The 60,948-nt window shown below is 44.9% G+C and overlaps 1 protein-coding gene across 1 annotated transcript; it reads left to right on the forward strand.

The window, feature by feature from the left end:
* Positions 1-12,702: 12,702 nt before the first annotated feature.
* Positions 12,703-37,650, forward strand: LOC117465254 (transmembrane protein 26-like). The gene is made up of 8 exons (XM_034108189.1): positions 12,703-12,890; positions 13,011-13,107; positions 13,213-13,269; positions 15,130-15,153; positions 20,526-20,540; positions 20,613-20,803; positions 21,270-21,349; positions 37,400-37,650. Exons 1-8 carry the CDS (start codon positions 12,703-12,705, stop codon positions 37,648-37,650), a joined length of 903 nt encoding a protein of 300 aa, XP_033964080.1.
* The last annotated feature ends 23,298 nt before the right edge of the window (positions 37,651-60,948 follow it).

Genomic DNA, 60,948 nt, shown 5'->3' on the forward strand with positions numbered 1-60,948 from the left:
GAGTTTGTCAATTTACTTGTCCGAATACATTTTTCACTTGTCCAGAATGGATAAAAATTGGGGCCACTGGAATCTTCTTCTTCGTCATCGTATTTTACACTTTCCCACGGTTTTTACAACACCGCTAACGTAAGTGAGCGGTAAGATTTCCCTGCATCACACATAGGGATGGGTATCGTTTGGATTTTAACGATTCCGGTTCTGCTTTTCGATTCCGGTTATTTTCGGTTCTCGATTCCGGTTCTTTGAGAGGGTAAAAATAAGTCCCATGACAAACTGGGAGAAAAATATATTATATATATATAAGTCAAATCTGTATTCCTATTTACAAATCACTTCATACTGTTGAATTTCTTACGGTTATTGAAAACAATTATATAAAAATAATCTCTGCATTATTTAGTTAGTTCTAAGTGGTGCAGTTTAAGAATGTACAATTGGCCCAGTGTCCTCTGATGTTACACTGCAACCTGCCTGTGAGACAGAGTCCAACCACACATCTCCAACACATAGGCCTAATAATAATAATAATAATAATACATTATTATTATCTCAAAAAGAGAGATGCTAACAAATAATCTAGGAAGTTTAACCACTTGGATTAAACCGGAGGTGACAAGTCTCGGTGTCATCCTGGACTCAGATTTGAACTTCAACGCCCATTTAAAGTGACCAAAATAGCTTTCTTTCATCTCAGAATCATAGCGAAGGTAAGACCATTCATAAATCACAATGATGCAGAGAAGCTAATTCATGCTTTTATATCTAGCCGACTAGACTACTGCAATGCACTATTCACTGGTCTCCCCAAGAAAGCTAGACTCCAGCTCATTCAAAACTCTGCAGCTAGACTACTGATGAATACCAAAAGGAGGGAACACGTTAGTCCTGTCTTAGCTACTCTACACTGGCTTCCTGTAACTTTTAGAATTGATTTTAAGGTGCTTCTCCTCATATACAAAGCAAATGGACAAGGACCTAGCTACATTGCTGACTCTCTAATAAACTACACACCCGCCAGAACACTGCGATCATCAGATGCAGGTCTAGAGGTCACCAGAAAGAGTCATAAGAAGATCGGTGATGCAGCCTTTGTAAACCACGTTACCCAACAATATTAGGGAAGCCAATACATTAGGCATTTTTAAAACTTTTAAGACTTTTTTGTAGTTTTTAAAGATATTACTGATTTTCTGAACTACCTTTCCAACTCCTCATGCAGTTGACTGTTACAGGTCTATACAAGTTCATGGTACAATGCATAAGCTTCACATCGAGAGACTGAAACTCTATTTTCCTTTACCGTTCTGTTTTAATGTCACAATAAAGTTTATAGTCATATTATGTACGATATTATTATGTTTTATTAACTAGACCACTGGTCTAAACCGCACCTCCTAGTGGTTAAAGCACGTTATTGGATTTAGTTGTTGAATAAGTTATATTTGATGGAAACATTTAAATATTAAGAGTAGCCTACATACAAAATAGGGGTCAATGATAGAAATATAGAATGGAAAATATCAAGAAGATACTGTAGTGATCTCTACAATAAAACAGTTTAGTGCAGGACGTCCAAAGATATTAACAGGAGGATGTGCAAAACAGACAAACTGATAAGGCTGAATTTTACTCAGGTGTAACTAAAGTCTGATTTAAGGGTTGTTTATATTTCACATCATTAATCAGAATCTGCAAAGTAACAAAAATAAATGTAGTAGAGTAAAAATACCATGCTAACCTCTGAATTGTAGTGGAGTAGAACAAAGTTGTACATGCTGCTGTAACAAAAACATTTCCCAACTTGGGATCAATAAAGTATCTTAACTTAAGATGATCGATGGCTACTGCCATATTTGCTAAATGTGCATCTGAACCTTGACAAGTGCATGTTTCAGGCTTATCAATTAACAACAGGACGGGTCACAGACATAAGACCAGCTGTTAAATAAAGCTCTTCTGACCTTAGCTGTCATGTGGTATTAATGCTGCCCATTATGGACACAAGCTATTTTCACCCATGTATTAATTATATGTTTTAAATTTGATAACACCAATGTGTTTCGTATCCCCTAAACCTCCAGGGATGTATACAGTTTAATACTGGCAACTTCTAATTGTGGGAAATACGAAAACGTCTTTTAAAACTACATTTCCCAGTAGAGACGTGCCATAAAACATGTTGTGAAACACACAATAGCCAGCAAGTGTAATTCTGGGGGGGAGGGCCGGGCTGGACCCGTCCAAGTCCAGTTTTGGATAGTCTGGCGTGGTTCCATTCCATTTCAAAGAGCTGTTTGACAGCGTAACCTTGTCGCACTGCCACTCCAATATCCAATCACAGAGCTTGAGGGCTAATCACGTGGTTTGTAAAGCAAGGCGGATGTTGTAGTCCCAAACGATAGCTGGGGATTCTGGGTAGTGTAGTGTCTTCGGAAACTCTGTAGTGTCTAAACTCCGAAAAAACAATTTGTTTCTCCGAATCGAAGGTTAAAAACACAAAAGCATTGTACACAATTTAAACCAATCAATATTGTGTAATTAACAAGGATAAACTGATGTTTTTTAGTGGATGAGTAATGGAGATATCACTGTGTAATCATTTGACAGTGAGGGGAATACTTCCGGTTTTATTATGAAAACTTCGAGACCGGAAATACTGTTTTCACCCACGCTAACTTTACATGGAAGTTGCCCCATATACAGTACACGTTCTCCTGGCGAGACCTCAAATCATCTTCGTATATCTATCAAACTGTAGATCCTACACTTCCACTGGACGTAGATTATAAAAGTACAATATACACTTCTCGCTAGAAATCTAATAAAAAAGCATTTTAATGGCCAAACTATTCCACAATTTAGGATTTTCCAGAGAGGGTTATTTGTGAATAAACGACCCTCCGGAGCGTTTGCAATCGACAGGAGCATGTTGTTTCTTACACGACCACTAGAGGTGCTACACTTTAAAACGTGACTCTGGGTCGTATTTAGCTGCTGAACAATCGACCTATATGGTCGTTTTTTTTTACACAGGCTGTGGAGATCATGAATACGGAAAATGTGAAGAAGGGGCAAAGCTGAAATGTTGCAATTGCGGAGGGGAGCATAGCTCAGCGTACCGGGGATGTGAGGTTAGCAAGAAAGCAGAAGAGGTGCAGCGAGTCAGGGTGACGCAGGGAGTTAGCTATGCAGAGGCAGCGAAGACAGTTTCAGGAGGAATGCAGGTTACAATGGGAAACAGCAATAAGAGCAAAGAAACAGGAAAAGTCCACAACTGTGTTCAGTTGAAAGAGGACACTCTGATAGTGAGTACAAGAGAGTCTGTACTGTTTATGGCAGAGATGATCAACTGTTCAGCGCAGACTACAAGCCGGAATGAAAGAATCAAAAGAATTGTCAAATCAGCTGAGAAATACCTAGATGTGAAAGGGATGCACTGGGACACGTGAAAGATATCCTGAATGATGACGTCCAACAACCTCAGACAGGGACTGGATCATCCTGGTGGTGGTAATTGTACTGCAGTGGAATGCTAGAAGTTTAATTGCAAATGGTCAAGAGTTAAAAAAAATATATTGACAATCTGGGAGAGAAACCTAATGTTCTTTGTATTCAGGAAACATGGCTGAAAGCACAACTGGGTTTTATTGTGAAGGGATATACTGCAGCTAGACGAGATAGGGACTCTGGCAGAGGGGGAGGAGTTGGAACATTCATACAGATTGGGATAAGTTACAAAGTTATGCATGTAAGTACAGATCATGAAGCAATAGTTATAAGGGTATGGAATGATAGAGGAACTATAGATATAGTAAATTATTATAATCGATGTGGTAAATTAAATCAAAGTATATTAGAGGATGCTGGGGGTCACTGCAAGACTAAGTCATATGGTGTGGGGGTTTTAGCTCCCATAGCTCGCTATGGGGAAGCAGGAGCACAGATGCAAATGGTGCAGCAGTTGAGGAATTTATAGATGACCTCGGGCTAGTGTGCATTAACACTGGAGAAGGAACACGATATAATGGAACGAAGAATATAGAAACAGTACTCGATCTGACATTTGTATCTAGTGCTTTAGCAGGTATAAGTACATGGAATGTGGTAAAGCATACTACAGTGGGCAGCGATCATTATCCGGTAATGACTAAAGTTGGGACCAACATAAGGTTTGAAAAGGTAAAGAAAAGTCCTAGATGGAAATTGGGAAAGGCTAATTGGGATGCCTTCCAAGTTGTAAGTACGAATAGATGTAAAACACTTCAAGAGGAAAATGATGATGATATAAATAAATGAAATGATGAGCTGGTTAAGGTTATCATTCATTCAGCTAAAGAAACAATTCCGGAAATTGCAGGAGTTAGGCGTACCAAGAGTGCACCCTGGTGAAATGGTGAATGTAGCAAATCCATTACAGACAGGAATAAAGCATTCAGGCAACTCAAACAACTGCATTCTCAGGAAGCTTTGAATCAGGGTAAAAGGGCCCAGGCTATAGTGAGGAGAACAATAAGAACGCAAAAACTGACTTTTTGGAGGCAATATTGCAATAGTATTGGAAGAGAAGTGCAGCTTGCAGATGTTTGGGGCATGATTAGGAGAATGGGGGGGAATTCGAAGGAATTATGAGTTGCCAGTTTTGAGCAGAGGGGACAAAATGGCTGTCACAAATTTAGGAAAGGCGGAACTTCTAGCTCAAACATTTAGGAAAGTTCATAGTTCAGATAACCTCACAGAGGAAGCCAGGCAGTGCAGAAATAATACTCATGGAAAACCCGAGAATATTGGACAGAGTAGAAGCGTTACGGGATCAGTTGGACCTGCATCTTAGTATGTTTGAGTTGAGAAGAGCAATTATTAGTGCTCGTCAAACCACTCCTGGGAAAGAGGGTGTTTGTTACCAGAGATGGGGTCGTTACTAAAAAAAAGTAATATATTACATATTACATATTACTTTTAAAAAAAAGTAATATATTACACTACTTAGTTACTATCTACATAAAGTAATTCGTTACTTTACTCGTTACTTTACTCGTTACTTTACTCGTTACTTTACTCGTTACTTTACTCGTTACTTTACTCGCAGGGCCGGCCCGCCCCTCCCTACAGGCAGATCACGCAGACTGCTAAAGTTTCAAATGTTCTCTTTAGTTCAGTTTCCATTGTCGCATAAGACTGATCCAGATAGCTCCTGAATGTTTTCCTATCTGACCATGGCTGTCCTCTGTCTCCTGCTATCTGACCGTGGCTGTCCTCTGTCTCCTGCTATCTGACCGTGGCTGTCCTCTGTCTCCTGCTATCTGACCGTGGCTGTCCTCTGTCTCCTGCTATCTGACCGTGGCTGTCCTCTGTCTCCTGCTATCTGTATATTTTGCGCAGTCTATCTCTGCTCACGCTGTTGCGTCAGCGTGTTCTCCTGCGTGTTGGCCATGTGTTGCACTGGAGCCAGACTTCAGCCGAGCACGTACGAACTGCGCATGCGTGAGTGGCAATAACTCTCCTTACCAGCAGGCAGCGGTAGTGTGTATTCGTCATTCAAAACAAGCAACAACCGGAAAACAGAGAAGAAGAACTACGTGTGTGTGTGTGTGATATAAATAAACAACAGCTATGTGCGTTAGCTTCACCTAGCATGTGTTCTTTGCAGGTGTTTGTTGAGGTTTGATTATGACTGATTTTTAGAAAGTAACGAAGTAACGCGTGTCGGGGCAATGTTAGTAACTGTAGTGTGATTACTGGATTATAAAAGTAGCGCGTTACACTACTCCGTTACCGACAAAGTAATATTATTACAGTAACGCGTTACAAAGTAACGCGTTATACCCAACTCTGTTTGTTACAAAATGCTGGAACACATGACGGATAACTCTCTAGTCATTGTGTTGAGGTTGTTTAATAGGGTGTGGGATTCTGGCCAACTTCCTTCAGTGTGGAAACAAGCGATAATAGTGCCCACCCTAAAGCCAGGGAAAGCCCCTCCAGATCCATCTAGCTACAGGCGTGTTGCCCTGACATCTCATGTGTGCAAAGTCATGGAGAGAATGGTTACAGAAAGGTTAACGTATATCTTAGAAAGTAACGCTCTGTTGTCCCCATATCAAAGTGGGTTCCAGAGGGGTCGGAACACAATGGATTCTATATTGTGCTTAGAATCAGACATCAGGAAAGCACAGACCAACAAGGAAGTAGTGATTGCAGTCTTCTTTGATATTGAAAAGGCTTATGACATGCTCTGGAAGGAAGGACTACTAATCAAGTTCCACTAATTGGGAATTGGTGGTAAAGCATATACTTGGGTTATGAATTTTTTACTGGACAGGAAAATACAAGTAAGAGTACAGAATACTCAAGTGTTTATGCTGTGGAAAATTGTACTCCGCAAGGCAGTGTATGTCCGTTGCTGTTCAATATAATGATACATGACATTTTTAATCAAGTTCATCCAAGTGTGGGAACATCTTTGGACTGTATGCAGATGATGGGGCTTTGTGGGCAAAAGGCCGCAGTGTAGCACATGTTGGAAAGAAAATACAAGCTGGAGAAATGGACAAATAAATGGGGATTCAAACTGTCAGTAGCTAAGACGCAGGTCATTTGTTTTACAAAACGGCATAACATTGCTCCTATATCGTTACAATTGTATGAGCAACCTCTTGAACAGGTTAATACAATAAGATTTCTTGGTGTTTGGTTTGACAGAAAGCTAACATGGAGCAGTCATATAGGAAAGGTTCAAAATAAATGTAAAAAGGTCAACAGTGTACTTCGGTGTTTGGCGGGGCAGGAGTGGGGAGCGAGTAGTAATATATATTGGGCACTCATGAGACCTGTATTCGATGATGGGTGTGTAGCGTTCATGGCAGCAGCAGAATCAAACCTTAAAAAGCTGGATGTCCTACAAGCTCAGGCCATGAGGATATGTAGTGGAGCTTTTAAAACATCTCCAGTATCAGCAACACAGGTGGAAATGGGAGCAATGCCTTTAAGGATAAGAAGAGTGAAGTTAATGTTGGCATTCTGGGTAAACCTTCAGGGGCACAGTGATAGTCATCCTGCGAAAAGTATCTTGAAAGACTGCTGGGAGCACAATGAGTCACATTTAACAAGTGTTGGATGGATTGGCGATGTTAAAGCAGCAAGTATAGCTTTGAATCAAATACAGTATTGCCCCACAGCTCCAATCTCGTCCATCCACCCTGGTTGTTCCCATTGCCAAGTGCAGACCTCAATATACGAGAGGAGTTCAAGGAAAAGAAAGAACTACCAGTATGGCACATAGTCCGGAATCACTTTGCAAGACATCACTCAGACTCAACAATCATATTTACAGATGGTTCCAAAGATCCAGAGGCAGGGCGTGCAGGGGCAGCAGTGTATATCCCAGTGAGTAATACACATATAGAGAAAAGGGTAACAGACCATGTGTCAGTGTACACCACAGAGTTGTTGGCATTGGTGCTGTCATTGAAATGGATAGAGGAGAAAGAAATACATAACAGTGGAATTGCATCTGACAGCTTTTCAGCATTATCAAGTATACGATCAGGCAGATCTTCATCTAGAATGGACATAATAAATGAAATATTTCTAATTGTATATAAAATGCAAAACAAAGGCATAGCAACTCGTTTCCTCTGGGTTCCTGCTCATGTTGGTGTGGAGGGTAATGAACAGGTGGATATTCTGGCCAAACAAACACTCAGAAGTATGAACATAGACATAGAAGTTCCACTCGGCAAAGCGGAGGTTCAAACATTCATTCAGAAATATGCACAAACAGCATGGCAAGAACATTGGGACCTTAGTGATACAGGAAGACATCTTTATTCAATTCAAAGGTATGTGGGGGATGGAAGGAAGGCAGGTTTAAAAGAAGGGAGGAAAATGTCATTTCTCGGATGAGAATAGGTCATACAGGTCTCAATCATACATTAAGTATAATAGGAAAGCATCCAACCGGAAAGTGTACACCCAGTCTATGGTATCCACTGTAGCCAGCCAGAAACTGTTGAGCATGTTTTACTGCTTTGCAGGAAATATAGTACTCAGAGAAATGTGCTTTTCCACACACTGAAGAAAGCAAAATTCCATGACTTGTCGCTATCAGGGCTGTTAGGGAAAACATCAGGCAATATATATTGTGAGATTATTACGTTTCTAAGAGAAATTGATACATTTCAAATAATCTAGAGTTTTGGTTCTTTGTTTTGTTTTGTTTATTGTTTTCTGCATAGTCTCTTGTCCACACTCCAGTCCAGTTGGTGGCGGTAATGCACCTACAAGTTGGTTTGCCAACCGCCAATAAATACTAAAGAAGAAGAAGAAGAAGAAGAAGAAGAAGAAGAAGAAGAAGAAGAAGAAGAAGAAGATGTTCAGTGTCAGTTCATTTTTGTCTTTTGCCATGGAAGGTCTTGTTTCTTGTCATGGTCAGGTCTATGCTCCTTGTCTTTTGCCTTGGTCAGGTCTATGCTCTTTTGTGCTCAAAGAAAAGTTGTGTTCCTCACCACGTGAGCGATTATCATTTTGTTCTCAGTTTTTTGCATCTCAATCTGAGATTAGTTGGAGACCATTTTTTGTTCATTGTGTTTTTTTTTGGAAAAAATACTTTACCAATACTTTACCTCTGTCTCCCGGGTCGTGCAATTGGGTCCTACCTCCTAAGTGCCTGAGTTCTTAACAGAACAAACTGACCATTATGGACCCAGCCGACCCAAGAACACTTCACGCCGCTCTGTCAGCACACGGCGTGAACGTTTTTCACCATGAGGAACAGCTGGGTATGGCCACCCAGAGAATACAAGAGCAGAGAAGACGCCAGGCAGAGATTCAGGAAGACATCTCTACACAGCTGCAACAGCTGGCTGAAAAGATGAATCGTTTGATCCCTCACCTGCGGACTGCTCCAGTGGCGGCCCCAGCAGCCACGGTTCCAGCTTCACTACCGGCCCCAGTAACCATGGTCCCAACTCCAGTTTCGGCTCCAGTACTGGCTCTTCGGCTGATGCCAGCTTCCTGTGCCCTGTCGGCTTACCGACCGTCTCAAGTCTCCTCTCAAGTCACCTCTCAAGTCCCCTCTCAAGTCCCCTCTCGAGTCTCCTCTCGAGTTCCCCCTCAAGCCACCTCTCAGTTTCCCCCTCGAGTCCCCGCTCAAGTTCCCTCTCGAGTCCCCTGTCAAGGTCCTTTTCAAGTTCCCTCTCGAGTCCCCTGTCAAGGTCCTTTTCAAATTCCCTCTCCAGTCCCCTCTCGAGTTCCCTCTCAAGTCACCTCTCAAGTCTCCTCTCAAGTCACCTCTCAAGTTCCCTCTCAGTTTCCCCCTCGAGTCCCCGCTCAGTTTCCCCCTCGAGTCCCCGCTCAAGTTCCCTCTCGAGTCCCCGCTCAAGTTCCCTCTCGAGTTCCCTCTGGAGTCCTTTTTCAAGTCACCTCTGGAGTCACCTCTGGAGTCTCCTCTCGAGTTTCCTCTCGAGTTCCTCCTCAAGTCCCCGCTCAAGTTCCCACTCGAGTCCCCTCTCAAGTCTCCTCTCGAGTTCCCTCTCGAGTCACCTCTCGAGTCTCCTCTCAAGTTCCCTCTCAAGTCTCCTCTCAAGTTCCCTCTCAAGTCTCCTCTCCAGTTCCCTCTCAAGTCACCTCTCAAGTCTCCCCTCAAGTTCCCTCTCAAGTCCCTACCCTATGTCCTGTGCCGTTGGAGGCCCCGACGACTACTGTTCTGCCGGGGGTGCTGCCAACCCTATGCCCTGCGCCGTTGGAGGCCCCGACGACTACTGTTCTGCCAGGGGTCCTGCCAACCCTATGCCCTGCACCGTTGGAGGCCCCGCCGACTACTGTTCTGCCGGGGGTCCTGCCAACCCTATGCCCTGTGGCGTTGGAGGCCCCGCCGACTACTCTTCTGCCGGGGATTCTGACAATCCTATGTTCTGTGCCGTTGGAGACCCCGCCGACTACTCTTCTGCCGAGTTTCCTGCCAACCCTATGCCCTGTGCCGTTGGAGGCCCCGCCGACTACTCTTCTGCAGGGAGTCCTGCCAACCCTATGTCCTGTGCCGTTGGAGGCCCCGCCGACTACTCTTCTGCCGGGGGTCCTGCCAACCCTATGTCCTGTGCCATTGGCGGTCCAGCCGACACCTGTTTCGTCCGGGGTCCTGCCAGCTCCATGTCCTGTTCCGTTGGGGGTCCCGCCGAGACCTGCCCCGCCGAGTTTCCTGCCAACACTGTGTCCTGTCCTGTTTTGGGTCCCATCGACACCAGCCCTTGCTCCGTCGTGGGTCCCACTGACATCAGCCCAGGTTCCGTCCAGGGTCTCGTCTACGCCTGACCCGCCAGGGGTTCCACCAGCTCCTGCCCGTCCTTGTGCCCGGCCTCCTGAGTTCCCAGCGGCTTTCGCCCTAGAGCCCGGTCTCCTGAGTTCCCCAGCCAAGGACTTCACCATGAACTCTGCCTTGCCCCCGGACCGTCCGCCCGAGGACTCAACCATGAACTCTGCCTTGCCCCCGGGCCGTCCGCTCGAGAACTCCATCATGGGCTCTGCCTTGCCCCCGGGCGGTCCACCCCTAGGACTCCATTATGAACTCTGCCTTGCCCCCGGGCCGTCCGCCCGAGAGATCCATTATGGACTCTGCCTTGCCCCTGGGTCGTCCGCCCGAGACACCCATCATGGACTCTGCCTCGCCCCTGGGTCGTCCACCCGAGACACCCATCATGGACTGCGCTTTGCCTCTGGGTTGTCGTCCCGGACCCGTCCTCCGGACCCGTCCTCCGGACCCGTCCTCCGGACCCCCTCCACCCACCCTTTTTGGATTATTTTTTTTGTACGTCTGGAATCCGTCCCTTGAGGGGGGGGGGGGTTCTGTCACGATTCTTGTGTTTAGTTTTGTGTGTCTGGTAGTGGGTGTTTTGCTTTTCTCCTTGTCATGTTTTCCTCCCTGTGTATTGTCTGGTCTTTTCCCCTGTGTTTTCATGTCTGTCGTTAGTTTCCCTGGTGTGTCTAATTTCCTGATTGTTTTCACCTGTCACCCCTTCTGTGTCTCCTGTGCTCATCAATGTCAGCCCCGCCCCTGATTGTTCCCACCTGTGTCTTGTTACCCTGTGTTTAAATGTGCCTGTCTCCCAGTGTTCAGTGTCAGTTCGTGTTTGTCTTTTGCCATGGAAGGTCTTGTTTCTTGTCATGGTCAGGTCTATGCTCCTTGTCTTTTGCCTTGGTCAGGTCTATGCTCTTTTGTGCTCAAAGAATAGTTTTGTTCCTCACCACGTGAGCGATTATCATTTTGTTCTCAGTTTTGTGTCATCTCAATCTGAGATTAGTTTGTTCATCGTGTTTTTTTTTGGAAAAAATAAAGTATCTTACCAATACTTTACCTCTGTCTCCCGGGTCGTGCAATTGTGTCCTACCTCCTAAGTGCCTGAGTTCTTAACATATGGTGATCATACCAAATGCCTGCCTGGCTTTGGTGGCCTGCCCCCGGAAATGTCCCCATTTTTGAATATGCTTATATTGATTTTGAGTTTTCTCATGGCAGTTAGAGTAGGGGACAAACCAGGGGACTTTAATTCCTCTTGACACTGTCGGTTATTTACACAAAAAAACACCCAAATATACATGTTATTGTGCTTCTGTCTTTCTGTGTCTTTTCATCTGTAAACTCCCTCGACGGGGCCGCTCTCTCACTTCTCTTGATCGCCCTCTCACGGAGAACACTTCACTGTCATTGTAGGATTTCTGCCATGTCTCTACTTTAGTTTGACCATCGTATTTTATCATTATGTCTGCTCAGCAGTTACAAGGGTCAAACTACATTAAAACAGAATTGTCCCCATTTTTCTTTAATAGTTACTAACATTAGATATTTTAATGAGATATGGACCGCAAAACAAAAAATGTGCCTGGATAACGAATTTAGCAGTTGGACATAAATGTAAACTGAGTGTCACTTGCAATGACAGTGTTGTGTTTTTATTTTATTAACCTTTTACATTAAAAACAAGTTAGAATTTTCAAAAGGTCTTATGTTTTTTTCGGGGGGGGAGGCCCTTTTTCTAGTTTAGAGCAATAGCACCTCCAAATGTGTGCACGTCCCTGGGCCTACGTATAGGGGAAGTTTAACTATTTTAACACTGTAGCAATTGTCACTGAAGTAATATCTATTAGTTCACCCTAAGTAACATTTATGGATCATAAGTAATGTATTTATCTCTGTGATCAATGTTTTGCAAGGCCTCTATTACAGTCATGTAATTAAAAAAACCCTGCAACCTATCTTTCCACACAGCACGGCAGATAAATATACCATTTCAAACACAATTGCTTGTTTTACAATAGCTTTCCTATGCACAGAAATTAAAAACATATAAAGCCTAAAAAAAAGGACTATAATCAACTACTATAATTTTACTGCATATAAAAGAATGGTTTCATTTTTTTAAAAGGCTCATTACAAAAGATTACTCTAACAGGAGGAAATGGTGCATTTGTTGGGTACTATTTTTATAGGGTTAGTGTTACTGACTCATATCCAAATTGGCACACCATAGCAGTTATTAGAGACAAACTTCAAGTCTGGTTATGGAAGGCGTGCCCAGCTCCTTTTTAAATGAGCGGTCTGAACTCCTTCAGACCTCTCACAGACCTCTCACGCCTCTCTCTCACGCTCTGTCCCAGCAGACTGCCACAGCTCCAGCACTGTGCTTCACAAACTCAGAGACCTGAGTCATGTTCTTCCAGTTCATCTGTGCTGTGCTGACCAGGTCTCTGTTTCTCCTGCTCTCCCTCATAGGGGTGTGGAGGGTGGTGTGGGTGAAGGACCATGGCCTCTACTGGCTCCTCACCGGCCTCTGCCTGCCTCTGGTGGTGGAGATGATCCTGACTCTGAAGAGGAGACGGGGAAAAGATTACAAATGGTATTCAGTTTATTATTCTGGTTACATGTATGATATTAAGCTAGAATGCAGTTTATTGTTGTATTGAGAATACGTTAAGATTATACCAATCTTTGTATAATGATGTGTCTTTCCCTGCAGGTTTTCTCCTGCTATCTTCCTCTTTCTCGTCAGTATCATCCCGTCATTATGGATTTTGGAGCTCCACCACCAAGAGAACAAGTCCACTGACTCCAGGGTATAATCTATGTATTATTTGATATCATATTCTCTTCCATTCTAAGAGTTTAATTACATATTGCTTTGCTTATTAAAGATGTTCATTCTGTTTTTCTCATTTTAGTGTGAAAAACTGGACTCTACCGAAAATATCAAGAGTATTTTTAAACTTCAGGTAAGTGTCAAAGCGTTATGAAGGTTTAATTCATTTCAAATAAAACTGAGAATATATTAAAAATATTTAAACAATTTTTCTTTCATTTGGACGTATTATACTGTAACTTAAACTGTATAGTATGTGTCACAGGGTAGGTAAGGGCCCCTGGAGATAAATAAAGTTCCACATGGCAGTTTGAATGTATATTAACACTTCAGTTAAGGTAGGATAACACTACCTTAAATTATTTTCTGCACTTTTGCCGTTGCTTTCCATTTGGTCACTCAGTTGGTCAGTGGAGCTCTCTCCCTGCCGGTGTTTGGTTATGCTGATTCATCTCAAAGAGGCTGTTGTGAGGCTGCGGGTATTTGTCCTCTTTCAACACCAGCACATTCATAGAAGTGGTGACCACTTTAAAGACCCGGCACACCCTTAATTAAAACAATAACAAGCCCAACATGAAAGCTCTGAGGCCTGTACTACGAAGCAGGATTTTCGTTTAGCGGCTAACTTCAGGGAAAACTCCGGCTTTCCGGTCCTACGACGCTGGTTCTCTTTTTAGCGGGCTAGATCTCCATGGTAACGTATGCTGTGCAGCTAACCTGCTCCGGAGCAGGTTAGGTTGCAGGCTAAGAGCTCAACTCAGTGAAAACACCGCTTGCTGACCAATCAGAGCTCAGTGTGCGGAGTTTAAAGCGATCAAGTCATATTACAGGAGAAAGGAAATACAGAAAAGCTGCCGTTGCAGGAAAGACGGCCGGCAAAAATTAACTGACTGTGTGAACGTGAACATTAATAGAATATCACCTCCATCTTCAGAGCAATCTGACTATTATAACATTAGCGTTAAGAAAGCTTACTTAAATATCTGCCACAACATAAGTAACCGGATCAGAGTAACATTAAGTACAGTCCGCGGCATATCACATCATAATGATCATAATTCCATTGTTGAGGTCTACTAGAATAGATTTATACTGTGTAATTTTCCAAACTCACATTGGTTTCGCATACAGCATCTCTGTATAGTATGTGTATTCACTCTCTCCACTAAACGGCTCGTTGCAGCTCTTGCCCCCCCCTCCCTGTGAGCCCAGTGTGCTCCGATTGGTCGGGACCAGTTGGGACGTTGTGAATCGCGCTGAGCTCCGTGGAGGTGTGGTTTCCTTGTTTAGCGATACACAGCGAAACACAGCCAAACTCACCCTGAGCACACACAAAGTCACAGCCGAAGTAAAAACAATAAGTGTGGCTTGATATTGAGTAAGAAAAAGGTTGATGAACGCTGTGAGAATGGGTCTGCAGAGAGAATTTCGCCGCGATCCCAACTGTCTGTTATCAGCCTGCAGCCAGGGAGGAGAGATCAGCAGAGCTGCATGCACTGAGTGTGTGAGGAAGTCCGTGGATTGGTCAATTTGGACCAATCAGCGGGGGCTTAACGTAACGGCTCCGTGGACGTAACGTAACGGCTCCATGGATTGGTCCATTTCGTTCCGGGGACGACATGACATCATGATGTACCCGGAAGAATCAAATGGACAGTGACGTATCTCCAACGAGGCGTTTTGGGGAGGTATTTTCTGTGTTAGAGTTGTACTCCCTACATGGTGTACTTTGAGGGTTTTGACTCTGCAGACCGTTTATATGCATAAAAACCTTCATAACACACAAGGGGACGGGCAATAACCGGAAAAGCATGACATGTCACCTTTAAGTTGAACCAGCTTCGTAGTACAGGCCTCTGGTAAAATGTTCTGCGTTGACCATGTTTTATTCCCTATTTTCACTTAAACCCACATTACTTCTCCTTTAACTTAAACCTTTTCCAAAGTGTTAAAGTAGGAAGAAAAAAAGCATAGCTTGAAAATCTCCCAGAGGCATGAGTCGGGGAATATGACTCTAAAAGAAGTTGCGAAAACTTCCCAAAATGTGCCATATTTTCCTTAAAGAGTACTAAATAATGAATAATTTCCTAGTTTGGGACATTATGTATATATCCCTCTATCTATCCATCCATCCATCAATCCATCAAATAACTAGTTACATGTGATACAATGTAAATAAAAAAGAATTAAAGTAGCCTCAATATAAACCATAAAGAAATTCATTAACTTCATCGATCTTTGTTTAAAAATGGTTTGAAACACTGTAATCGTGCTAGTAATCTATATTTTCTTTTAAATGTAACGGTAATCTGATTTGTTATTTATTTATGTAATTGTAATCGAATACAGTTACCTTTTTTTGTATTCCGATTACATAATCTCGTTACATGTAATCCATTACTCCCCAAGCCTGCTGACAACATGAAGACGTGTTTTTACGGTTATAACGTCATTAAAGTTGGCTATCTGTCAGTGATATTGAAAATGAGGACAAATGTAATTGCTGTCACAGTATACACACTAAACATGAAAAATGGTAGTGTTATGGTATGTGGGTTTCAACACTTTCAGAACTTTAGCCAAGTGAGGGTATAGGAAAAAATTCAGCAAATAGTTTATTGAAAAGTTTAACGCAAAACAAGTTGCCGTACGATGACATGAAATATTATTGTTTAGACCAGTGGTTCTAAACTGGTGGGTCGCAGAAAAAGTGAAGAAAAATAATTGAAAAAAGAAATAGGAATTATTTTATTTTTTTGGAATAAAAGTCAAACTTTTATTTTGAAGGCCCGATTTTCTAACGCTGTGCATGCAGTAGGCATTGGCAACACACTCTCACTCCCTAAGCGTCCAGGAGCGACGTTTGGTCAGTGTCCGTGGCGTCCAGTTGTGACGCTCCTAGGCTCCTTCAGCTTCATAAAGGGACGCAAATAGCTTTCAACTGATTGCAATGTATTCCCATCTGCGTCGGGATTTGACGCTCATGGAAGCACGGCATTCGTTTGTGTCGGCTGCCCTTAAAGGCAATGTGAGCGTCCATTCCCATTGGATAACGGAGAATTGTACACCCGGAAGTAAGTATTCCCCTTACTGTCGATTGATTTTACAGTGATATCTGAACTACTCATCGACTAAAAAACACCAGATTATCCTTGTTAATTACACAACATTGATTGGTTTAAATTGTGTGCAATGCTTTTGTATTTTTCCCCTTCGATTCGGAGAAACAAATATCTTTTCTGAGTAAAGGATGGCAGAAGACACTACACTACCCAGAATCCCCAGCTATCGTTTGGACTATACCATGTGCTCTGTTTGACAAACCCCGTGATAGTCCTCAAGCTCTGTGATTGGAGAGTGTGCTCCGAGGGTTATGCCGATTCTCGAACAGCACTTGAAATGGGATGGAACCACGGCAGACTGTCCAAAACTGGATTTGAATGGATCCACCGCGTCCCCCCCTCCCCCACCCTGTCCCCAGAACTACACATGCTGGCTATTGTGTTTCGCAACATGTTCTCTATCTATGGCACGTCTCTACTGGGAGTTGTAGTTTTAAAAGACGTTTTCGTATTTCCCATAATAAGAAGTTACCAGTATTAAACTGTACATCCCTGGAGGTTTAGGGGACAGGAAACACTCACATTTAAAACATATAATTAATAAATGGGTGAAAATTGCTTGTGCCCATAATGGGCAGTATTAATATATATACCCACATGCCAGCTAAGGTCAGAAGAGCTTTATTTAACAGCTGGTCTTATGTTTGTGACCCCTGTCGTTAATTGATAACATTACATTACATTACATTAATTGATACGCCTGAAACATGCACTTGTCAAGGTTCAGAGGCACATTTTGCAAATATGGCAGTAGCCATCAATCAGCTTAAGATAAGATATACTTTATTGATCCCAAGTTGGAACATTTGCGTTACATCAGCATGTGTAAGAGTTAAATATGCAGTTGTGTTTATTTGAAAATCATTTAATATAATTACATAAATTCTGTGTTTTATATTCAACAATTCTGTGTTCTTTATTTATTGATTGTTCAATACCTGACAAGGCCGGAGATGAAATATCTACATACATCTTATAAGAGTATAATACATTATGTATAATATCAGTTAAAATAAGTGCTTCAACATAGTTAACATTGCTGGAGGTATGCACAATTATTGATAGATGTCTTGTAATGCACTATTGAGGAACCTGCAACCCAAGTTTTTCATTCAATGCAGAACTACACCATAGTTGTGTAGGCCTATATGATATGTCAATAAACCTTAGAAAATCTTGAAATCTTGAAAGGGATGTGCAAAATAGTCATTATATACAGTCTTTAATTAACTATTAGTAGAGAATAACGAGTAATGAATATACTTTATAGGGATCCTATTAATATCTAATAATAAAAATAATGAAATTCAATAACATGCTTTAACCACCAGGTGTCCCTTTATATCAGCTGTGCACCTTTATGGTGTAAATACAGCCTATCTACCAATTGGATCAAATATAAAAGTGAGCCGAATTAGTGTTGATACTGCAAGGAGACGTATTGTGTGAAAAGAAATGTAAGATGTTGTTTAATGGCTGATATATTTATGATCCACGTCACGTTTTCAGTTCCTCATGTTTGTCTAGAAGTCTTCTCATCAGGGCTCTATAAATACAGAACTACGGCAGATATGTAACAGTTAATGCAGCCGAACCGTGTATTACAATGCCGGTATGTTATGACTTTCAAAGAGAAAAGCAAGCACACTCGGAATAAAGTATTATTATTATTTTTTTAAATGTTTTCGGTCTGTTTCCGGTATTTTTTCATGACGATGTGCTGTGAGATGTGAGACTGGAATTGCACAGGGGGAAATAACGTAGGCTATCTTTAGATGCAGATTTTGTTAACTAATATGTTTGCGCTGTGGACCGCTGTGGACCAACACTACATACATTGACGGGAAAGGTGGTAGCAATAAAGATAACACCATTAAACAGTTACACAACATAACAGAAATAATATCGATAGCAGCGTCCCTAGCAACCACCTTGGTAACAATGAAAACGTCGCGATTTCCTGAAGTAATCTTCGTAATAACTAGCAAACTAAAGATCATGTACATCCACTGCACACATAATCTGAAATAACAACTCATATTTCTCGCATCAAATGACATCAAAACGCATTTTAATGGCCAAACTAACTTTAAAATAGGCATTTTCCACCGAGAATAAAACAAAGTTCAGCCATATTTTCTTTTTCTGCAGGGAGAAATTTGAAGATCATGTGACATAGATGCCAGCCATTAGAATGAATGGTGAAAAAAAACGGGGTTTGTCAAACAGAGCACATGGTGTAGTCCAAACGATAGCTGGGGATTCTGGGTAGTGTAGTGTCTTCTGCCATCCCCAGAAAAAACATTTGTTTCTCCGAATCGAAGGGGAAAAATACAAAAGCATTGCACACAATTTAAACCAATCAATGTTGTGTAATTAACAAGGATAATCTGGTGTTTTTTAGTCGATGAGTAGTGCAGATATCACTGTAAAATCAATCGACAGTAAGAGGAATACTTACTTCCGGGTGTACAATTCTCCGTTATCCAATGGGAATGGACGCTCACATTGCCTTTAAGGGCAGCCGACACAAACGAATGCCGTGCTTCCATGAGCGTCAAATCCCGCCGCAGATGGGAATACATTGCAATCAGTTGAAAGCTATTTGCGTCCCTTTATGACGCTGAAGGAGCCTAGGAGCTTCACAATTGGACGCCACGGACACTGACCAAACGTCGCTCCTGGACGCTTAGGGAGTGAGAGTGTGTTGGCGTTGGACAGGAAGTACCGGAGACCATAAATGGCTTTGAAAACGTCTGTCACGTAGTGATCATCTTCTCAATAAAACATCTTTGCTGATGTTTTTTCGAGTCTTCTGGCCAATCAGAATCAAGATTGTTGCCGGAAGTCCCCACGGAGAATGCGGTAGTACTATTCTTTATACATCCATGGGTACAACTTCAGATACAAATGAACACGTAATGAAATATGACCCTCGGTTTGATGATTGACAGGTCACAGAACAACCGACAATTTAAAGTAAGTCACACAGACTATCTCCTCTTTGCTCTTCTCTCTGTGAGGAGCAGCAAGTTCAGCTTCAGAACAAAGTGAAAAACAAACAATGGCATAAAATATTATTAATATGTCGGGTAGTGATAGATTTATTTATTTTCTTCTCAGATTGTACCAGAATGCGTAGTTTATGTTAGTATTTCTAAAAATCTCCTCCCAAAACCCCCTTCTGGGGTTGGGTTTCCAGCATGTGTGCCTTTTTATACAGTTCAGCTTTGATTCCATCAACTCATTAAACTTTTTTAAAAGCATACTTTAGTTCTGTGAAGGGATATAAGGGATATATGCACTGTATTTCACTTTAATTAATATTGTATGCTGAAAGCGTATATTACAGCACAATGTTTTGTTGAATAGATTTGAGTGCTTCAAAATGTTGGGTCGCGATTTATTGACCAAGTAAAAAGTGGGTCCCGAGGCCTGACCAGTTGAGAACCACTGGTTTAGACCAACAAAGAAGTGCAAACCAACCCTTTCTGTAATCAAACGATGGCTGTAACCTAATTGTTCCCTTTGGAACAAACCAAGAGTAAGGTTCCATTTGTGACAGAAAACACTACTTTAACTTGATTGGTACCTAAGACTGCTTCTAATATTTATTGGTGAAGTACATTTACTAAAATGTTGTACCTAAGTACTTCCCCAGTATTTTAATTGTATACCAAGTTATACTTTGTATCTACTATTATTAGAAAAGTAATACATTACCATTGACATATACAGTACAAGTATGACCTCATCTAGCATAAGTATCATGATTAGTATCATGAGCTCCACTCCAGCTGTAATAGAATAACACATCAATAAACATAATCCAGAATGAATGCAGGACTTTAACTTGTAACAGAGTATTTTTGGTATTGCTACTTGTATTTAAGTATAAGATGTGAGTTATTCCTCCACGTCTGATTTCATCATTGCCCAGCCTACAGAATATATTCACTCCTGTTTCAGGTCTAGTTGTGTATGCAGGGCTGTAGTTTTGTGGAGCTGCAGTGTTTATACCTATACTGTATATCTACTACCACTTGACAACTTTACTGTTAATTGAACCAAAGTTGTCTGATCTGAGAGCATCCACCTGTCCACATACATGATAAGCTACACTATTCATTAAAGGGTCTCTGCTACTCTTATAATACCTGATCACAATGACTGATGTGTACTATTTGAATTTACTAATAATGAGCAACCCAACGCTTCATGTCAACCATTGTATCTTTCTGTATTGCAGCAATCTGTTGTCAACTTGGTGGAGATGTTTTCTATGTTAGCAGTGCGATGAGCTCTCAGGGTCACCATGTTTTTTCTCTGTATGATTTATTTCTCTGTCTGCACACGACAGACCTCAGTTTGTGCCAACGACTGGATCCTGGCTCTGCACCAAATCCTGCTCATCCTACTGATCATAGGGAAGTGGCTGCTGCCGGCCGCTGGAGAGCTGACCAGAGACCAGCTCTCCCAGTTACTGCTCATCTTCGTGGGCACCGCCGCCGACATACTGGAGTTCACCTCGGAAACACTGACCGACATGAAGTGAGTAACAGGACGGAGGACAGCAGGGAAGGTGTTGACTTGTTGACTTAACATCGATGTGAAATCAAACCTGTGTGTGTGTGTGGCCTATAATTAATATACATGTACTAAATCTGTTTACACAGTCACGTGTGGGGACTCGCCTCCCTTATGGGGACAAAATGGAGGTCCCCATGAGGGGAATCATTAATTTTAGGGTGAAGACTTGGTTAGGATTAGGGTTAGGGTAAGGGTAAGGTTAAGGGTAAGGGTTAGGGTTAGGGTTAGGCATGTGTTGGTTATGGTTAAGGTTAGGATAAGTCTCCAGGAAATGCATGTAAGTCAATGTAATGTCCCCTGAAGTGATGTATACATGGTATGTGTGTGTGTGTGTGTGTGTGTGTGTGTGTGTGTGTGTGTGTGTGTGTGTGTGTGTGTGTGTGTGTGTGTGTGTGTGTGTGTGTGTGTGTGTGTGTGTGTGTCAAAGGGACTCCAGTCCAGCCATGGTGTACATTATTCTGGGTGTGTGGACGTGGAGCATGCTGCAGTTTCCACTCCATCTCTCAGGTAAAGTTACTGCACAAACATGGCTTCAAATAGAATCCTGCTTTTTGGTCTAAAGACTGAAAACTTTAAAAAAAATCTCCCTCTAAAAGGGAATAGAGTTTGAGAACCACTGCTTTACACAAATACATCTACACACATGCACTGAGAAATGCATTGGTTATAGATGATAATAACATACATTTTAAAGGACAGCTGCCCCTAGAAGCTATTAACCTAGAAACTGATTCCCCATACAGAACAGACCTATCGTTTTGTTTCCAGCCCATAAACCTCCAACCCCCCCCCAGCTTAATTTCCTACAGCAAAAAACTTGAATAAACCATTTACCATTTACTGTACACTACTTGCCCTGCATCAAGCCCATAGACACACAGTATATGTCAGAGACATAATAAGCAGGAGCTGGTGGAGACCAAACCAGAGGTAAAAGGAGAGAGAATATTGGATTTGTTTTGATCAGGAATCCAAATAAGAATGTTGAACAGCAATAGCAGTGATGTGTAGTTGAAGTACTGACTGAACTTCTTTACTCAAGTAAAAGTAAGGGCTTTGATATGTAGCCTACTTAAGTTAAAAGTAGCCATAACTACCAGCTGTTTTATAGAACTTCCCCCTCAAATATGATCATGGGTGATTAGGAATGTCTTTGTTCTCAGTCGTAGGGATATCGCTAACTTCACCTGTCTCTGACATTTTTCTTTCTGCCTTGCTTCTGTAATATATGTTGGATTCGCTCAGGTCTGGCAGGAAACACTGCCACTTTGTCAGAACCTTCCAATAAATACAGAGACAGCTATATACAAAATATAGGACAATCTTTATTATAAGAACAGAACAGAACAGAACAGAGAAGAGAGGAAGCGAGTCCACGGGACTCAAGGAAGCCCCACTAACTGTGGAGCCCACTTTATACACTTCAAACAGGGCTAGTTTAATAGCTTTAGCACGGCACACCACACAAAGAACACGGCACGCGAACACCCTCTACCGGAGGCACACAACTCGGCAATTGTAAACACACACGGGACACATGTGCACTTAACCAACCCACAATTTAGGGCCACTCCCACCCTGCTCTTCTCCCTCCATATACACACTAAAATACTCAATAAAATATCAGACATACAACAATATAAATATATACGTAACTCGCCAGTCGGCGAGACCCTCCCCCGGGGTCTACGCTTAGGACACCGTCCAACTCCCCCGGGGATCGGCTTTGCTGGACGACGTGAACTGAGTCACTACAGCTGGTGTCTGTGTTGCTTTGGCACCGCCGTGCGTAAGGAGGGATTGCGGCTCGCACTCACTAAATCCCTGGCCCTGACTATCTATAGGAGGTAGCAGACCTCCCGCTCCTGACACTCGAACGTCTTTCCTGCGCTGGCTGTCTTCGTCGCTGGCAGCTCTATCCGCTGCGAACGACACCCTCCCACCCAAAAGAGTGCCGGGTCACATGTAGCGTCCTCCAACCTCGATTCACAGTTCTCCACTGCCTTTTGTATCTCCGCTGTGAGTCTCTCAGCAGAGAGTCTCTCAGCTGATTAACACACCTGTTCCAAGTCCAATCAATCAGTGCCCATGCAGGCGCGCCCACATCATTGAATTAGCTTCGTAGGCTATGCGTAGGTAACGCAGTTGCTTCATGATGACTGCTGCCATTAGTACAGCTCAGAGGATAAGATAAGATAAGATGAACCTTTATTAATCCCTGTGGGGAGATTCAGTAGTTTCACAGCAACATGATGATGGGAAACAAGCTGAGTTCTCATTGGTCCCTCTTCTTTAGAGAAGACCAGGAAAAGATGGGCACACCATTATTGTTTTATGTTCGACATTAGGTGGAAAAAGGCAAGCAATGACTCTAAAATAATAATGATCATGCCACCAAATGCATGCAGATACAATATAAAGTTTAAGCCTGTTTGGAAAATGTAAGAACTAAAAGCAAAAAGTTGCCAAAAAAATAAATAGTGAAGTAAAGTACTGATACCAGAAGAATCTACTTAAGTACAGTATTGCGGCAGTAATCTTAAACAAAATGCCGCGAGGGACTAAACAAGAGAAAAAACACTGTGGACGCGCAAAAACTCAGTCTTTCCAACACAGTATGCGTTTGACCTTTTATTTCCAAAGCAAAAATGCAATATACCATATCCATATATGTATATCCTTGTATGCGTGCATGCGTGCGGTCAACAAAAATTGTCCTTCTCTAGCTCACTCCCCAATCTATTACAAAGTGCGCAGGTAAAAGCAACCGGATATAAGCACAAACGTCACCACACAAATCCAATGACACGCCCACCACCTATAGTGACTCAAAAACATGTATCGTAACAAACACAGAAATGGCTTCATATGTGGCTCCTACATTCCGGCCCCTAATTATATCAACATAATAATTACACAACTGAAAAATGATGTAGGAGACAATCAAGGAAACAACTTTTAAGGATAAAAACGTCCTTTGTTAAAGTGTCCTTTTCTTCTTTAGGCAAAAAAATAGAAAATAAAATAAAAAATATAGTTTGTTAGCCTATGAAGGAGTGATCTTTACTATCACTTAGTAAAAAGTCGGAAAAAACGTCAATGTCAAGGTCTATAAAGTTCACTAATTTCCTCACGGCTCTTCTGCTTCCTGTAGAAGGCAGACCTTTGTGATAGGCCTGTCCAGATAGCTAGTTTTTGTCTTCACTCGCACCTGACGTACAAGTCCTCTTCTGTCTGGAATGGTTTGTACAATCTTTCCTGTAAGTCATGAATTGCGAGGTGCTGAGTCATCGACTATGAGCACAATATCTCCTGGTATGAAGTTGCACTTGACATTTGACCACTTCTGTCGTTCCTGGAGTAGAGGCAAGTACTCCTTAATCCATTGTTCCCAAAACAAGTCTGAGATGTACTGAACTTATTTCCATCTTCGACGAGTCCAGTCCAGGTGGAAAAGATGGCTTGGTTTTTAGCAGCAAAAGATGGTTAGGGGTTAGTGCTTCCAAGTCATTGGGATATGTGGATGCTCTCGTTATGGGACGGCTGTTGATGATGGATTCGGCTTCACAAAGAACCGTGTGAAGACACTCTTCATCAAGGTTATATCTCTCACAGGCTCCGCCCTCTACTGGACTCTATGGGTACTCTCTTACCCCGCAAGCATTCTCCCACTAAGACTTCTATAGATGTAGCCGGCCTTGGGCGGGCCTACCTGAATGCGCGCGCATCACACCCTATAAAAGGAGGCCTCGCCTCCTGACCATCATCCTTTTCTCTTCAGCAGCGGAAGTGATTCCACGAGAGACTGCAGACGTTTGAAAGAAGAAGAAAGAGTTATCATACCTCCAGGGAGTCGCCACTGCTAGAGACCCGGGCCTGTCCTTCGTGCCCTGGTTGAAATAGCGGGCGCCGATCCCCACCACCTTGCTTCGAGTGGTTGGGGGACCAGGATATGGCTGAGGCGGTGCCATTCACGTTCGCCATTCCTTCCGGGTCTGGCGTCCATGGAAGTCCACCGCCCAGGGCTGTACTCTCCCTGGATGATGATCGTGGCGGCGGATGTGTGGGCTACTCACTTATTGCGAGAGATGCCCCCACCAGGTGCCACCAGGTCAGAGCGATTATTGGGCCGCAAGGCCGAATAAGTAGCTTGGTCCACGGGCCTTGCCCCAGGCCCGGTTCCCCCAGGGACCGGTGCTCGGTGGCTTCACGTGATATAGGGTCGCCCCTACTTCATCACAGGCCGCCACCGCTGTGATGTCCCTGGGATATCACGCCGCGTGGCACTTTCCAAAGAGGATCGTGTTGATCTCCTGGGAGCCCCCGTGTTTACGGAAGGGCTCTTTGCTCACGGGATGAGGATTAGTCGCAGCGTAGCTGCTTCTTGCCCATTCCCAGAGGAAGAAACACTGTCCTACACTCCCCGCCCCTGCTGTAAACCACAGTATAGGGAGCCAGCAGGTGGGCGTGTGCACGTGAGTGGAATAAACCGAGTGCTGTCAAAGCACTGTGCGGGTTCAAGAGACGCTATTGCCGGCGTGCTGTTGTCAGAAAACACACCTTGCCTAGTATAATGGCTCCGATTGATGCATTTCACCGTTGCAATGGGAAATACAGCGTTAATACGTGGGCGCGCGGCCCTCGTGAGAGTGGCCGCGGTGCGTTCAGGAACCCCCGCAGGAGAACGGTGGTTTACGTTTGTAAACTCTAGTTCTGGAGGGAGGTGTGTGTGTGTGTGGGAAAAATGCATTCAGTAAAGACTATTGCATTTATCCCAGAGTAAGAGTCATTTCTCTCCACAATTCCACTTTCCCCCATAATGTCCGGTTCAAAGAGACGGCATTGTGAAGGCGCGCGCGGCCCCCCTCCCCCGAGGGCGGGCCACGGTGCGTTCAAAGATCTCAGTAGAGAGGTGAGACGAAGGGAGAGGTGCAGGCACGGAGATCCCGCGGCGCCCTCCACCTCTTCGGCCCACCCCGTGGAACCGGCGTGCCGGCACTCACGGGGACGGGTTTTCCGTCTTTACAGATCTGGCTGGCGGGGGGAGAACATCTCTCCGCCCGGGACGAGGGGCGAATCCCGCCTCCTCCCTGTATAATGCACAGATCACTACGTTTTCTAATAAGAATGAGGTTGATCTGTATCCAAATCTAAGTGTATTTTGTTTCCACAAAGGCTACACTTAGGCCTACACACAATGTTAACCGTACAAATTCCCCATTCGCTGCCCCAGCTGTAGCTCCTGTAAAGGAGGTGGCTAATGGGCATGCGCAGAGAGGGATGAACCGCAGGGAGTGCTATCTAAAGGAGAGCGCTATGCGGGTACAGGGACATTATGGCCGGCGTATTGCTGTCAGAGAACACACTACGCCAAGAGCAAAGACTCCAATGCAGTTTACCCGTAGTGGTAAAGGCTGCATTATGGCGGAGTCCTAACTCACACAAGAGCGCGTGGCGGTGCGTTCAGGGACCTTAGTAAAACACACTACGCCTATAAAGACTCCGATTAATGCTGTTTACCGTAATGGTGAGAACAGCATTAGGGTGGAGCGCGCGCTCACACAAGAGTGCGCGGCGGTGCGTTCAGGGTCCTCAGTAAATAATCGGCCCTTTCTGTGTCAACCCTCCAGAGGCAAATCTTCCCTTCGCGGGGAGTTTTTTGCGGTGGAACAGGTCACCAGAGAGTATCACAGCTTCATAGCTGCTGCCCCACAGCTGAGGGCCTGTCCATTAACACAATGTTCTGGGGAATGGAAACTCAGCTGTGTGCTAACAAGGTGGAGGGACAGGAGGACGCAGCGTCCCACTGTACCACATGTCTATACACTGTACCACTGTATCACATGGACCACTGTCTTGTGGGTGTCCCACACTCACCTCTTTTTATGGGCATGCGAGAGGTAAATGTGTACTATCAGGGTGGATGGACAGGACGCTGAAACGGGGCTATTCACTCCAGTTCTGCAGCGTCCCACCCCCTTTTATGGGCATGCGAGAGGTGAAGCTATCCTCTCGAGAGGGGATGAGTTTCCTCTCAGCAGAGATTCAGGCTCTGGTGCAGAAACAGGCTGTGTCTGTTGTGCACCCTCAGCGCAGGGAAGAGGGTCGTTATTCCATATACTTCCTGGTTCCCAAGAAGACAGGGGAATTCAGACCTATTCTAGATCTCCGCGGCCTGAATGGCCACATTTCCCGCAGGAAATTCTGCATGCTAACTATGGAACAGTTACTGGGGCTGGTGCAGCCAGGCGATTGGTTCACCACCATCGACCTGAAAGACGCGTACTTTCATGTAGAAATTGCTCCAAAGCACAGAAAGTATCTGCGTTTTGCCTTCCAGGGAATAGCCTACGAGTACAACAGGCTGCCGTTCGGCTATTCCCTATCCCCACGCACATTCAGCAAATGTGTGGCCACAGCGCTTCTACCACTGCGGGCACACGGCATGAGAGTTTTCTTTTACATAGACGACCTCATAGTCATGGCTGGGTCACAGGAACAGGCAATGTTTTGCACAGCACAATTGATCACACACATAACCAGATTAGGCTTCGCGATCAATTGGAAAAAGAGCACCCCCATACCTCACCAACGGGCGTTGTATTTGGGTGTGGTGCTCGATGCAGGCACGTTGCGCGCCACCCTGTCAGAGAGCAGACGTGCGTCCCTTCTTCAGGGAGTACGCAGACTGCGACAGGGGGCAACAGTGACAGCTTTTACTGTCATGCAGACGCTGGGTCTCATGGCGGCTGATCACATGATGGTCCCGTTAGGGTTACTACATATGCGCCGCCTGCAGAGGTGGTTCTCCAGCCTGCGCTTGGATCCCAAGAGGCACAAGCGGCGGCTGGTAACCATACCCCCCTCAGTGAGGGGCAACCTCCGGTTTTGGGGGTCCCCGGATCACCTCCGGAGGGGGTCTCCACTGGGACGGGTGACCTCCTACATCACAGTGTTCACGGATGCATCCGGAACAGGATGGGGAGGGACCTGCCTGAAGAGGGCTATAGGTGGGCGCTGGGCTCTAACAGAGTCTCGACACAGCAACCTCCTAGAGCTACGGGCGGTAGTGTTAGTCCTCCGGCATTTCATGCCCCTAATTCAGGGAGGCATGTAATGGTCAGGAGCGACAACAGCACCACAGTGGCTTATATCAACAGGCAGAGCGGAGTCCGCTCCGCCACCTTGTCGACCACAGCGGAGAGGCTGTGGTTATGGGCTTCAGAGGTGGTGTTATCTCTGAGAGCCCTCCATATCCCGGGACTGGAGAACGGGGGAGCCGACCTCATGTCGAGGGGCGGCCCCCTGCCAGGCGAGTGAGTGCTTCACCCGAAGGTGGTGAAGCAGATCTGGGCCCAGTTCGGGAGAGCGGAAGTGGATCTGTTCGCCAGCCGGCGAAACAGCCACTGTGCCCTGTGGTTCTCCGTGGCTCGGAGCGACGACCCACCTTTGGGGGTGGACGCGTTTGCACACTAGCCATGGCCAAGGAAGCTGCTATACGCCTTTCCATACGCGTCTCATTCTCCCCCTCCTGAGGAGAGTGAGGCGAGAACGTCTGTCAGTCATCCTAGTGGCTCCGGATCGCGTTGGGGCGCCGTGGTACTCAGAGATGACACAGATGAAGGTGGGCCAGCCCTGGGCGGTTCCCCAGTTCTGGGGGGCGATGTCTCAAGAGGCAGGTGCAATCGGGGCGTTACCCACTCTCGGCCGTCCTCTCCAGGTTTGGCTCCTGAGAGGGACAGGCTGAGACAGGGTGGATTGTCTGATAGTGTTATGCAGTCTATCCAGGCAGCTAGAGCTGGATCCACCACAGCCTGTTACAGGCCAAAGTGGCTAGGATTCCAGCGATGGTGTGAGGAGCGGAGAATAGAGCCCCTATTTTGTGAGTTAGGCTCTATTTTATCCTTCTTACAGTTACTGGTGGACAGAGGGCTTGCGCATTCAACAGTGAAGGTGTATGCAGCAGCCATCTCGTCCTGCAATGAGGGATTTGCGGCAGGTCAGCCTTTAGTCAACCACTGATGTCGCGGTTTTTACAGGGGGTCAGGAGGCTGCGTCCTGTAGTGCACGCCTCCACCCCGCAGTGGGACCTGCCCCTAGTGCTCGAGGCTCTGGCCTCGGGGCCGTTTGAGCCTCTGGAGCTGTCCTCTCTGAAAGCATTGTCGTGGAAAACAGCTTTGCTTCTTGCCTTAACGTCAGCCAAAAGAGTGTCCGAGTTAACTGCTCTGTCGATGCACCCGAGCTGTTTACAGATTCGGGGTGACCGGAGCGGCGCGACACTCAGACCGAACCCCTCCTTTGTGCCCAAGAGCCTAAGGAGTGCGTTCAGGTCAAGGGCTATTCAGTTAGGGGGTTTTAGGCTTCCCCTCCATGTGGGACCAGGGAAGCTAAACTGCACCTCCTCTGCCCGGTGCGTGCGCTAGCATGTTATGTAAGAGAGTACCCATAGAGTCCAGTAGAGGGCTCCGCCTGTGCTAATATAACAAAGGGTTATACTACGTAACCCGACGTTATGTGCCTTCAGGCTGGAATTCAGAACCTTCCTCACAGATCTGATCAACCTTTCCCATACTCCTCCATGATGGGATCCAGTAGGGGGATTGAAAGTCCACTTTATTCCTCTCTGAAGGAGGGTTTCAACCTTTCTAATGCCTCTCTCAATTCACGCTCAGCTCCGACGAAGTTGGTTCCATTATCTGAGCGTAATTCTAATACTTGTCCACGTCTTGCGATGAAGCGTCGAAGAGCATTAACAAAGGAATCTGTATCCAAGGCAGGCTTGGAATTTCGTCATTTTAGGGGCAAGGCCATTTGGCCTTCCCGTTCACATTTTTTTTAAGGGCACAAAGGCCACATGACAGGGCACAAAGGCCACATGACAGGGCACAAAGGCTGTTTGGTTAAATTACGCTGGTCAATCAACATGACTGAAAAGTGTAGCACTAACGTCAACACCAGTCGTTTTACAAACGGCTGAATAGCAATAGTGTTTCTTAAACGTATACGTTAAGTTCAGCCATAAACCACATAAGTCAGTCAGGGGTAGACAGTAAGGGTAAAATTGTATTGTCACTGGCCCCACCATTGTAACCACTGGCCCGGAGCATTCGTCCACCAAAAAAAAAATCGACTAATAATGAAGAAAATTAACACATTTGTTGGAATAATGTATGCACTAACTACATTACTACTTGTACTACAACATTTTAATCATCAGTTCTTCCTCATTTTCCTCAATTGTTCATATTTGGTTTATTAAAATAATGACATTGTGGTCATTGTTAAAAAATGTCTGCTATTATTATGAGTATTATTATTTGTATAATGCACTTTCTGCCTTCCTGTCATTAGGAATTAGACATGTAATGGCCATGTAATTGATTTGATTAGAACCTTCATTATCCTAAACTGGTGGGACATTTCGCCACTACCTTTATATTGTCTACTCTTCACTTACTTGTCAGCATAGGTCGGCAGAAGACCTTGTTTATACTTAATATATATATTGAGAGGTGCAGTGACGCGTCCTGAAACCAGGAAGTAAGCTGCTGGTTCCCTCCACAAAAAGCAATGGAATTTCTCCACAGGGTTTTGGAAAATAGCTGGAAATAAGGTCTATGGAAAACAAACCTGTTTGATAAATGCACGTTTTGTTCAGCCGGATAATCTCCACATGTCTACCCTACTTTTATAATTTTCGAATCATAAATCTAATCGATAGATTATAAAAGGGTTTTAGGACGCGGCACTGCAGCCAACTCCCTGTCACTCCTTTAACTCCTCCGGTGACTTTCTTTTATTTGAAGATTGTTTTTTGCACGGCGCTTGGCCGGTTACCGCTCGTATTAAAAACATTTTGGCGAATGGTTAGGTGGCGCGATAGTCTGTAGTGAAGAAGGAGCGCCCTCCCGCTCACGGGAGCCTGCTCGCGATGTGCTCCGCAGCAAACAGCAAACAGCTGTTTGCTTTCCCCCCAACAACGACAACCGACTCACAAAACGCTATGTTGTAGCGTTGATAAACGAAACAATTTAACTAAATTGCTAGTCAAAATACCTATACCACAGGAAATTTTTTTTTACTTTTGACTGGGGCACAAAGGCCACTTTGGCCGTGAATTGCATTTTTTTTAACAGGGCATCACGGCCATGGCCGTCGTGGCCGTCGTGAAATTCCCACCCTGATCCAAGGATGAAGCTACTTCGATGTGGATGGCTCTTACTGTAAAGCATGTGAAGAGAACACCATACTTTTTAACTGTACTCTGTTGTGACTCGACAGATATGTTAGGTTTAGTTATGTTTTTATTTTGAAAGTAATCTTTCCTGTCATTTCAGATCCCACAGTTCCTGCCTTTGTGTGTTTCCCGCCCGTGAGATTGCTTGGCCCTGCCCTGATTGTTTTCACCCGTGCCCATCCCCCTCACCTATATACAGCCCTGGTGTTTCTTTGTTCCTTTGTCAGTTCGTTATGTTTCATGTCGTGAGCACCCAGGCCTTTTGACTCCTGATACCTACCTTGAGATTTAGACCTTTTGTCAAGTGAGTTTTTGTGTTGCTGTACAACTTTGTTTTGGCTTTTTATCTACTTTCTATTTTTTGTGAAAGTACGATTTAGTTTGTGATTAAAGAACATTCTATTTTTGGACATCTGTCTCCGAATCCTGCTTTTGGGTCCTGCGTCCTGTATCTCGGTTCATAAAATACTCCTTCCTCGCTTGACCTCAAAAGGTCCAAAATAGTCAACTCCAACACGAGTGAATGGAGGTCCATCTGGAGAAACTCTGTCTCGAGGTAAATCTGCCATCTGCTGCATTCCTGGAGCTCCATTTAGTCGCCGACAAACAACACATTTTGACAGGGTTTTCCTTATAGCCACACTAGCACCAGGAATCCAGTATCTTTGTCACAGGCTAGATAGCATGTGGTTACGACCACCGTGTCCCACATCTTGGTGTACTTGCCGTAGAATGATGTCAGCAATGTGAAGATCTTTTGCCAATATAGCAGGATGTTTAGATTCTTCAGGCATTGCTGCTCTACTGAGACGTCCTCCCACTCTCAGAACACCATCTTCAAGTACTGGGTTGAGCTTGTAGATGTGACTAGTCCTTTTCACACCTTCTCCCTTTTGCAAGCCTTTGATCTCATCAGGAAACCTTTTTCTTTGGCAAAAGCAGATAATTTCTTTCTCAGCTTTTCTGAGGTCCTCAATAGAAAGAAAACCAGAGACCACCTGAGCCTTGATAGTCTGCATTTCCTTTTTAATCTCTCAGTCTTGTTGTTCCTTATTCAAGCCAGACTGAGCGAGAGTCAGACTCAATTGCTTCCTCTTCCGACTAAGGCACAGCAGCAGGTTTTTCAATCTAAGGATCCAACCTTCTTCAGGTGGATCCAAGAAGAGAAGTGATTGATCAATCGGGTTACAGCATCCATCTCTTTTTCAACCTGCACAGCGTTCACATTCAGTCTTATCTTGACCTCAGGGTCTTCTGGTGCCATTTCAGAGCCATCAGGGTTCCCAGGCCACTGTTCTTCAGGCCCAGTGAGAAACTGAGGTCCAGACACCCATGTGTCATCTTTCAGGAGCGTTTCCACTTTGACTCCCCTGGAAGATTGCTTGCGGTGGGAACATATCTCCACTGAGATGGATTTGATACACTGCATATTTTTGAAACCCTGTTTGCGACGAAGGTTCGAAACTGGCTGATAGGACCACAGGTGCCAATATTCCTAATGGGTCAAATATTGAGCTGACCATGGAAAGGATCCCTCTTCTGGTTATGGGTTTGTCCTTGATCATGATCTTGAACTTAAAGACATCTGACTCAACACACCACTGTACGCCCAATGCTCTTTCCACAGGGAGTGTGTCATTATCCAAGTCCAGATCCTTAACTTCTTTCCCTCTCTCCATCGAAGGTATAGCAGCAAGCACGATACGTCTGTTGCTAATCCACTTTGTGAGATGAAAGCCCCCTTGAGCACAAAGTGCACAAATGTCATGATAGAGTGCCACTGCCTCCTCCTCTGAAACCACTGATGTTAGACAATCATCAACATAGAAATTGTGCAGGACAGTGTTGATTGCTTTGGGGCTGAACTGCTCCCGATGGTCCTCTGCACACTTTCTAAGGGCAAAACTAGCACAACTTGGCGACGATGTAGCTCCAAACAGATGTGCAACCATTCTGTGCTCTTCTAAGTTCTGATGATGATCTCCATTTGGCCACCAGAGAAACCTCAACAGATCTGAATCCTTAGCTGGTCCTCGAACCTGATGGAACATGGCTTCTATGTCTGCCATGAGTACAACAGGTTCCTTTCTGAATCTTGTCATGACTCCAACCAGTGTGCTGGTAAGATCTGGTCCCTGTAGGAGCTGCGCATTCAGCGATGTTCCCTGGAATGTAGCTGCACAGTCAAATACGATCCTGATCTTTTTCTTCTTTGGGTGGTACACCACGGTGTGTATACCATACCCTGCCGTCACTGCCCTTTGAAAGGATGTCATTCATAAAAGCGGTGTAATCAGCATGAAATGAAACATCTTTATCAAACCTTCTCTTGAGGCTCAGTGTACGTTGTTCTGCTACTCTCCTGTTGTTTGGCAGACTGACAGACCTTTTCCTTAAAGGTAAGCCAATACAGTAATGGCCATCCATCAACTTAGCAGACTTTGTGACGTACTCCATAAAGTGACAGTCCTCTCTTGGCGGCCCCATCTGCTCATCCTGACTGCATTCAGGGAAATCAGCCTTTAGCTGCTGCTTCCACAGATCTTCAAGGTTTGCAACAGATATCCTATTGACAGTGACATCTGGCTGTCCACAAGTAATTTCACTACTCCTGTCTCCTCTGAGAGGTCCATTGACAGTCCAACCCAGCATAGTTTTGACTGCGTATGGGCCTCCGTCTACACTCCGAATAACTTCCCATGGCTCCAGTGCCTCAGGAACATTAGTTCCAATCAACAGGTCCACATCTGAATCAATCTCAGTAATCATTACATGTTTCAGGTGAGGCCATCTCTGAAGGTCTTTCTGCCGAGGAATGTTGCCTCGATGAACTGGCATAGTTTTCTGGGTGTAGGTGTCAGGCAGCTCACAATAATGACTGCTGTCTAATCCAGCCACCTGCAGGTCAGAAACAATGTGACTTCCAACTATTTTCTCCTGACCCATTGTCCGAAGGAGAATGTCTGTTCTTCTTCCCCTGAGATTCAGTTTGTTCATCAGCCGCTCCGTGCAGAATGATGCTGAACTCCCAGGATCCAGGAAGGCATATGTTATGATTGTTTCATGTCCCTTCTTAGACTTTACTTGAATAGGCACTATGGAGAGAGTACAATCTGGCTCACCGGCCCCTGTAAGACCACTGGACTGAACGGAGATCAGAGCACTGCTTATAACTTTTCCTTTAGCTTACATTGTGTCAGTTTCTTTCTCTTTCTGATAGATATGAAGTATGCTTGGGTGCTTCAGACTGCATACTTTGCACGAGAGGCGTTTCCTGCAGTCTTTACTCATGTGCCCAATACACAAGCATCCAAAACACACCATGTTCCCTCAAGAAAGCGATTTCCTCACTATGAGCCTTTCTTTCCAGTTGAAAACACAGATCCAGTGTATGTCCACCTCCACAAAACAGGCAAACACTTGTATCTAGTGAGCCTCTCTCCTTCATTCTTATTCCAGGTTCCACTTTATTTTCCGCTGTCGTAATAGTAGTAACAAAGCTGCTTCCCCTCATCCTTGAACGAGGTTCAAACTTAGCTTTCCTCACATCTTTGTTGGCTGCTGGTGGAGTATCCTGGATATCTCCAAACAGTGGATCGCTCACAATATCCACCTGTCTTTCAATGAAGTTAATAATATCCATGAATGTAGCTCTCCGGCCCTGCCTTCTCTGTAAGTCATAGGCCAGGGTTCTCCATTTGTCCCTATATTTGTAGGGCAACTTTTTTATGATGGCTAGCATATTTCTAGGCATGTTCAACTCACACATGTATTCAAACTCTTCCATGACGTTGCAGCATCCTCTCAGAAAGAGACCGTAAGCTTGCAGAGCTCGCACATCTTCTACTCTTATTGGCTGCCATGAAAGAGCCTTTTCCATGGAAGCTGAAACTATTTTCTGTGCATTACCAAAATGCTCCTGTAGCAAAGCCTTTGCTTTGGCATATGCTCTGTCATGGGCCATATGCTGACAGCTTCTGACAAGCTCCAAAGGCTGCCCCCTGGTGTACTGTTCGAGAAAATACAGGCGGTCTTTAGGGTTGTGAGTCTTCTCCTCAATGCTGTGCTCAAAAGCTCTTATGAATGCTTGATATTGAAATGGAGAGCCATCAACAATCTGAATTTCTCTTTTAGGCAGAAAAGAAAGAGACTGTTGCTGAACCAACATGGATGTTATTTCATTTTGTCTTTCTAAGACATTAAGTAAAGGATTCTGAGCACTGCTGCTTGGTGCCAGTGCTGCTGGGTGATTGCTTTGGTGCTGTAACTGTGGATGTGATTGTGATGAACTTTGATGTATATTGGCCTCTGAGCTTCTTGTGGCTTGATGTTGCAGATGTCCATATTCTACTTCATGTTCTCTGTGCGAAAACTGTACGTCAGACTGGTCACCTGTAGGCCTGTTTGTGTCAGGCACAAATGTTTTTGCTCCATCACTGAGTGTGGCTTCCTTTCGTCCCCTTGCCAAATAAGAATGCATGCCATTGGGACTCACAGATGTGTTACTTTCAGCACGAGACCTTCCAGAGCGTCTTAGCACATTCATTTTAGCCCTTGATGCGGCTATTTCCACTTCCATTTCCAGTTGCTCCCTCTGTTTCCTGAGCTGTTCCTTCTGTTTCCTGAGCTCTTCCTCTTGTTCATCCAATGCATGCTTGTCGTTTAATAACATGTGTCGTGCCATGTCAGCCTCAGCTTTGATGCATGATGATGTAGTTGAAACACTGGAACTGGTTCCAGCAGACCCAATGCTTCCTCTGTTTGAAACACTGTCGCTTGGTTTTATTTCCTCTTGTGCTTCAGAAGTTTCAACATTTTCCCCAGAGTGTTTTGAAACATGAGACATACTTTGCTGGTGTTCATCAGATATCTCAATTGAGGGCACATGTGCGATGGTGCTGCTCGGTTGTCTCCCAGTTTCAGAAAGCCATTGCCTGACATCGTCGATAAATCCATTATTGTATTTCAGTGTCTTGGCAAACCATACATTTTGTTCTTCCTGTTCGTCTGCAGGAAGAAGAGGAATTACAGACTTGTGTAACAGGATGGTTTCTTTAACCAGTTGAATTAAATGCTCAAGTTGAGTTTGTATTTGTGAAGCGTTGTCATCCCTTTGCATGAGATCCTTCATTGTTTTAATCACACTTTTCATTTTGTGAACCTTTGATTGACGTTCCTTTTGAAGCTTTTCCATATTATTTGCCAAAGCCTTGGAAGTGAGTATCGACTCTCTCTTTTGTTCATCCATTGTTGCCACATTGACATCTGAATTTGATCCACTTATTGACATTTCCTTTTAATGTTTTAATGTTTAATGTTCATTCATTAGAATGAACAACAAATGCTCCAATCCACACAACCTCTAGCGGCACAAACCTTCACACGCAAGCAACAAGTCCGTCCCCAATGGACACGCAGCAGTAACTTATTCACACTGTGTTCTAACAAACATTTACACAGCATGAATGAAGAAGTTACATACCGCTCGCTCCTGATGCTGTGTGGATTGTCCGTCAGTCCTTCTTTATCCTCCCGGCAGTACGCTGAAGTTTCCTTAAGCCGCTCTCCAATACAGCGGCCAATACGGCGTTTCAATGTTTCCTTTTAATTCCACAGCGTCACAGATCGATCCTAGAAATCTCCGTAGCCTCGATTTCCGTAGATCCACGCTGTGGTACAAGTCTTTTTTGTTGACTTAATATTACGGCAGTAATCTTAAACAAAGTGCCGCGAGGGACTAAACAAGAAAAAAAACACTGTGAACGCGCACAAACTCAGTCTTTCCAACACAGTATGCGTTTGACCTTTTATTTCCAAAGCAAAAATGCAATATTCCATATCCATATACGTATATCCTTGTATGCGTGCAAAAATTGTCCTTCTCTAGCTCACTCCTCCATCTATTACAAAGTGCGCAGGTAAAAGCAACCAGATATAAGCACAAACGTCACCACACAAATCCAATGACACGCCCACCACCTATAGTGACTCAAAAAACATGTATCATAACAAACACAGAAATGGCTTCATATGTGGCTCCTACATACAGTAAGGAAGTATTTGTACTTCACTACTTCCCACCTCTGCATAAATGTTAATCAAATTAGAATGAATGCTAATCTCAACTAATGTGTTTAAGGAAACACAGGTAAGATTAACCTCACAGCAGTTGTTAAGAAGAGAAAATGCTCATAAAATGGCGTAGCACTGGGTTGTATCAAACATTGATAAAAAAGTAGGAGTACACACACTTTTGTAATGTCATATTACAACTGAGCTTACAGAGTTAACTTGTAATGATTTTCTCCTGGGTGTGGCAGTGATGGCGGGTTCCTCAGACCAGGCCTCGGAGCCCGCCCCCTCCCTCCTCTCCAACCTCCGGACTGATATCTGGAGCACTGTAGAGGCTCTGCTGATCCAGGACGGGCCCTTCTTGGTGGTCCGCCTCACCGTTATGATCTACTTCAATGTGGTTCACCAGATGCTGATCTTCTTTGCTATTAAGAACCTCCTGGTGGTCCTACTCAACATCTACCGGCTGGCCGTACTCACATGTGACCGGAGTTCCTGAGTGTGGATGTAGTGAAGCAGGTTACCATAACGACATTACTGTATACACTGTTCTCACGTTCTAGCAGTGGCGGCCGGCCCATAGGGGCGCTAGGGGCGCCGCCCACCCTCTTCCCACATGTTTGATTGTCATTAAAAATAATAAAATAAAAAATATTTTAAAAAAAATATTTTTTATTTTTATTTTTAATGAACAGGGTAAATATTATATAATTGGTATCAGTAAAATGTATAATCTACAATAAAATCTCGTTTAAAATTGTTTTACGATGTCTAAAGTTACTTATAAGTCACATGTTTCCTGCCTGGCCACAGCGTGTATCATTACCCTCTCTCGTCCGGGCGGTAGAAAGGAGCCCTCAGCCAGAGCAGCAGCAGCCAACAAGCTGAATGCTGCTATCTGTATACTATGCCACCGAAACATAATTTCAGCCAATCAGCGTCGTCAGATCTGATGCTCAAATGGCGCCCTGTCAGCGCCCTGGCCTGTGTGTCTGTGAGTTGTTTGGACTCGTATCCAAGGTGACGCTACAGTAGTTGTCTGCACGTGGAGACTCCGGTGCTAGTGGATCGCCGGAGCTGTAGATTAACATTTACATGCTTATTGTAGTTGTAAGGGCAATGCCTGTAGCACCATGGAGCAAATGTGTGGGCTGGACCTGTATCTTACAGGGAAGGAGTGAGCAGAGGGTGGAGTTGTCGATTCTTGTTCAGTTTTCATCTTCCTCACCCTCTCAAACTTTGAGTTGCGCGCGCTGCTAAAGAGACGCGCTACCATGGAAACCAAACAATGGTGTAGCTGTATTAAAGTCCGAGTGGAAACAGTCGTGAGTAAATCTGATTTTGTCAGAAATCGGGAGAAATGCGGGAGAAATATGACCTCGGGAGGAAACCAGGGAGAGGGCAACGAAATCGGGAGTCTCCCGCGAAAATCGGGAGGGTTGACAAGTGACACACACACACACACACAGACACACAGACACACACACACACACACACACACACACACACACACACACACACACACACACACACACACACACACACACACACACACACACACACACACACACACACACACACACACACACACACACACACACACACACACACACACACACACACACACACAGAGTAGACAATATTGCCCAAACAAACAGTCGGCAAAAGGGGCTGGAGTCAAGACAGATGCCTATTTTTTGTGCAAGGGCATGAAATGGGCAAACGTTTTTTTACATCAAACGACATCAAGAAGTTGGCTTTTGATTATTCCAACAAACTGAGCAACATAGTCTTAAAGGTCCCCTATTATACTGTTAATCATCAATACATTATAGGTCTCAGTTATATACAAAACGTGTCTGAAGTGTTTGGCTGAAATACCAAACAAGTCACCCATTGTAGCATCCCCTCTGTTTCAGCCCTGTTCCAAAAGTGCTGATTCTCTGTCTGTTACTTTAGATGAAAACAAGGAGCCCCTCCCCACGCCCCTCTGAGAGACATTTGGTTACAAAGAACCCAATGGTGCTCTAGGAGGAGATTCAGGTGATGAGGTGGTTCCACAAGCCAAATTACATCATAAAGTGGCCAACATCTGATCAGCTCATTTTCAGACAGGTTGTTATATAAATGGATCGGGACAAAAAGAGAGAGGGTTTTTGTTTTTTTGAAAAAAAATTAATAAAAAGAAAATCATAATTTGAAAAGTTACAGTACAGTACAAGTACGTCTGGGTCTCATTTCATTTCATTTCAAACCTTTATCTACCCAGGTGTATCCCATTGAGATCATTGATCTCTTTTTCAAGGGAGACCTGCTCAAGTAGGTTCCACATGAAACATAAAAACATAAACAGAACAACAAAAGGGACATCTTACAGCATCATTACAGGGATTACAATTTACAATAACTATCCACATGAGCAGGTACCAACAGCTTCCGATTGAGTAGCATCCAACCGAGCTTTAAAAATATTTAGTGGCACCAGATTGTTCAGTTTCCATTTAATTTGCAGACTATTCCAAGACAGAGGAGCTGCGCATCTAAAAGCTGTCTTCCCTAAGACAGTCCTAGCAGTTGGTACATTTAATAAAACCACAGCATGCGATCTCAGGCAGTAGCCACTTACAATTCTCCGTGAGATCAGGGAGCAGATGTAGGATGGAAGTTTCCCTAACATGGCTTTGTATATAAAAATGTACCAGTGACTGAGCCTCCGTACAGTTAGTGAAAGCAAACCAGCCCTTGCATACAGGGTACAGTGATGGGTTAATGCTTTACAGTTTGTCACAAATCTCAGTGCGCTGTGATACGCAGCATCTAACTTGACCAGGTAATTGGCAGGTGCATTCATATAGACCAGATCCCCATAGTCCAGCACAGGTCAAAGGTCACAGAGCCTTTTCCTGGCCTCAAGCGAGAAACAGGACTTGTTTCTGGAGAAGAAACCTAGCCTAACCCTCAATTTTTTAAGCAGGTTATTGACATGAAGTTTAAAAGAGAGACAATCATCAAGCCAGATACCAAGGTATTTGTAACAGGTAACCACTTCAAGTTTTATTCCTTGCGTAGTTACAATATCTAAAACAGGCTCTGGTGTCTTTTTGCTTTTGAAAAGAGCATTACCTTGGTTTTATCCACATTTAAAAGAAGCTTTAGTTCAGAGAACTGAGTCTGAATAGTGTTAACCTGTTAAGCCCGGAACCTGTTTTTCAGGTCTCAGGCTCGAAAATGACATTCCCAGAACAAATGACTATATCTTCACTTCTAAAAGGGGTAAATTAATAATCTTTTTTCTCAAAGCAAGGGTAAACCTGTGAATTGGATGTAGACGATTCAGAATCAATATAGAATTTTTTTATGTCAAAGTAAATTCAGATTGAACATAGTAAAACAATGTAAATGATAGTGTCCGTTCAGAAAAAAACCATTACTTATAGTGAAAACCAACCTTGAATGATGGGATAGCAGACTAAAAGCTTTAGGAATACAAACTATAACATATAATAAGTACCCTGTATCAAGATTGATGCAAAACAAGTGACATTTTATCTTTTTAGAGAGGTTAAGCAAGAAAAAACCTCCGTTTTTGAGGGGTTTTGACAAAAATGGAATGATGGATTATCATTAATCATTTCAAAGTGACACAGACACATTATCCGTGGTCGGTTGCGGGGGTAGCAGTTCCAGCAGAGAGCCCCAAACTTTCCTTTCCCTGGCGACATCAACCAGCTCTGACTGGGGGGTCCCAAGGCGCTCCCAGGCCAGCGAAGAGATATACTCCCTCCACCTGGTCCTAGGTCTACCCCTTGGTCTCTTCCCAGCTGGACGTGCCTGGAACACATCCCTAGGGAGGCGCCCAGGTGGCATCCTAACTAGGTGCACGAACCACCTCAACTGGCTCCTTTCGACGCGAAGGAGGAGCGGTTCAACTCCGAGTCCCTCCCGGATGACCAAACTTCTCACCTTATCCCTAAGGGAGACACCAGCCACCCTGCGGAGAAAACCCATCTCGACCGCTTGTATCCGCGATCTCGTTCTTTCGGTCATGACCCATCCTTCATGACCATAGGTGAGGGTAGGAACAAAAATGGCCCGGTAGACAGAGAGCTTTGCCTTCTGGCTCAGCTCCCTTTTCATCACAACGGTGCGGTAAAGCGACTGCAGTACCGCTCCCGCTGCTCCGATTCTCCGGCAAATCTCACGCTCCATTGTTCCCTCACTCGAGAACAAGACCCCGAGATACTTGAACTCCTTCACTTGGAGTAAGGACTCATTCCCTACTTGGAGTGGACAGTCCATCGGTTTCCTGCTGAGAATCATGGCCTCAGATTTGGAGGTGCTGATCCTCATCCCAGCCGCTTCACACTCGGTTGGGAACCGATTCAGTGAGTGATGAAGGTCGCAGACCGATGAAGCCATTAGAATCACATCATCTGCAAAAAGCAGTGGTGCAATCCTTAGTCCACCGAACTGCAGACCCCCCAAGTCTACAAAACACATGTAGACCGGATAAGCGTACTCCCAGGCCCCCTCCAGGATCCTTGCGAGAGTAAAAAGCTGATCCGTCGTTCCAAGACCAGGACGGAATCCGCATTGTTCCTCCTCAATCTGAGGTTCGACAATCGGCCTGACCCTCCTTTCGAGTACCTTAGAGTAAACTTTCCCGGGGAGGCTGAGTAGTGTGATGCCTCTGTAATTGGCACACACCCTCTGATCCCCCTTTTTGAAAAGGTTCAACCACCACCTTCGGTACTGTTTCCGACTTCCACGCAACGTTGATGAGAAGTGTCAACCATGACAGTCCCTCAACACCCAGAGCCTTCAGCATTTCCGGGCGGATCTCATCCACCCCCGGGGCTTTGTCACTGTGGAGTTGTTTGACGACCTCAGTGACCTCCCCCCGGAGAGATTGGTGTCGATCCCCCGTCATACTCCAGCTCTGCCTCTAACATAGAGGGGGGAGTTGTCGGGTTCAGGAGTTCCTCAAAGTGTTCCTTCCAACGCCCTAACACTCCATCAGTTGAGGTCAACAACATCCCATCCTTACTGTACACAGCTTGGATGGTTTCCTGCTTCCCCCTCCTGAGGTGTCGGACAGTTTTCCAGAACAACTTTGGTGCCGCCCGAAAGTCCTTTTCCATGTCTTCTCCGAACTTCTCCCACACCCGCTGCTTTGCCTCGGCCACGGCTGAGGCTGCTGCCCTTCGGGCCTGTCGGTACCTTGCAACTGCCTCGGGAGTCCCCCGGGATAACAAATCCCTGAAGGCCTCCTTCTTCAGTCGGACGGCTTCCCTGACCAACGGTGTCCACCAGGAGGTTCGAGGGTTACCGCCCCTTGAGGCACCTAAGACCTTGAGACCACAGCTCCCCGCCGCGGCTTCGGCAATAGAGGCTTTGAACACTGACCACTCTGGTTCAATGTCCCCAACCTCCACGGGAATGCCCGAAAAGCTCCGCCGGAGGTGTGAGTTGAAGGCCTCCTGAACTTGGGCCTCCTCCAGACGTTCCCAGTTCACCTGAACTACACGTTTGGGCTTACCAGGTCTATCCAGAGGCTTCCCCTGCCACTCGACGCAACTCACCACCAGATGGTGATCAGTTGACAACTCCGCCCCTCTCTTTACCCGAGTGTCCAAAACATACGGCCTCAGGTCCGATGATACGATAACAAAATCGATCATGGACCTTCTGCCTAGGGTGCTCTGGTACCACGTACACTTATGAGCATCCTTATGTTCGAACATGGTGTTTGTTTTGGCCAATCCATGACTAGCACAGAAGTCCAGTAACAAACCACCAATCCGGTTCAGATCAGGGGGGCTGTTCCTCCCAATCACGCCCCTCCAAGTGTCTCCATCATTGCCCACATGTGCGTTGAAGTCTCCCAGCAAGATTAAAGAGTCCCCTTCAGGAGCCCCATACAGGACTCTTTCCAGGGTCTCCAAGAAGGCTGTATACTCTGAACTGCTGTTTGGTGCATAAGCACACACAACAGTCAGAGTTTTCCCCCCCATAACCCGCAGGCGTAGGGAGGCGACCCTCTCGTCCACTGGGGTAATCTCCAACAACGAAGCACCTAACCGGGGATTTGTGAGTATCCCCACACCCGCCCGGCGCCTCACACCTTGAGCAACTCCGGAGAAGAATAGACTCCAACAGGGGTTGGACTCTATTCTTCTCCGGAGTTGCTCACCTCTACGCACAGCGTCGGCTCTGGAACCTTACTTCTGGATAGGGATCCAGAAGTAAGGTTCCAGAGCCGACGCTGTGCGTAGAGGTGAGCCCAACCAGATCCAGCTGGTAACGCTCCACCTCCCGCACAAGCTCCGGCTCCTTCCCCCCCAGAGAGGTGACGTTCCACGTCCCCAAAGCCTGCTTCTGTCGCCCGGGTATGGTCCGTCGAGACCCTCTGCTTTCACTGCCACCCTTCTGGCAGCGCACCCAACCCCATCGCTGTTTCCCGTAGGTGGTGGGCCCGCGGGACGGAGAAGCGGAGGTGTTGCCCACGTTGCCTTTTCGGGCTGTGCCCGCCCGGGCTTCGTGGCAAGCCCGGCCACCAGACGCTCGCTGACGAGTCCTCCTTCTGGGCCTGGCTCCAGAAGGGGACCCCGGGCTTCCTCCGGGCCGGGTATCCTCACTTCTTTGTTGTTCTTTCATGAGGTCTTTTGAACCAATCTTAGTCTGGCCCCTTGCCTGAGACCAATTTGCCATGGGAGACCCTACCAGGAACACAAGGTTCCAGACAACACAGCCCCCAGGTTCATCAGGGCACACAAACCTCTCTACCACGGTAACGTGCTGGTTCTTCAGAGAGTGTTCCGATAAGTAATACATTATTTCTACCGTGAGTTCTGTGCTAAGTGTGTTAGAATTTTTTCCGCTCAGGGCTAATTCAGAGGCTCTGCATTAGACTTGTGTTTTGTTTCGGTAAAAATGATTCATATCGTCAGGTAGCTGAGTTTCTTCCCGTTAAGTGGGTATGACACATTCATAGTTTGTTAAATATTAAGAAGCCCTCAGACGCTGTTTCTTGCAAGATGTTGCGGGAGCCCCCGCCCCGGGCTTAACAGGTTGAAGAAGATAAACTGGTGTCCTGGTTGCCAATAATACCCCTTCCATCCTGAAAACCATCGGAGAGCTCGAGACCAGGCTCGCCAAGGTGGACAAAACAGGCCTGCAATGGAGGTTCAAGGCATGGATATACCAGCACTCCATATAGAGTGCCACAGTGACGCGTCCTAAAACCCGGAAGTAAATCATAAATCTATCGATCATAAATCTATCGATTGACTTCCGGTTATGGCGCGGTGTTGATCAGACGTAGTTAAGTCGTCGCTCTGCCCTAATATTGTAAATTAACTATTTTGAACGCGGGAGGTAAAAGGAAAACGCATTTTACACAATCATAACGGTGTTACTAATGCCTCCACGCAAGAAAACAACTAAAAAGGACAACGTTTTGGAAACTTCATCTGAAGAAGATTGGCCACCGCTGTCTCAACCTGGCCTTACTCCCGACATGGAACACGAGGCGGGAGAAGAGCTGTCGCAGGATAAATCCTCAGGTGAAATTCTGAGTGCAATCAATAATTTAAAGAAAGACCTGAAGGAAGACTTTGCATCAACACTGAATACAATCTATCGAAGGCGAACTAAAACAATACTCTGGCCGATTAACGGAGGCTGCGGAGCAACTTGGAGCGGTGGAAGACGATACCTCAGCGCTGAATAAAACAACGAAACATCTGAGACAACAGGTGGAAAGCTTGGAGGCGAAAATGGAAGATCTGGAAAATCGTAGCCGCAGATCTAATGTGCGACTGATAGGCTTGCCCGAAAACGCTGAAGGGAACGATGCATGCACCTTTCTGGAAAAATGGATCCCTGAAATTCTGGGTGCCGGTTCGTTTGCAGCAACGCTCACTATTGAAAGGGCGCACAGAGTTCCATCTGGCAGACCGAAGCCAAACGCACCGCCTCGAGCACTTCTGATTAAGTTCTTAAACTTCAAGGACAAAACCAAAGTGATGTCGGCTGCATATGAAAAGGGTAAAATCCACTTTGACAAACATCATATCATGTTTTTCCATGACGTCGCCAAGGAGACGGATAAAAAGCGCAGGGCCTACGATGGAGTTAAAACGAGGTGCAGAGACATGGGTCTACGGTATAGAATACAATATCCATCCTCTTTCCGAGTGACACATGACGGCAACTCTCACCTCTTCACCTCTCCTACGGATGTACACACGTTCCTGGAAAAGATCAAGGAGAGGCCCAGAGATTGAACAGTTCTGTGAAAGCACCTGGTGAGATTACCATAAAGAATGGCCTGCAGTATATTACTTGTTACTGTAAAAGGACTAAATCTACTATATACACTGTCAAAGTAAAGTTTTGTTTTTGCAGTATTTAGCAGTAATAATATGTATGTAGGCAATACACTGGTATAGCTGTTGAAGAAGTGTGTTTTCTGTTATTGATACTGTTAAGAATAAGTGATGTCCTTGAACGGTTAAATCTAAGTTATGCCTTTACACTCCCAAATTCACATTTTATATAATTTTCATTAGATATAAAACAAATTAATAATCCACATTTTAGATCCTAACAATGGCAGCTAAACTCGGTGTTTACTTATGAATACATTTTATTTTAAGAGCTTTAAACTTGCTGCCTAGTGAATGAAAACATCGACAAGTTAAAGTGAAATATGTTATAGAAGTGTTTTGTTTTATTCATTCCCTTTGTTAACATTTCTATAATTTGTATGGAAATTAGGGCGGAGCGACACTTTAGGGACTTTGTGGACATTTATTCTGTTCCTCAGTTTGGTGGACCAGATAGCTCCATGATTAGAGTCTTTAGGAGGGAAAGGGATGCTCATCGTTTGAGCAAAGGGAGGGTGAGGTTCGTTTGGGGAATTTCACATGGGGTGTTTTGTTTTATTTGTTTTATGTCATGGTGTGTTTATTTTCTGTTCATATTGCGGTCAGCAAATGGGGTCGTGTTAAGCAGTCTGATAGGCAGTTTTATTTCAGTCAGGTGTTTATGGAATTTTGTTATTTTCTGTTTCTTCTAAATACTGTTGTATTTTTGTTTAGATAACAGAATATGACTTCCAATACAGAATTTAAGATAACTTCATGGAATGTACGTGGGCTCAATAATTTATCGAAACTCAAGCAAGTGTTACAATGAGCTAAGAGGTTGAATTCCAAAATACTGCTTTTACAGGAATCGCATTTGCCACAATGTGATATTCATAAGATCCAGAAAAGATGGAATGGTCAGGTCATCGCAGCCTCCTATTCTTCCCATCCTTGAGGGGTGTTTACTCTTATACATAAATCCATTCCTTTTAACATAATTAGGACTATCTCTGACCCAAGGCAGATATTCCATCATTCGGCACCCTTCTTACAGAAACCTTGAATATTGTCAATATATACGGCCCGAATGAGGATGTTCCCTTATTCTTCAAAAGAAAATTCTAACTTTATCCTCCCTTCCAGGCCATTATATCATAGGGGGAGACTTCAATTGTGCACTAGAGCCCAGTATAGACAGATCAAGGGGGACAGACCTGTCTCACACCCAAACAAGGAAAACCCTTAAACAACTGATCCAGGATTTTAATTTGTGTGAAGTTTGGAGGTAATTTAAACCAGCTTCCAGAGAATATTCTTGTTTTTCCGCCACTCACCAAACACACTCACGTATAGACTATTTCCTGGTTTCTATGGGTCTTATGTCAAGGATTACAAAATGTTGGTATGACAGTAGAGTCCTCTCTGACCATTCACCAATTTCATTATTGTTTAATAACTCTGATCTTGTTATGAATCCACCTTTTTCAATCCAGATGGCTACAGGATAGAAGATTTGTTGAATTTGTAGGAATACATATTACCTCTATTTTAGCATGAATACTAACAAAACCTCTCCAACTGTACGCTGGGAAGCGTTTAAGGCATACATTAGGGGCATGATTATTAGCTATTCTAGCTCGCAGAACAAACCCTTTAAATCCAAATTAAATTCACTGGAGGGTTGTATTAAATATTTGGAGGATAGGATTGTTACCCAAGATTCCCCAGAACTGCAAGCAAAACTTGTGGTCCTAAGGACTCAATATAGTGAATTATCGAGTAACCAGACAGCTGCTAGCTTACTAAGATTAAAACAAAGCTACTACGATCAGGGAGAAAAGGCAGGCAAAATATTGGCTTGGCGTATTAAAAAATTGCAATCTGAAAGGGCTATCTACAGCATTAAAACAAATGGAAAATTAACAAATGACCCTGCAGAAATAAATAGTGGTTTTAAAATGTTTTATGAACAACTTTATACATCCGAACATGAAGATTCAGGCCAACAGGAACATGTTCTAAGTTCATTAGTTTCCCCCACTATTTCAACTGATTCAAAAGGAAAACTAGACCATATCATAGGAACTGACAAGCTTTTAGAAGCCATAACCAGCATGACAGGGGGAAAGGCGGCTGGTCCAGATGGTCTTCCTATATAAATCTATAAACGATTTAAAGATAAGCTACTACAACCACTTTTGGATATGCTGTTGGAGTCATACGAAAAGGAGGACCTACCACCATATCTTAGAGGGGCACTAATCACTCTGATGCTAAAACCAGGAAAGGACCCCACTGACTGTGCATCGTACAGACCAATCTCACTGCTTAATACAGATAGCAAAATGTTATGCAAGACGTTGTCGAGACGCCTAAACAAACTTCTGCCTTCCATGATTAAAGATGATCAAAATGGTTTTATTCAGGGAAGGCAAGCTTTTCCTAATGTTAGAAGGGTACTAAATATTCTTTATGAAAAAAGAGGGTCACCTAACATGGCACTGCTGTCCTTAGACGCAGAGAAGGCCTTCGACCGAATTGAGTGGAAGTATTTATTTGAAGTGTTGGAGAGGTTTGGAATAGGCGAAGGATTTCTCAAATGGATCAGGATGATATATAACAACCCAACAGCTGAAGTGGTGACAAATAATATTACTTCTAAATCTTTCTCATTGTACAGATCTACACGTCAGGGCTGCCCCCTCTCCCCATTGCTGTTTGTGTTAGCAATGGAGCCATTTGCCATGACTATTAGAGACTCTCCATCTATATCTGGGATCTCAGTAGGTGACTTGGACCATCGAATATCACTTTATGCGGACGATGTTGTTCTTTTTTTATCAAATCTTGAGTGGACATCCCCTGTACAGTTTCGGAGGTGTTGCACAAACAATTGCTGGTTGCACTGTCGCGGACATTCATTTCGGAAAATGTTTGTCTTTCTCACATGCCTGCCACGATGGTCCTTCAGAATTGTTTTTTAAACTCTAATCTCACTTTCGCGAAGTTTGCTGGTGACTCTAGAACAGCTGACAATGTATGTGTGTTGATTAAGAGGAAAAGGTGCTTGGTATTTTTATTGTTGTTACTATCAGGAAATGTACAGCCAAATCCAGGTCCACCTAGCAGTATTAGTCAAATAGCTACTCCTGCTGATTTTATATCTAGATCTGGGCTAGGTTTAATTCATTTAAATGTGCGTAGTCTGTTACCTAAATTAGATTTTGTCCGTATTTGGGCGAGTTCGACTGATGCTGATGTCATTGTCTTATCAGAAACGTGGCTAGATAAATCCATTTTGGCCTCTGACATATACATAAATGGTTACAGTGTATATCGTACTGACCGGCCTAAAAAAGGTGGTGGCGTTGCCATTTATGTGAAAAATAAGTTTTGTGTAACTAATATGGTTTCCAAATCTGTTAGTAAACAGCTAGAATTTTTAGCCGTGAATATTGAGGTAACAAAGGGTCAACAGGTCATGGTGGTGGGCTGCTACAGGGCCCCTTCGGCTGTCAAGGACTCTTTATCGTCATTGGCAAAACTGTTATCACAACTTTCCTACAAGGAAATAGTGCTGCTTGGTGATTTTAATTGGGACTGGTTAACTTCTGTGTCAGAGGATTTTAAAAACCTCATTGAATTTTACCCAGATTATAGACAGTCCTACTCGCCCAAATATTAAGTCCCCAAATAAATCCTCCTTAATTGATCTAATTTTAACAAATGTTCCACATAAATACTCATCTGTGGGAGTATTTGCTAAAGATGTGAGTGACCACTGTGTTGCAGCCACAATTAGGGACACTACTGCAACGGGGTAGCCCCGTTTAAGCGTCCCTAAGCGTCCTGGCTCAGGCCTCGGGCTGCCTCGCTGGCCGGCCGAGGCCGTGGCGCATTTCCATTACAGTTTAGGACCTGGGGTACTAACGCAGTGTAGGCGGGGCGATCAGCTTTTTGGCGGGCTTTTTGGGCGGAGCGACGCTGAGTAAAACTGCAGTGGCGTCATCTTCAATGCGACACAACTCACAAAACACACACAACAATGGAGGATGTGGAAGCGATCGTTTACTTGTTTCTTGGTATGTGGCTTGTTATCACAGCAAGAAGGAAAGTGATCACAGCAAGCAGGAAAGTGATCACAGCAAGCAGGAAAGTGATGTTTCAAAGTAGGCTGCGTAAAGCAAGACGAGATGCAGAAGAAGCTGACGAGAGAGTTGTGGAAGTCCTACAACGCTGCAGAGACTACAACAGCACGAGACTACAGCGCTACTCGGTAAGCTAACGTTCGCTAACTAGCCATGTGTTTAGGCTCACGCTCACAATACGACCAAAGTGTTTCAAATATTTAATTAATTGTAGCTACCACTTTTACGTATTAAAATATGTATGCTTTTGTTTGTGTATTTCAGAAGTTACGTCGCCGCAGACCATGTGTTTGGATGCTCGACCGAGCTACCGAGTGGTGGTCTGTGATTGTTCCATCTTTCACACACACTCAGTGGGTGGATAACTTCAGGATGTCTGAGGAAACGTACACCTACCTGTGCAACAAACTGCGGCCAGCGATGGAGAGACGGGACACAACATTCCGCGTGTGTATACCTCTAAAGAAGAGAGTGGCCATCGCACTGTGGAAGCTTGCTACCGGCTCAGAGTACAGAAGCATCGGACATCTGTTCGGAGTGAGCAACACCACTGTGTGCCGGTGTGTGCGAGACTTCTGTGCCGCTGCAGAGGCGTTGTTAGTACCGGAACTAATTCGTTCACCAGACCGGCAGAAGTTTGCAGAAATGGCTGCCTACACTGAGAACAGGTGGGGGCTCCCTCAGTGCGTAGGTGCTATTGATGGATCACACATACCCATCTTGGCACCACAGGAATACCACTGTGAATATTTCAACCGGAAAGGCTGGCACTCCATCATCCTTCAAGGAGTTGTAGATGGAAAGGGACATTTCTGGAATGTGTTTGCAGGAATGCCTGGGAGCATGCATGACGCTCGGGTTTTGAGGCTGTCCTCATTGTGGGAGTTAGCCAGTCGTGGTAACTACTTTCCACCTTGCACCAGGGACATTGGTGGGGTGAATGCTGGCTATTACATGCTTGGAGACAATGCCTATCCCTTGCAAAGCTGGCTCTTAAAACCCTTCCCAGACACTGGACGGCTGACAGCAGAACATGTGGTGTACAACAAGAAAATTTGCAGCGCATGGGTTGTGGTTGAGAACGCATTTGGTAGACTGAAGGGGAGGTGGCGTTGCCTCATGAAAAGAAACGACTGTGATGTTAAACTTGTGAAATCCATGGTGCTTACATGCTGTGCTCTGCATAACCTCTGCGAGAGTCATGGAGAGGACTATGATGATGGGTGGAATGCACCAGCAGCCGCAGAGCCTGGGGTAGCAGCGGCTCAAGGTGCAGAGGAGGAGGGCACTGACATCAGAGAGGGTTTGATGCGCTACCTGAATACCTAAATATGCATTGTATTGTATTCATTGTATTGAATATCAATAAATCCTTTTTTTTTTCATATACATGTGTTTGTCAAATGTTTTAAACGAATATTATCTGAATTGAATATTTGAAATTCAAGCACCAGTAAGTACTGCCCCATAATAACAGTTGAGGAAATATCAGATCATGAAAAGAAAATCTTTCTAATAAATTAAGCGAATATCAAAGCTAACTATAAACATAAATACTAAAGTGTAAAACACAGCAAAACTATATTCATAAATGCAAGTGTAAAATAGTGTGGACAATTGTAAACTTGGATGGAGGCTAAAGTATCCACTATATAAAATATATTAAACTATAACCTCAATCTTTCTTCTAGACATGTTAAAAGCTTGCTTGAATGGGTTATAGGTTTATTTTGTTCTCTCATCTTTGAAATATATAAGGAATGTGTTGTTTGAGTCTAGTAGAACGAGGGTATTACAATTGAGAAATGTCTACATGTATTATATATTTATCATGTATTAATACTATTACAAAATAAACATGTAATAATGTTTTAGAGGAGGACCTCAAGCTAGCAAACTCAATTTCTTGCTTTAAATCTCTTAAAAGTAAGGGGCTTTTTCCTAACTGATGGTGTTTGTTATTCCTTTATAAATTCATGTATGTTTATATCTTCTCTAAATAAAGATTATGTGAATCTGATTTTTTTTCTGTTGGGTGCCATTCATTATCAACAAGAGATAAGATAAGTCAAAGAAGTACTTTAATGATGGCAGTATACAAAAAAAAAAAAGGGTGTATCAAAAAGGCATGCCATTAAACAATACAAATTAAAAATTATAAACTGTATTGCAGCCAGCATAAATATACATGGCATTGTACAAATAAAATGAACATTTTAAAGAACATAAATAAACAAGAAAGTACAAATTTAAAAAGTAACTAGAAAAAATATATATAATATGTACAATAACTATTAATGTTATTTTAAGTTGGACGAGGAGGAGACGGGCCACGTCGGCTGCCCAGTCCCCCTAGCACCTCGCCAAGAGTGCGCAGGAAGGCTAGGTTGAAGGTCTCTGTTTGAGCGGCCTACTCCCTTCTCAAGGCGGCCTCCTCCCTTCTCAAGGCGACCTCCTCCCTTCTCAAGGCGACCTCCTCCTCCCATCTCCGCTCAGCAGACGCTTTGGCCCAGTCCAGGTGCCGTTCCTGCTGGGCCATGTGCTGTTCCTGCTGGGCCATGTGCTGTTCATGGTGCCGTTCCTGCTGGGCCCGATCCTCTCCTCCTCGTTTCCTCTTGCCTGGGTGACAAGATAATAATAATTAGCAATAAGGAAAAAACACAGGACAGGTACAGGTCACACAAGGATATAAGAATAACATGTATAAACAGAACAACAGTAAGGTGAACTAAAGAAAGTTCTGGCCCTAGATGTTTACAATGATTGTGAAAGTGAATTACATTATGTCCAGCCTGTTGATAATGAATATAAATATATGTATATGATAGGATGTCACACACAACTGTACTAGCTGCTTACTAGCTAAGACTTTACTTGTAACAGAGCATTTCCACACAGTGGTATAGCTTATTTTAATTACTGACGATGGATGATCCAAGGTTTAAAAAAACAAAACACAATTCCAGTCGTTTTGCCATTTCTATTTCTTACCTAGAACCACACGCTGCGGTGTCGTGATGGCACTCAGTGTTGGTGGTTGAGTCGGGTTAGGGTCTTCGGCTGGTGTCTGTGGTCGAGCTGGGGTCCGTTCTGGATTCAATGACGAAGTGGACGGAACACTGCCATCACCCGTTGTTCGGGAATGTTCCTCCTCACGAGTCCCAATGTAATCATCTAGAACAGCAAAATGACTTGTTAATTCCACAAACTACTGCAGCACAATACTAAATAGCAACAACAACTATAGAAAAGAAAAACTGAACGTAAACAATGGCACATATGGTGTTAGCAAACAATAGCTCTAGCTAAGGCTATCTGCCTTAGCTAGCTATGTAGCTCTTCGGAGCTCCATAAAAGCATGGGTTGTCGAACATTAATGTAAGGATAAAATAGACTTCTTTGTTAGAAGTGAGCGTACCTAGCAGGGACTCCAGTAAAGCCGTTGCAGAGTCCAGGCCTCCCTCCCTCCCAACGTTGGCCGGTCTGTGGCCGTAAATCTGGTCCAACAAGTCGAACCACTTCCATTGTTTGCGACCCGCACCACTCGTGTTATTGTTGTCCTTTATTAGGCGATATTCGCTCTTCATCTTTTTAAGTTTTTCCCTACACTGCAGGAAAGTCCTCGAAAATCCGCGCTCGGACATCTGTGCAGAGACATCCTGAAACACTTTCACATTTCTTGTTGTTCCGTCGAGCTCCCGCTGGATTTTATCATCCCCAATGAGATGAAGGAACGTCGTCACCTCCTCGGTCGACCACGGTGAGCTTTTCTTAACAAACGTAGACATTTTTGTAGCTCCTCCGTTTACAAAATGCTGTTTATAAAAATGCTGCAAGCTTGCTTCTAAATATATATGCGACGCTAGGGATGAACTCGCGCGCGATCTTGTGACGATTCTCTCTGACCAATCAGCAGTCGAGAGTGTTGACGTCACAGCCCTGGCCTGGTCTGATAAAAAAGAACCACGATTTTATGGGGCCGGAAGAAAAGGGAAAAAGTACCCGCTAGCCGGTACTAGGCTATATGGAAATGCAACCAAAAACTGGCCTGGCCGCTTGAGGACGGTCCAGGACGCTTAAACGGGGCTACCCGCTGCAGTGGAAATGTGCCATTAGGTCCAAAAGGTTAAACCACGTATCATCACAAAGAGAGACAAAAAACACTTTGTGGAGCAGGGTTTTTTACATGATCTGTTTGATTTTGATTGGGGTAAAATCAATCTGTGTGCTGATGTAGAAACTGCATGGTCTTATTTTTATCTTGGTTTTATGAAAATTATAGATAGACATGCACCTCTGCGTAAATTTAGAGTGAAGGGACGAAACAATCCCTGGTTTTCTGCTAAGCTGTCAGTCTCCTTCATGAGAGAAATAATGCTTGGGCTAAGGCTAGGAAATCAGGCTCAGAGGTAGAATGGCTACGTTTTAGGCAGCTAAGAAATAGCTTCACATCTCAAATAAAAAGTGCTAAATCAAAGTACTATTTGTCGGTTACCACAGAAAACCTGAATAATCCTAGGAAATTTTGGAAAGCCATAAAATCGATTTTCCACCGGTGATATCCCAAATGAGCTACCTCCGTGCCTCACCACAGCATCTGGCATTATATCAGACAGGGCTACTATGCTAAATTGCTTTAATAAGCATTTTGTGTCTTGTGGCTCTCTGTTTGGCTGTGTGGCTCCTGTGAACGCTCCAATCCTTGACTCTGAACAATGTGGTCTGGAAAACCCTTTCAGTTTTACTCCTTTAACTATTGGTATTGTTCATGAAGCATTATCCAAGTTAGATCCTAGGAAACTGGCTGGCCTGGACAACGTAGAACCTTTCTTTTTAAAGATAGCTGCAGATTTTATTGCTCCACCTCTTACTTCTCTTTTTAACCTCTCCCTCAGCTCTAACACAATTCCAAAAGTATGGAAGTCTGCTTATGTCTTGCCTTTACTGAAAGGAGGGGAGGCAACTATTTTAAATAACTATAGGCCAATCTCTAAATTGTCAGTTCTGGCTAAGGTGCTCGAACGACTTGTGAGTGAACAAGTAAAGGAGTTTTTATGTATAAATGATATCCTGTCTAAACATCAGTCAGGATTCAGAAAGAAACACAGCACCATCACTGCGACAATGAAAGTGGTAAATGACATTACTACTATTTTAGATAATAAGCAGAGTTGTGCAGCTCTGTTTATTGACCTTTCCAAAGCATTTGACACCGTTGATCATCGCATTTTAAAGCAGAGGCTACTCAGTATTGGCATATCCAGCAATGCAGTGGGGTGGTTTGTAAACGACCTCTCTGAAAGGTCCCAATGTGTTCATTTTGATGGACTGTCTTCTGAATGGTTAAACATTTCTAATGGTGTACCACAAGGTTCTGTTTTAGGACCACTTTTATTCTCCATATATATTAACAGTGTAGGTGATAATGTGGATGAAGCTACTTTACATTTTTATGCGGATGATACTGTGATGTACTGTGCAGGTCCCTCCATTAAAGAGGCTGTTGTTAAATTACAAGCTGTTTTTAACACTATTCAGACTCAGCTCTCTGAATTAAAGCTTCTTTTAAATGTGGATAAAACCAAGGTAATGCTCTTTTCAAAAGCTAAAAAGACACCAGAGCCTGTTTTAGATATTGTAACTATGCAAGGAACAAAACTTGAAGTTGTTGCCTGTTACAAATACCTTGGTATCTGGCTTGATGATTGTCTCTCTTTTAAACTTCATGTCAATAATCTGCTTAAAAAACTGAGGGTTAGGCTTGGGTTCTTTTTCAGAAACAAGTCCTGTTTCTCGCTTGAGGCCAGGAAAAGGCTAGTCACTGTGACCTTTTTACCTGTGCTGGACTATGGTGATTTGTTGTATATGAATGCACCTGCCAATTACCTGAGCAAATTGGATGCTGCGTATCACAGTGCTCTGAGATTTGTCACAAATTGTAAAGCGCTTACACATCACTGTACCCTGTATGCCAAGGCAGGTTTACCATCACTCTCTGTACGGAGGCTCAGTCACTGGTACACTTTTATTTATAAAGCTATGTTGGGCAAACTCCCTTATTACATCTGTTCTCTGGTAAAGCAGAAAGTTGCGGGCAGCTATTGTCTGAGATCGCAGGATGTGGTCTTGTTAGATGTGCCAAGAGTGAGGACTGTCTTAGGTAAGACGGCTTTTATGTGCGCAGCTCCACTTGCTTGGAACAGCCTACAGTCCAAATTGAAATTGAGCAATTTTATTTCTAAGCACGTCTGCACGAGATGCTTTCTGACACTATGGGTGTTTGTAAGTGTTGGTGAATGTGTAATTATGATGTCCTCTATTGTTTGTTTTTATGTTGTTTTTAAGTTTCATGTGGAACTAAATTGATGCAGGTCTCCCTTGTAAAAGAGATCCATGATCTCAAGGGACCTATCTGTCTAAATAAAGGTTTGAAATGAAATGAAATGAAATTCTATACCATCTCTGTTAGAACTAATTACGACCTTTGGGGAATTCTCAGGCTAAAAAATAAATATGCATAAATCCTCAATACTTTATCTAAATGAACAAGAGAGGCAGCAACCTAGAATACAAACTCCCTTTTCAGCTCATAGGGAAGGATTCACCTATTTAGGAATAAAAATCACACCTGAAATGAATGATCTGGTTCCAGCCAACTATAACCCTGTTGTAGACTCTGTGGTAGAATCGCTTAACAGATGGACCTTAATACCAATCTCCTTAATCGGTCGTGTTAACATCTTAAAAATGAATACATTACCCAAATTGCTCTATTTGTTTCAATCAATCCCCTTACCCCCACCTGAGTCATTTTTTCAAAAATGTAAGAAAATATTTACCAACTTTATCTGGAATAATAGACGCTCTAGGCTCCTTTTTACCCTACTTTACTTGCCTTATGACAGAGGGGGTCTAAAACTGCCCAACCTACGCTGGTACTATTGGGCAGCACAACTGAGAGCAGCCATGTGCTACTTCTCCCCAGAGGAAGCTCCAGCACTGTCAGATTTACATACGAGGGATTTGATTGGCTGACGCCTCCGTCGAGGCGGCAAAAGTAGAACATTGCTCTACTTTTGCAGCGAGCACCTCGAGAGAAGCTATGCTTTGCTCCCACAATGCAGTTCGGCGAATCGTGACGTCACCCCATTCAAAGTGAATAGAGAGGCGAAGTCACGCCCATCTACTTCCGGCCCATGGGACCCCGGAAGCGAAACATTTACATTGAATTCAATGGAGAGAGAAAACGTATCTTTTGATCCCGTTTGAATTGTGCCACGAACTACACATATGTCACGGTCGAGTGAAGGAAGCAGGACCCAAATGCAGATAACTTTTGAGAAACCCTTTTATTCAAAGATAAGGCCAAAACACGGAACACTCACCGGTGAACTCAGTCACCAACAAACAATGACCCAACACTGAACACAGAAAGAGACAAGACTAAATACAAGAAGGGGTAATCATGACAACGAGAAACAGCCGGGCAGGGGAGGAGAAACACAAGGACAACAGGTGGACACAATCGGGTAATCAGGGAGGGAAACAGACAGAAAGCAGACAGGCAGGAAACGGGGGTGAACACAATAAGACAGGAAACCCAAAGACAAGAAAAACACCAACACAGACAAAACTACAAACGTGACATAACATGTGAATTGTGACAGAACCCCCCCCCCCTCAAGGGACGGATTCCAGACGTCCCTAAAAAAAAAAAAACACAAAAGTCCAAAACCCCAAGCAGGGTGGGCGGAGGGGGTCCGGAGGACGGGTCTTGGGCTGACAGCCCAGGAACACAGCGGAGGACCAGGAAGGGGTCTCGGGCGGACGGCCCGGGGGGCAAGGTACAGTCCAAAAAGGGGGATTCGGGCGGACTGCCCGGGGACAAGGCAGAGAACCAGGAAGGGGTCTCGGGCGGACGGCCCGGGGTCAAAACAGAGTCCAAGGTGGGGACCATGGAGGACCGAAGGCAGCAGCAGGAAGAGTCAGGGGGCCGGGTCCGAGGGCGAAGGCAACGGCCGGACGGAAACCGGCGCCGGTCGGACAGGCTTCGGCAGGATCCCCCACGGAAAAGGACCAGGAGTTGGCAGGAACCCCGGCGAGACCGGTGATGGACATGGGGCTGGCAGGGCCCCCGGTAGAACCTCCAACGGCACGGGATATAGGGTTGGCAGGACCCCCGGCAGAGGAGTATTCTGCGGGACCTCCAACGGGACAGGACATAGGGTTGGCAGGACCCCCGGCAGGAGAGTATTCTGCGGGACCTCCAACGGCACAGGACACAGGGCTGGCAGGACCCCCGGCAGAAGAGTATTCTGCGGGACCTCCAATGGGACAGGACATAGGATTGGCAGGACCCCCGGCAGGGGAGTAGACGGCGGTACCTCCAACGGCACAGGACACAGAGTTGGCAGGACCCCTGGCAGGAGAGTATTCTGCGGGACCTCCAACGGCACAGGACACAGGGTTGGCAGGACCCCCGGCAGGGGAGTAGACGGCGGGACCTCCAACGGCACAGGACACAGAGCTGGCAGGACCCCCGGAAGGGGAGCAGACGGCGGGACCTCCAACGAGACCGGACCTAGGGTTGGCAGGACCCCCGGCAGGAGAGTATTCTGCGGGACCTCCACCGGCACAGGACAAAGGGTTGGCAGGACCCCCGGTTGGGGAGTAGACGGCGGGACCTCCAACGGCACAGGACACAGGGTTGGCAGGACCCCCAGCGGAACCTCCAACAACACTTGCGTAGGGGCTTGAATTGGGAATGGAGAGGGAACTCGAGCGGAGACTTGAGAGGGGACTCGAGAGGAGACTGGAGAGGGGACTCCAGAGGGGACTAGAGAAGGGAACACGAGAGGGGACTTGAGAGGGGAACTAGAGAGGGGACCAGAGGAGGGACCAGAGGAGGGAACTCGAGGGGGAACTGGAGAGGGGACTAGAGGAGGGACTAGAGGAGTAACTAGAGAAGGGAACTCGAGAGGGGACTCGAGGAGGGACTAGAGGAGGGCCTAAAGGAGGGACTAAAGGAGGGAACTCGAGAGGGGACTCGAGGGGGAACTGGAGAGGGAACTTGAGATGGAAACAGAGAGGGGACTCGAACAGAGACTAAAGAGGGGACTAGAGGAGAGACTAGAGGAGGGACTAGAGGAGTAACTAGAGAAGGGAACTCGAGAGGGGAACTAGAGAGGGGACTCGAGGAGGGACTAGAGGTGGGCCTAAAGGAGGGACTAAAGGAGGGAACTCGAGAGGGGAACTGGAGAGGGAACTTGAGATGGAAACAGAGAGGGGACTCGAACAGAGACTAAAGAGGGGACTAGAGGAGAGACTAGATGAGGGACTAGATGAGTAACTAGAGAAGGGAACTCGAGAGGGAACTCGAGAGGGAACTCGAGAGGTAAACTAGAGAGGGGACTCGAGGAGGGACTAGAGGAGGGACTAAAGGAGGGACTAAAGGAGGGAACTCGAGAGGGAACTGGAGATGGAAACAGAGAGGGGACTCGAGAAGGGACTACAGAGGGGACTAGAGGAGAGACTGGAGGAGCAACCAGAGAAGGGAACTCGAGAGGGGACTCGAGAGGGAAACCAAAGAGGGGACTCGAGGAGGAACCAGAGGAGGGAACCCGAGATGGGACTGTGGCAGCTGGGACCAGCTCTGGGTCTGGAACCAAGGCAGCTGGGGTCGGGACCATGGCTGCTGGGGCCAGAACTGGGGCTGAAACCATGGCTGCAGGGACCGGAATTGAAGCCAGAATCATGGCTGTTGAAGCCAGAATCCTGTCTATAATATCCAGCTCTGAAGCCGGAAACATGGCTGTATAGGGCGCTCTTGGAGCCGGGACCATGGCCACTGGGGCCGGCCCTGGAGCCGGAAACATGGCTGTATGATCCAGCTCTGGAGCCCGGATCATGACTGTGTGGGGCGGGTCCCGGAGCCGGAAACATGGCTGCGGGAGCCTGCACTGGGGCAGGAACCATGGCTGCTGGGGCCTGTACTGGGACTGGAACCATGGCTGCTGGGACCCGCACTGGGACTGGAACCATGGCTGCTGGGGCCCGGGCTCCTTGTCTGGCCTTGCGCCGACTCTTAGCAGCCGCCTGAATACTCCGTGGGCCTCCATAAGCCTGACGAGTTCCAGCACATGACTCCAGAACAGGAGCAGGAACTGGGACAGAAGCATGGGTTGACCCCAGACGGACCACTCCGAGACGTCTGCAATCAGCAGGCCGGAAATCACACCTCCAGAGGAAGTCCAACATCCAGTCAGGCAAGTATTTCACCAAGTCGGGCTTCTCCATCGCCAACCGGTGCGTCTCTACCAGAGCGGCCTCCTTCAGCCGAACACTGGACGCTTCCTTCCACCAATCGTGGCAACATCTCAAAGGAAAAGAAAAATCTTGCAGCTCCACCTCAAAAGGATCGTCTGCTGGGTCCATTTCGGGTTGGGTCATTCTGTCACGGTCGAGTGAAGGAAGCAGGACCCAAATGCAGATAACTTTTGAGAAACCCTTTTATTCAAAGATAAGGCCAAAACACGGAACACTCACCGGTGAACTCAGTCACCAACAAACAATGACCCAACACTGAACACAGAAAGAGACAAGACTAAATACAAGAAGGGGTAATCATGACAACGAGAAACAGCCGGGCAGGGGAGGAGAAACACAAGGACAACAGGTGAACACAATCGGGTAATCAGGGAGGGAAACAGACAGAAAGCAGACAGGCAGGAAACGGGGGTGAACACTTAACACAATAAGACAGGAAACCCAAAGACAAGAAAAACACCAACACAGACAAAACTACAAACGTGACATAACATGTGAATTGTGACAACATATGATGTTTGTCAATCTTAAACAATAAGTTCCATGTCAAAAAAGTCACATTTTGTCTTAAAACTGTTGAAATATAAGACTATGAAAAATACGCGACTACAAAGACTACAAATCCCAAATCCCATTCTGGCTCGCGTAAGTGATGTCACAGGCGATAATGCTCCAAGTGGTTGCGACTCGTAATTAAAGCGAAGAAGAAGAAGAAGATCTAATTTATTCCCTCCAATAAATAAGAGATTGCTAAAAATAAATTCACTTTTACAAGATGCCTGTGTGCTTTGTACCAGGTTGTAATCACATAAGTGATCATACCACTTGCTCGTTCCATCGCTTCCCGTCTGATGAAAGGACCAGGAGTCGCTGGATCAGACATATCAGGTAATATACATGTTGTGCATGGAACATATATAGTCAAGTTAGCTACCTAGCTAGTAGCGACGA

This window comes from Pseudochaenichthys georgianus, chromosome 19 (assembly GCF_902827115.2).
Source record: "Pseudochaenichthys georgianus chromosome 19, fPseGeo1.2, whole genome shotgun sequence".
In the NCBI taxonomy this organism is placed as follows: Eukaryota; Metazoa; Chordata; class Actinopteri; order Perciformes; family Channichthyidae; genus Pseudochaenichthys; species Pseudochaenichthys georgianus.

Excerpts from the sequence above, each read along its gene's own strand:
- LOC117465254 (XM_034108189.1), top strand. The coding sequence starts at position 12,703 with ATGTTCTTCCAGTTCATCTGTGCTGTGCTGACCAGGTCTCTGTTTCTC. Across the intron at positions 13,108-13,212 it reads ACAAGTCCACTGACTCCAGG|TGTGAAAAACTGGACTCTAC; the intron begins GTATAATCTATG and ends TTCTCATTTTAG. Across the intron at positions 21,350-37,399 it reads GTTTCCACTCCATCTCTCAG|TGATGGCGGGTTCCTCAGAC; the intron begins GTAAAGTTACTG and ends TGGGTGTGGCAG.